Source organism: Cajanus cajan, chromosome 10 (genome assembly GCF_000230855.2).
Source record: "Cajanus cajan strain Asha chromosome 10, NIPB_CcT2T_4, whole genome shotgun sequence".
In the NCBI taxonomy this organism is placed as follows: Eukaryota; Viridiplantae; Streptophyta; class Magnoliopsida; order Fabales; family Fabaceae; genus Cajanus; species Cajanus cajan.
The window spans coordinates 48244259-48303781 of record NC_138526.1 but is presented as its reverse complement, the minus strand read 5'-3'; the positions used below and the strand labels follow the sequence as shown (position 1 = coordinate 48303781).

The 59523-nt window shown below is 28.4% G+C and overlaps 5 protein-coding genes across 9 annotated transcripts in view; 2 read left to right on the top strand and 3 right to left on the bottom strand.

The window, feature by feature from the left end:
• LOC109806644 (uncharacterized) overlaps positions 1 to 1744 on the bottom strand; it is a 2364-nt gene extending 620 nt beyond the window's left edge. Inside the window, exons 1-4 of one of the 3 annotated variants that reach the window (XM_083064946.1) lie at positions 1480 to 1735; positions 1334 to 1402; positions 1134 to 1240; positions 1 to 739 (exon numbers count right to left, since the gene is read on the bottom strand). The exon at positions 1 to 739 is cut by the window's left edge and continues 403 nt beyond it. In XM_083064946.1, the coding sequence (XP_082921072.1) occupies positions 728 to 739; positions 1134 to 1240; positions 1334 to 1402; positions 1480 to 1606 (315 nt within the window). In that variant the 5' untranslated portion in view covers positions 1607 to 1735 and the 3' untranslated portion in view covers positions 1 to 727. Of the gene's footprint in view, positions 740 to 1069; positions 1241 to 1333; positions 1403 to 1479 lie in introns of all 3 variants that reach the window. The other 2 variants (XM_083064945.1, XM_020369115.3) reach the window with 2 other exon arrangements.
• A 4659-nt stretch (positions 1745 to 6403) lies between these two features.
• On the top strand, positions 6404 to 10772 carry LOC109805850 (ras-related protein RABE1c). Its single transcript, XM_020368098.3, has 9 exons — positions 6404 to 6563; positions 6651 to 6794; positions 7664 to 7736; positions 7825 to 7925; positions 9305 to 9370; positions 9475 to 9572; positions 10081 to 10143; positions 10231 to 10326; positions 10428 to 10772. The coding sequence occupies exons 2-9, from the start codon at positions 6722 to 6724 to the stop codon at positions 10503 to 10505; spliced, it is 648 nt and encodes a 215-aa protein (XP_020223687.1). The 5' UTR covers positions 6404 to 6563; positions 6651 to 6721; the 3' UTR covers positions 10506 to 10772.
• A 2590-nt stretch (positions 10773 to 13362) lies between these two features.
• On the bottom strand, positions 13363 to 14139 carry LOC109806522 (zinc finger protein ZAT11). Its single transcript, XM_020368956.3, has one exon. It carries the CDS (start codon positions 14009 to 14011, stop codon positions 13526 to 13528), a length of 486 nt encoding a protein of 161 aa, XP_020224545.1. The 5' UTR covers positions 14012 to 14139; the 3' UTR covers positions 13363 to 13525.
• Positions 14140 to 26857: 12718 nt separating this feature from the next.
• Positions 26858 to 30481, top strand: MBD7 (methyl-CPG-binding domain 7). Of its 2 annotated transcripts, none has more exons than XM_083065726.1 (6): positions 26858 to 27074; positions 27239 to 27358; positions 29476 to 29568; positions 29685 to 29828; positions 29916 to 30144; positions 30231 to 30481. In XM_083065726.1, exons 1-5 carry the CDS (start codon positions 26940 to 26942, stop codon positions 30141 to 30143), a joined length of 720 nt encoding a protein of 239 aa, XP_082921852.1. In that variant the 5' UTR covers positions 26858 to 26939; the 3' UTR covers position 30144; positions 30231 to 30481. The 2 variants fall into 2 exon arrangements, with proteins under 2 accessions (XP_082921852.1, XP_020224094.2); XM_020368505.3 differs by having other exon boundaries at positions 26861 to 27074; positions 29913 to 30144.
• Positions 30482 to 35155: 4674 nt separating this feature from the next.
• Positions 35156 to 40135, bottom strand: LOC109806134 (protein ALP1-like). Of its 2 annotated transcripts, none has more exons than XM_020368508.3 (3): positions 39733 to 40135; positions 39460 to 39643; positions 35156 to 36471 (listed from the first exon to the last, which is right to left on the bottom strand). In XM_020368508.3, the coding sequence occupies exons 2-3, from the start codon at positions 39593 to 39595 to the stop codon at positions 35423 to 35425; spliced, it is 1185 nt and encodes a 394-aa protein (XP_020224097.1). In that variant the 5' UTR covers positions 39596 to 39643; positions 39733 to 40135; the 3' UTR covers positions 35156 to 35422. The 2 variants fall into 2 exon arrangements, with proteins under 2 accessions (XP_020224097.1, XP_020224098.1); XM_020368509.3 differs by having other exon boundaries at positions 40019 to 40132.
• Positions 40136 to 59523: the final 19388 nt, after the last annotated feature.

Genomic DNA, 59523 nt, shown 5'->3' with positions numbered 1-59523 from the left:
ATGCACAGGACAATTCCAACACGAGGACAAGACAAGAGACACAACACAGTTTACCTTTTGCATAGTACATATCTATTCAAAATAGTAGAGGGTTACAAGCCAGGAATTTACCATGATAATACAAAATTAAATATCAGTATGGAAAGAGATTGCTGATACCAAATGTTAGTTAACAATGAGAGAAAAAGAGAAAAATGCAAGTACGATAAGTAATATGATGTAATAGAAAAATTGAGAGAGAGAAATAATGGGTGCTAAAAGAATATTTGATGTACAAAAGTGTTTGCATATCATCATCACTATCAGTATTTTTAATTGTTTAATGCAAGGTAATAGCAGTTTAAGTACATAACTAACAAAAAAATTATGGGGTTTCATGAGTAACTCACAAGAAGCATTATAACTTTAGATCTTTCTCTCAAAATAAAATAATGGGCAGTTTGTTGATCAGAAAAAGATTGATATGCAGTGAATATACTCCACGTTTAGATTATAATTTTCTGCATGGGTACACCTGCCTAAACCCAATAAATTCAGCACAAGTAGAAGTACATTATAATTATTCCATGGGAAGAAGATATAATTACATCCATTTTCCTTCTTCATGGCTTCACTCTACCACCACTCGAGGAACATTATTAAGTTGAGGACAATATTACACACTTTCCTCGTGTATCAACAACCCTTCAAAGTAGGAATTAAACAACTTTCCATCAAAGAAAGATGCTCAATGGAAGTCCTAACATGGAATAAAAGCAGTTAGGGAAAAAAGGTTAAGTAGCTCTAGAGTAATTTTTTTTGTTTTTTAAATATCAAGTCTACTATAACCATAAATGCAGCCAAAAGGCTTCAGTATAACTTTACGTGGTAGTCCAATGATGTTTCCATGGACCATCAAAAGCAAGGAAGGACCCGCTTGTTCATGTCATAGATTAGAGACAAAAACAGGGAAAGCCAAACTAGAAAACAAACGAAGGCTTTAAATCCATACGAACAATATATATTTATTATTTCCAATCAGCAATGAATCAGGCATTTCAACAAACAGCAGGAGTGCAAAGTGACTTACAACAGCAACGCAGCTAACACAATTATACGAACATGGAACAAGTTGGAAAATCAGTGAAAATTACCCTGCCGTTCATGGCTTTCATGGCATTTTCCGCTTCAATTTCAGACTTGTAGGAGACAAACCCAAACCCTTTTGGCCTTTTAGTTCTAGGATCCATGACTAGATCAACTGATAACGCGGAATTGAACAGGAGAGTCAGCAAATGGGGAAAGGGAGAAGATTTGAGAAGAGAGAAAAAGCACAAGACAACAAAACACACACCCTTGGTAACCACCCCGAATGGAGAGAACAAGGTTTTGAGCTGCTCCTGTGTAGTGTAAAAGGATAATCCTGAAAAATGAAATGAAGCAATATAAAGGGTTGGGATTGAATTAGGTCAAAGAGAGGGAGGAGAGAAGAACCCTAACTGCACACAAAGAGCTTTGTCCCGATTCTATGTGACATCTCGGACTTTCCGATTCCAATGTTAACACTGCCAGCATCAAACCATTCTACAATTTTCCTCTTATTATCACCAGGGAAGCTGCTTCTCATTTAAAAAATAAAATATTGTGTGATTAATTGATTACTGTGATTAGTTTTTAGTGTGAATTTTAAAAAGGAGTAATTATAAGGATAATCTAGTATGAAATCTAGACATTCTTATTAAGTTATGAACGGTTTGAAAAACTTAAAAACAAACAAATTTTATTAAATTTTTTTTAAACTAAGATACTTCATTCATGTACTTCTTTCAAATGATTGTTTGTATGGCATTGTCGATTCACAACTTGCACATTTAACTTGCTATCAAACTAAAAAATATCATGAGATAAATTCAACTCAATTGCCCATTTGACAACATCACACATGAGGCAAGAGCTTCAGCTTCCATTGGAGAAATGATTCTGTTGCATGAAGTTGTTTTGTCAGACATTAAAAGTCCATGATGATCACGAATGCATGAGGCAAAATCAAATGTTCTAATGTTAGTGAATATTGCAGCATGAATATTGATTCTTAGTTGACTGTTTTCAGGTTTTTCCCAAGTACCAAAAGTAGCAGCAATTTGCACATGATGAAGTTTAAATGGGTGTTTGGTTTTAATTTTTAAACGCAAGTTCTTCGTCTCTCCACGTCCAATTATCAATTTACGAAAAAACTATTATTTTTTCCTTCCGGTTAAACGTGAAAAATTATGTTTTGACGCTAAACACTAGGTAAGTCTAGCTAGAAGTCATTCACACAAGGCTTGCTTGACAAAATTGTGAGAAATATGGATGGGCTTGCAGAGGTTGTCACAAACTAATTCATTCCTCCTTCTTCAAATGGTCCAAAACACCAAGATGAATTTATCTTTTATATCGTTGTCAAGAATTGATAACATATGGAAAATAAAACTCGATAGTATAAGTTACTTGTTATATAAGATGACAAAGTCAAGCATGAACCCAAGCTTCCTTAGAGCACTCGTAATCCACAAAGACATGCCAATCAGTTTTTACATCATTATTAAATGATATATGACAGGGCATTGAACTCCCTCATTAATCAACCACTGCCAAATGGGGAGGATTCTTCTAGCCAGCTTCAAAAATAAAATTTTTTGTGGTAGCTTTAAATTTTATGTTTACATCCGGTCTTCATACCCATGCAATGATCTATTATTTATCACATGCTTCATTATAGTACGCTGATTTAACAGAAAACCTATCATCCCTAGTAAGCTTCCATATTAATACATTAATTATCATCATATGGTAATAAAAACATGCATAGACAAAATGTATTGGACATCCCGATCCATAAATAATTGCTCAATTAGCTCAACATTCCAAGTTCCAGTTGCATGGTGGATTCACTTTCAAGTGCTCCAATCCAATTGGTGAAATGGGTTGAACATAGGAAATATCAGTTGCACGTAACCAAAGAGAGCTTCATGATTATGAAAGTTTAACATAAATCTAGCTCTATCATTGTATATTCATATTACATTAATAAATGATAAGAAATTTCATTCCTTAGCTGTCATTAATTTTTGAATTGTTTAATAAGTTTATCAAACTCAAATTAAGTGTTCAGAATAAATCAGATTCATCAAATAGAATGACACATAGGGACAGGACTATTCGCTTGCTGTCTTTTTGTTTTTGATATCTTAATAATACTTTTTTGTATGGAAAATAAACTCAAGTGTCTATATATAATAATTTAGTTAATAACAATAACTCCAATTTCTTTGTGTTCCAGAAGAGCCTATTGATTTTGTTCAATTCATTTGCCCGGAAACATTGACTCAGTTAAGCTTTATTGTTTCCTTAAAATGAAAGAAATAGGAATTGGTAATAAATCTGAGACGGTCATTGTTTAAACAAGAGTATTTAAATGTTTGTCCTTGCTGATCTGGTCAAAATGAATCCATCTCTGCTATAGAGTAGTTCAAATCTCAAAATTAGTGTTAAATTTCACTTTCATGGTCAGATTTCATAAAAGTCAATTTGTATGTCTTCAACCATATCGCACAAAGGAAGATTTAGATAAAAAGAAAAAGAAAAAACTGAATATTTTTTATGACTTTATTAATAAACCAATCCATTATCCATGGTTAGATAATTTTTCCCTTAAAAATTTCAAGTGCGGTAATGGTGCTTTGCAGGTTATTTTGTTAAAAAAGAAAGAAAAAAAAAAGAATTTGGAATGTAACAGGGTAGAAGCCTGTCATCACAGTGAACCAATGTTCCTTTTTTTTGGTTTTGAAAAAGAAATTCATATAAAGCCATTGACAGTTAATTAACGGCTTTAAGATATTCTAAACTAGTTGGCAGTGCCAAGGCATACAACAACGCCAGTCATTTAACGCCACCCGTACGCAACACCTTTAACAAGAATTTATTTTATTAAACACTAGTAGGAAATGGATATTTTATTTTCTGGGGGCTTTGAAAAAAGTTAGTTGTAGAAAAAATAATTCAGATTTCTTTTTTCTTGTATAGTATTTTCAAGAATATTTATTGATTTTATTAAAAATTAGTATCTCTCCAAATCTTGATTATATTAATATTAAGGTTATTTTTTTAGAATTATTTTTTTAATTAAATTTAATATTTGAGACTTTGAAATTTAAGGGCTAATCTCAATAATAATCGTAGAAAAAATAATTAAAATTTGAAAATATGTTTTAGGTTTATTTTTTTATTTTTATTTTTGATGGCAGAGAGTGAGTAATTTTAAAAGCTACAAAGTATGTATAATGAATTTAGGAGTAAAAGTATTTAATAAGAATGTGGAAATTAGATGGATAATTTACTAAATTATATCTCCTTTATAATATATATACTTATATATATATTATAAATTTAAATATGTTTTGACTTTTATATTTTTATTTTTAGATTCTTGATATTTTCTTATTATTTTATTTTAGTGCATATCATTAACTATGATAGTTAGTTTTCTTGATTTGATCCTTAGTGGTTTTAATAATGATAAGTTCTTATATATTTAAGTTATAATAATGGTGAAATAATAGATGGATTAATTTCTCATATGAGTGTTTCAAAATAAACTCATAATAAATATACTAGAATATAATTCATAATGATTTTCAAGATGAAGAAGAATAAAAAATTTCTACAAAACTCATTTGGGTGATAAAGAGAATACTCATCTCTAATAACTTAGTCAGATTTACAAAATACATATGAAAATAACTACATTAAAATGAAATTGTCAAGATTAAAAGTCATCTTAACAATCTATTTTCTTATTATGAACATTTCCATTTATAGAATCAAGTCTCATACTTTTTTCTTTAATCTATCTTAAAAGAGTTTATAATGGGTTAAGATCATTTACTTCTATTTGAATTAGAATTCAAAAAAATACACCTTTCTTCTTATTTATATGTGTCAATCTATTGTCTTTCTTTATACCTAAATTTTACTGATTAATATCTACTAAGAGCTGTCAACCATACAAGATGAGTATTTATCTCTTAAATAATATAATTCATAACAAACAAAATTTAAACCCTTAGCAACTTAGTTAAAAAATATAGGTAGAGAAGATTTAAACTCTAAACAACTTAGTTAAAAGATATAAATAGTTATTATTTGTAAATAATTTTTTTTGAGTTTATTAGACTAGTATAATAATTTGATTAACATAAAAATAATAATTTTTTATGGGTACATAAGTTAGCACTTAACAAGAATTATCCTTTTAACATGTTGACACTCAATTAAATAAGACATGAAGGGCAAGTAAAAAACAAAAACTCTTAAATCACCTCTCTTACCAAATTTGTCTAAGCAAATATCATACACTTAAATGTTTATTTTTATAGGTATTATATTGGTAAAAAAACATTTATTTATTTTGGTGATGATTAGTTTTTATCATAAAATTTGGCTAATTATACTTACTAAGCTTTTATTTTTAATTACACTTTTCATTTATAAAAAAAAATATTTTACTTAAATGTTTAATTTTAATTTCAATTTAACAATGATTTGTTAGTATGCCCATATATATATATATATATACTCAAATAAAATTATTTTATTTTTGAGTTATAAAAAAAATTTAATTTAGGTTGAATTTAATATTATTTTAAGAACTTAATTTTTATACAATATTATTGTATTTGTTTTTACATTTTCAATTAATTATAATTAACTTTATATATATATATAGATAATATTAAATGATTAAAATATATTATAATTTATAATTGAATGTAGAAAATATTTTTCAACCAGTATATTTCAACTAAATTCTAACATTTAAAATAATTAATCCAGGACACATAAGAAATTCATTATTAGTATGTAAGTGCATCCTAATTATTAAATTTTATTAGTAAATAATATATGTATATATATATATATATATATGATAATGTAAATATTTTTTTATATTTAATTATTCACAAAAAATATATTACGTATAATAATATTTTTTATTTTAAAAATTATATCTAAATAATTTGCTAAAAATGTATATATATTAAACCCTGAAATAATTTCAAACCTATCCAAATTTAAAAAAAAAATGTTTTCTTTAATGTTAAGATTAATTGATTATTTATGATCGTGTACTAAATAGTAAGTATTCAGCTGCGTTAAGCATTAATATTTAAAATATATATAATAATTTTATTTAGCTCAAGTATAATTTTTTTTTATTTTTATGGTGGTGTGAAATAATGAAATAATGAAATATTTTTTAAGAAAGGATTAATAAGAAAGTTGAAAGAGCATAAGAAAAAATAGGGCCCCACCATAGTCGGGAATGGTCCGAAGTTGAAGGTTGTAAAAAAACTCCAGGCTGTATCCTACTCCTGCTGTTCTGGTCATTGGTCAATCAAAAATTCCGAAACTTTTTATTATAAAATAAAATAAAAACAACAAACCTCTCTCTCTCTCTCTCTCTCTCTAAAAATCTCCGCGGTTCTTCACTTCAACTTTGGAGATCCTCTCTCCCTCCCATTTCCATTTCCATTTCGGATCTGGTATCGTTTCTCTCTCTCTCTCTCCTGCATTTCTTTTTCTGCGTTCAAAATCATTTCCTCTTAATTTTCCTATTATTTTTTTGCCAGGAATATAGTACATAGTTTTCGTCACTGTTGAAATTCAAATCACGTGAGATTCATCCATTCATTGAAAGTTGATGGCTGCTCCACCGGCAAGGGCTCGTGCGGATTATGATTATCTCATAAAGCTTCTCTTGATTGGGGATAGTGGTATGTCACTCCTCTCTCGCCTTTTCTCCATATTTCCTCCGTAATATTTCGATTCTTCCTATTGCTAATTACAAAACAAAGCGTTGTAAATTAATTATCTGCAAACAAATGAGATGATTCTATGCACAAACGTCAAACGTTTCATTTCGGTATTTTTTTAATCTCGAATTGTTCAATTTGGATTTTGAGGCAAGTGTGTTTATTGTTTAATTTTTGAGTTTGAATTTTTTCATGATCTGCCTTGAGCAAGTATTTGAATCGTTGTTTCTAATTTCTATTACTATGATATAATTACGATGTCCAGATGTTGAACTGCAAAATCCGTTTGATCATAGTCTGAATATGTTGGACAAATTCTCCTTGTTATCCTATATAATTAGGTTAGACCTCTCTACGTCAACGATGATTTGTTTAATTGAAAGTACAATATGTACTCAGTTTTGACGCGTGTTTCGACTAGCTTATTTTAAAGAATGGCCATTTTTTATTTGCAGCTTCTTAAGAGAGTTTTTGTTTTTTGAGTGGAAAAAAAACTAAACCAAAACAACGTAACGCAAGTTGCTTTTGAGCTTTTTCTTACATACTTTTAATCTGTTTACTCCATAGGAAAGAAGAAATATTACAAGTTGGCGTTTCACTTGAGTTTTTTTCCTGTGCCTTGGATATTTAGCGCATTATATATGTCCATAAATTTAGATCCTTCCACCCTCTCTGTCTTTTTTGTCAGTGGATGAATGAATAGAATAAAATATTATAATAGCATAAAGAAATGAAAAATACTGTGGCCAAAGTAACTGCAGGAGATGTGCATTGGTGTACAAATTCCTTAATTTTTTTCACAAACCTTTTTCTGTTATTCTTGGCTGCAGGTGTTGGAAAGAGTTGTCTTCTTCTTCGATTCTCTGATGGTTCTTTCACAACTAGTTTCATCACAACCATAGGGTGAGTTTTCACAATTTAGGATTAAAATTGTAGAATCTTGTGTGCCAGTAGTTTCCTTTTCATCACAAGGTCTATCCTCCTGGTGCAGCATTGATTTTAAGATAAGAACCATTGAGCAGGATGGAAAACGGATCAAGCTCCAAATTTGGGATACTGCAGGTCAGGAGCGGTTCCGAACAATTACAACTGGTAAGATTTATGATCCTTACATGTACTAGTATCATTGAAAAGTAAAGAATACCAACTCGATCCTTGATGAACAAGCCAACTGCTAATATTCGTACACTTACATTATAAATCATACATGTACTAAAATCTACTCTATTGATTTTCTCATTAAAGGTTGAAGATACCTTACTTTTGTCTGCAAAGTGAACTCATCATTTTAGAACGAATCCCATCTAGTGGAGAAAACACTGCTTGGAATCTGGTTAGTGGCACTTCATGCTGTAGGATGAAAGGTAGAAAGAAAAAAGGAGAAACAATATGTAGGAAAATAAACGAGAGGGAGATGATAGAGAGAAGAAAAAAATAAATAGAGAGGAAAAGTACACTTCAAAATACCATAATTATTATTCAATATCAGAACTGGGGATTTTACTCCTCTCTAAAGTGAGGAGGGTGCACTTTAGGAGATAAAGTATAGTTATAATTGTTGATTAAAAAAATCAATAGTTGAGATTTTAACAACAATTTTTGTTGTACATGAAAAACAATAACAACAATAAAGCTTTATATCGCTAGATGAATTTGGCTACATGGATCATATGTTGTCATTCGGCTCGCTTAAAAATCAAAGCTTCAAGAATATTATTTACCATGAGATTTCAAGCAAAAAAAGATCCTATGTTTGGAATATCCAGCAAGTTTATGCTGTCTATCAAGGGCTTAACACAACTGTCCTCCTTAACCTGGGTTTGGGACTGGCTATAAGAGCATAGGTGGGGTTCTTTGTTATACATGTGCGTGCATTTGATTAGAATTTCAGCTGTTGACGTGCACCTCATCACTTGTTTAGAGCCAAATCCCAAAGATGATGTGACAGACTAAAATAGACAGTTCAGAGTTCAAATTCAAAGATAATTCTAAATCCAACTAAGGCAAAAATCGGATCCCCAAAAATTTATTCCATGCCTAAGCTTAAATTAAACAGTCTTCACTTTCTGTTTGGGTTCCTATTGTCTCAATTGCCAACCACGTAAAATTTATGAGCAAAATATTTTTTGGGGACATTGCCCTTGTGTGTGTGTGTGTGTGTGTGTGTTTTTTTTTTTTTTTTTTTTTTTTTTAAATTCAAAATTGATCAGTAATTATTGTGATGATCAGTTGATCACTAGTGAGCCTCTTTTTGAATTATCTAAACTGAACTTTCACTAGTGATACCTGCTTTTTCTCTGTTTGATGTGCCATGAGTTAAATTTCATATCCATTTGAATGGATACTGTTTCATTGCTGTTACTCTATATTTCTTTTATTCTTCATTGATTTTTCAAGCTTTGTGCCAATTTGAGTATCTGTCAAGTAGTTTATTTTGTGCCCTACTTTACTAAAATCCCATATTTCTTCAGCTTACTATCGTGGTGCTATGGGCATATTGCTAGTCTATGACGTCACAGACGAATCATCATTTAACAGTAAAGTTTCTATCTGTTGTTTCGGTTTAAAATTTCGAGATATGTGTTTTTCTCTTCAAAGGCTTTCTCATCTGGAATATTCACCCAGCTTATGTCAATTTCAGATATCAGGAATTGGATTCGTAACATTGAGCAACATGCTTCAGACAATGTTAACAAAATACTGGTGGGGAACAAAGCCGACATGGATGAAAGCAAAAGGGTATGCTAACATCTGGGACCTTTCTCTTTATGAGGTATCTAGGACCTTCGATGCACCTATTTTGTGCAGATCTAAGTCAAGGGAGCTCAGGAAATGAACCATTATTATCATCAAATATATTTGTTCTTACTATTATGCAAGATTTAATCTTGTAGTCTAGGTTAATGTTTCTTTGAGATTTAACCCAACACACCAATTCACGTTTGCACACTTAACCATGTGCTTTTGAAACCAATTTTAGTTGAAATTGAAACTAGTTTTTTCTCCTCTTAACATCTGTTTCCCCATCCAAAATCTTAAACCAACATGCTTCAAAATGTTAGAGGAACCATTTGTTAGACCATTAGTGAATGAAACAATTTTGGTGAGGTTGAGAGCAAAGTGGTTAAGGGGATTGAGTTTGATTTGATGTCATTAACTAAATTAGTAACATCTGGGATCATCTCTTTCTCAAATGTTTGTCAAATTTGGGATTTTAAATCATATATGCCTTTGCCTTTCTTTCTAGGCTGTCCCTACCTCCAAGGGCCAAGCACTGGCCGATGAGTATGGAATCAAATTCTTTGAAACAGTAAGTGATGTATACATTAAAATGTGGAAACTTCCTTAAGATTTTTTAATTTGTTATTATTATGTACTGAAAAAAAATCTATTGCAGAGCGCAAAGACAAATCTAAATGTGGAGGAAGTTTTCTTCTCGATTGCAAGAGATATAAAACAAAGGCTTGCTGACAATGACTCTTCTAAGGCCGAGGTATTTTGAATTTCAACTTCCTTCAATTCAAGAACTGAGTTTATATTTATTAATAGCTTTCTCTCCATCATTTTGAATGTCTCACCATATTTTCATGGCAGCCAGCGGGAATTAAAATCAACCAACAAGATCAGGCAACCGCCGGGCAAATTGCACAAAAGTCAGCTTGCTGTGGCTGAGGAGGCAACATTATTTTCCAAGAACAAGAATGAAGGAGGAAAATACATGTATGATGATAAATTGATGATGATTCGTGCTTTTGCATTTTACGCTGTCATTCTTTAATAGTTTCTTTCCTAGATGTTATATATTAATTCAGAGCTAGATATGATTGTGTCATTGGCCCTTGTGTTGTTTTGTTGGGACACAAATCCATTGGTCGTTGATATTTTGAATGGTTAATTGCATTGATATTCTTTAAAACGTAATAAAGTTATATTAACCCATTTTTAGTTTAAAAAATTACAGCAGTTATTTCATGTTAAATATTACTGAGCAAAAGTATATATTTGCTCACTTATATTTCAGATACATATATTCTGAACATTTTATATTTCATGCGAGTACAAACTATGCCGAACTTATACATGAAAACTAGAAGGGAGGTCATTATAAATTTGTTACACAAAAGAGTCCCATGCATTTTCTATACCTGCTGTGAGATCTAGGTATCTTTCTCCTTTTTATTACTGTTCTCAGTCTTCAAGATCTTCCCAAATATCTGGGGGTATACTTACAATGTCTCAGGTCAAAGAAGTGTTTATGGTGCAAGTATCAGAGAATCAGATTAGCATATTAACCTTGTGGGATTTTCCCCTCCTTTTAAAAAAAATAAAAAAAAATGTTTTTTGGTCTTATTTCTTATTAACAAAAAGTATTTGGACTTACATGGGCTAACTAGAAAAAGCCTAGAAGTTATTCGGTCTAACCTGTACATTTTAAATGTTAACTACAAATAAATAATTTATGTCATAATTGTTATATGGGGGACAGCTAACGACACATTCCTCTTAATATATTCTTTTTTTATTATTTATAATTTATAAAAACCACAAAATTAAGAGAGTCCTTAAATAAAATGTGGGATTCACCTACTTTTGTATTTTTTAATAAATTTCAACTAATAAGAGTGATAAAAGAGTGTGAAATGCTCCTAACATTTCTCTTGCTATATGCTTATTAAAAAAAATTCACACACCACTGTTATTATAACATTTTTTCTTTTATAGTTTGAGGTTTCAAACTATAAATTTTGAAAAGTTATAATGACTTCTTATGATAGAATCAACTTTTCATTAACAAATAAGCATTATATAGTCGGTTGTAAGTGCTGTTATAATCTCCCTTAATTTGAGCAAATATATTTTTGCTAAAAACGAATTGGGTATTTTATTTTAATGAGGCTTTTATATCATAAAAAACATGTTAATAAGCTTGTAGATGACATAAATGCAATTAAATTTAGAAGAATCTTTTTCATAGTGTAAACTATATATATGTAATGCGTGAATAAAAAGCCCAATAAACTATAAAAGACGTAAACTAATTATGTATTTTGTCCTAATAGATTGATATTTGACAATAAATGAATGAATCGTGCAGAAAAATTAAGACAGACAGACGTGTGATGCAAGCTAGCCTAGTTGATGCAAACATTAAATCATGACGTATATCTATTAAGCGGAGGGAATCAATCCTCTCTTGAATTTTTGTATGACTTCGTCACATTGTATTTATCTTTTTTATTTTTAATTGTAAGTATTAAATAGGTAAAATTTTATTAAAATTTGTGAATATTTATAAAGAGAGAAATAGACATAATTTTTACACAAGTTCTCTCATTAAGAGAGTACTTGAAAGAATTTTTTATATAGAATTTATTTGGGTTTATGTTCTAATATAAACACTTGAACTAAATCATTTGTAATTTTCTTTTGTTAATTTATTTTATTAAGTTTCATGGTAAATATTTTAAAATATGGATAAAAAAAACCATTCTTATTATAAGGCATAGTTTAAAAGAAATTTTTTATCCTTTTCTAAGACATCTTACTATTTCTAAAAAATATATTTTTTTTTGTCTTTTTCTAGTAAAAATATATTGTGAGAATATGTGTTTTTCTCTCTTACTTCTTAAACTCTATCCAATTGACACTTATCATTTTTGTGATATTAATGTATAAATTTGATAAAATAATATCTCCAACCCTCTCATAAAAATTTAATGATGAGTAATAAATATAAAATCAATAAATCATGATTTTATTTTATAAATATAATATAATAAAATAACATAATTATTTATATTAGTTCGTATGATTCAATTAAAAATTTCTTATAGTAATAATAAAGATCAAAAGGTATATAAAATAGATAAAAAAAATATTTATTTCAAAAGTCGTCTCAATTACAACAGTTCAGTTCATATTTTTAGTGCTTATAACAAACTGTTTTTGTGATAAATTTATCTTATATGAAAAGATTACTTAAGTGATTTATCAATCAGTCCTAATTGCTTTTCTATGTGGAAGATTGGACCCATGTGTCCGTTTACATACATGAGCATTTGTTTGGAATCGATGCGAAATTAGATAATATAAACACAAAAAAACGATATTTAAACAATATTTTTTACAACACTTTTTAATAATTTTTTTTTTTCCGCGGCTCATGTCACATCCTTTATCTTAATTATCCCCCCCCCCCCCCCCGTTTTTTTTTTCTCCTCTTCATATATTTTTCTTTGATGTAAAAGTTATCGTGAAAAGTTTCGTTAGAACTTAGAATAGAATTACTCAAACAAATTCCTACATATAGGAGGAAACAATTATTTGGAGATAAAATAAAATAAAATAAAATTGGCACCGTACATAATATCACATTCTATCCTTTTATATACCCAAGTCTCAAAAGTCAAAATCAGGTGAACAATTAACATTTTATTATTCAATTTTTTGGGTTAAAAACCATTTTCCAGGAAACAATTATTACGTGGAAGACTGCAAGTAGCCATTGAATTAGGCAATCAGCAAAGAATGGGATAAGAACTAGGAAGTTTCATATTAACACAACATGACTACAAATGAACTACTCCAATGAGACGTATGGATAATAAATTACAAAAGTAAACCAATCTATATATATATTAAAAAAAAAAAAAGAAGAAGAAGAAGAATCTCATTGTGTACAAAAATTCCAATCAAATGAAACAATTGAGGTTGAGCTTAAGATGATCATTCTCCAACGGCGTCAAGTTCAAGTCCAAGCACAAATTCATCCCTTCAGCATTCTTGGATTTCTTCAAGATGGACAACGAAGCTTTACGAGTCCCCAAACCATCATTGACAACACTTCTATGCTTTCTCATGTGCCCTCCCAAAGCTTGTCCAATAGCAAACTGAAGCCCACAAATGGGACACGGGTGCATCCTAGGTTGTTTCATGCTTTGGTTTTCATGATGGCACGAAAGATCTGTTACCATTAGCTTCGGTTTCTTGTGGCTTGCTCTGTGCCCACCAAGGGCTTGAAATGAAGAGAACCTTCTATTGCATGTTTTGCACTTAAAACCACCAATATTATCTAACTCTCCACCCTTTGATGGGTTGCTTTCACTCTCACCAACTTTGGTTAATAGCATCAAACAATTAGCCATCTCTAACTCACCCTCTTCTCTCCCTCTCTTCATGCCTACGTAGTCGGTTTAGTGATTCACTATAACAAAAAGTGTGCAACCACGAAAGTTGTTTGTTGTTCAGACTTTGGAACTGCCTTAGTATTCAAGTTACTAGATTACGATAATTTTAAGACACTGCCACTCTTAAATATATACATAAGGTCCTCGAATATGTGAGGAAGGTGCATGTAACTACGACTATTCGGAATCACGCGTATGAAGTGCCGAAACTACCCCCGTTTTTCCTTTGCAATTAAGAATCCAAGAATAGTGACTCTTTTAATTTCAATTCTAGTTCGATATACACTATTTTCCAATCATTTATATATTTGATAATATATCAGTATGCTACTCTTTATATCTAAGAATTATAATTATGATGAATTTTAATATTATTTTAAAAAGTTACTTAACTTTATAAAATTTATTTATAATCTTTTTATTTATATATTATTTCGAATATATTATTAGTGATCTGGAATTATGATAATAAGTGTAAATATATGGAGTGGGAAGACTAAAGTATTGGTTGTTGTTGTACTGAGTTGGTACTTGGTAGTTGCTAGCTAAGTTTGCGTGACCGCGTATGCAAAGGGGTGAGACCTATACATTTATGCTTTTGAATAATTAAGAATATCCACCTGAAATTACAAGTCATGTAAGTAACTAAGCATGTTACCCATTATTCTCTACAACTTTTTAAGAGAAATAACGCAAAGTGCATCACACGAGTCTTGTTTCGGTCCCACTATGTTTGTTTAGTATCATTACTACTTTGGTTCTATGAATGTACGTATTGAAAATATTGTGTGTTTAAACAGAATTTTCACGTTAAGTTAAACTACACGCGGTCTCAAATGTAAAAAGAATATTTTATTCAAAAATCAAAAGTTGCCAAATTATGTGTTAATTTCAAATTCAATGAAAACAAAGTTTCTGCGATGATAGATGATAGGACCATCGAACGTGGCGTGTGGGCCTAGCAAAATTCGGTGTGTATGAATAGAGGAAACAGAACACTGTAGATTGAACGGCAACAATATATGGAGTCATGAAATCTGAAGTGTGAACACTATTTTATTTTAAAAGACTTTATTAACAGCTATTTGAAAAAACCTAAATTCTGCATCGACTATAAATTAGACAATTAAATAGTATATAAATAAAAAATAATTCTCATCTTATAAGTTAATTTTGTAGAGTTAAGTTAGATTTAAATTTATTTTAAGATGATATGAGAGATATTTTAAATTCTTACCTTACAAAGCTGATTTTGTAGGGTTGACTTAGACTTAAATTCATTATTATAAGAATAGCTATAATTTCTCTAATCGTATATTTTAATACTTATATTTCTTTTTTTATGATTTATCATTTTGGTGTGCACCTTTTTTTTTTTTTACAACATAAAAATTTAAATGAGTTGATCATAAAGATTAAGTTGGGAGAGTAAGAATGAACTTCATTCTTTAATAAAAGAGATTATTTTTTTACCAACTAACCAATCTTTGTTATTTCACCCACCGTTTTTGTAAACTATACGAGATAAATTAGAAAGGCAAATAGTAACAATTAATTATATGTTAATTAGACATAATGTGATGTACCTAATAATTTGTCGTGTCACATACACTCCAACGTACGGCGTTATTGTAACAAAAAAAACGTACGGCGTTATGCATTGAATTAATGAAACAGGTAACGTAGGCGGTGCGTGGGAATTTCTTTGATTCTCACTTACTCTGTTACTTACTCAGCACTCAGCAGCTTGATGAAGTCCAATCACCATGCGTCATTTCACTAATCTAGATTTCTAGTTCTCACTAAGTTTTTCAGTTGGGATAGAATAAGAGTTTCAATCATTTTCCTCACTTGCTGATGCAACTCAATAAACCCCTCCTACCAAGTTTTCTTAACTTCGTTAACACTTTCTTTTGGGGCAGAGAGGAATTCTAAGAAATATGAAAAAAAAAAAAAAAAAAGATGATAATTGATTTGATCAAAGAAAACTAGGTAAAAATTAAAGTAAAACAGGATGAAATTTATAACTATTTGATAGAGTGAAATTTATAGTTATTTAATATAGTAAAATTAGGTGAAAAATAGAAAGATTAATATTTTAAAATTATATTTTATATAGTTAGACTTTTATTTAAAGTTTTTTTTTATTTATAATTTTATAGTTATATTTTATAATTATATTTTTAAATATTTAAAAATTCAAAAATGTTTTTCTTAAAAAAAAAATTAAAAATGTCATTTTTTTTTTTGTTTTTCTCATTGTCATTGTCATTTTTATTTTTTGCTTTCAAGAACTCGTCATAAAGCTTGTGTAGGCACAAATTCTTCGTGTACAAACCTTATCACCTTCAAAGGATAAATGTTTTGTTCAAATACAATGACCTTTTGTAATACAAACAAAAGGAGGAAATGTGAATTTTGTAAATGTGAACAAATACAATTTCATGCAAATGGCTCATTTGTTGACAATAATTTATTTAACTATGGGACCCACAACAACTCCTCTCAAATTAGCTTAAAATCTGCTTCACCAAGTAGAACAACCTTTTGTAACCTCACAAATCCATTTACATTCACACAAATTCACGATCAACCATGCCCCCAAATAGAGGATAAGAAGATTCATACATGCTTAATATTGATCCCGTTTTCCTATTTTTCTTCTTCTTTCTTTTACATAATTAATCTAGCTAAGTTTTGTTGTGTTTCATAGGAGAGAAGAGAAGAACTATTTGTTTGTGTCAAAAATTTGATAATGAATAAGAATAAAGTTATAATAATATATATAAATAAAAAATAATGATCGTTTTACAAGTCAATTTTGTATGATTAAATTAGGTCAAAACTCACATTTTAAAACAACATCGGAGTTAGGTTAACAAATGTTTATTAAATTTATCATGTTACTCATTATTTGATCACCTGTAGATGTTTAACCCTACAAGATTTACACTAGTTATGTTAGGGATTTCATAACAACTAGAGATAATATCATAATAATGTGTATAAGTGAGTAACAATTCTCTCTTTATAAACTAATTCTATTAAGTTATGTCCAAACTTACATTTTAACAAATTGTAATAAGAGGCAAAGAAAAATAACTTTTTATATTTTGAGACAAAAAAAATATGAAAGAGTAAAGTTATTCTTTAAAAAAGTATATGATATTTTTGCACATAAAATATAAACAATAAATTTATTAAAGAAAATATAATATGGTAAAATTTTATTTATTTTAGTTAAATTTAAAATTTTAAATAATTTACTATTTTTTATCCCTTATTTTTCTCATTCAAATAAATAAATATTTTAATTCTTTTATATCCATTCAAACAATGTATTTTTCTATTTTATTATCCATTTACTTATGTTTTTTTTTCTTACCTACTTCACTTCTAATTCAAACAAACCATTAAAGGTACACCAACAAATAAGCATACAAAAAAAGGAAAAACAGTTAAAGCTTACTTGGGTTGTTGTTTTCTTAATCCGACACATCTCGTACATTCTTTGAATTGTTGTTATATATAATTTATACCGTCATAATTATGTTTAAAACTATTTACTTATTATAAATTTTAATTATAAAATAATATATAATAAAAAAATATTCGTAAAATATAAATTTAGTAATATAAAATAATTATCTTCTACATTCTACAAGCTAAAATGTTAGCTGAAAGTAAGTTCAAAATTATTTTCATTTGCAACATGTGTGTTTGTGTTTTTTATATATTTTTTTTATTTTTATAATTTTGAAATTGAGATTATCAAATCATGGTGACTCTAACATTGTCCAAAACACGATAATTTTTTCAATTACTAAATAAAAATTGAATCCAAAATAATTATCACTAATAAGTTTTTAATTCTAAAATATTTATGCAGATAATAAAACTTATAGAGAATTTATTACAACATTTTTATTTTGTACATAAAATAAGATAAAATTTTAAATTTAATTTAATTAAATAAGGTTTGCATAAGTTCCACTGTAAATATATTTTTTATACTTTTAATTTTTTTAATATGTTGTGTGATTATTAATATTCTTCGTTCTTACTATTAGTTTTTAACATCATTTTTTTTCATCCTTTATAGTTTAGATTTCTTTTATGTTTTCTACTAAAATAATTCTTGAATATTGCACTAATAATATTCTTAAATATAATTGTTAACGAGTTCTTTATTGATTTTTAAATAACTATAAATTTAAATTGTTTTAAAAATATAATTTTAAATAATTTAAAATTAAAACTATATATTATATAAAACGATTTTTCTTATTAAAATTATAATAAGTATATCATATGAATATTTATTATTATTTTATTCTAAATTTTAAATTTATTATATTTTAAAAATATTACAAAACATTCTACACCTATATTTGGTGAATCATCAAGGATATTGTAGTTTTTTCTTGTCATGAATTTTTTTTCTCCCAAGAGTTAGACTTCCACTTCCCTCCATCAACAATTTTTAAAAACTATGAGATTAAAATATTTTAAAAAATCAATATACTTTTTTAATGCCATTTTTAATTTAACCAAAGCTAAGAAATTAACATTCTTAACTTTTAGCTTTAGACTTTTAAATTTTTTTGTGTAACCAAAAAAAATGTTGTAACCCAAAAAAACTTTAGACTTTTTAGAAACAAAAAAAAAAGCAAATATATTATTCTTTGAATATAATAAATATGAATATGAAATGAGTTAATCAATTATACATTGTTAGTGTAAAGTTTTTTTACACTAGCAACCAATTATATCTTTTAATTGTGTCATGTCACTGTAAACACATTTATTTTTGACAGTGACATGACACAATTAAGAGATATAATTAGTTATTAGTATAAAAAAACTTTATACTAACAGTGTATAGGTGATTAACTCACATAATTTGTGCAAGTCCAGATTTGAGTATAGTCTGTGTACTGCAGAGTCTCTTGTGATGACTCATATCAAGTGGTGATGTTATTTGTTTGGTGATGCAAGTAATGAAGAAATTAGGTTACTTAATTCAAAGTGGCTCAAATATTCTACAACGCTCACGCGGCATTTTGGTTGAATTGACTCATTGCCCCGTCAAAGTCAAATAAAATCTGTTTGTTGCAGTTTCTGTGTTATTTGGTTCGTTTAATTGCATTTTCTTTACTTTTAATTTTCTGTTTCACAGGAAAAAGCTAAGTGCATTTGCTGTTTAATCCTTTTAGCAAATAAATAATAACAGTACTTTCGGAATTTCTCCAATCCATTAATTCATTCATTCTAGAAATAACTTGAATCCATGATTTATTATTATAGGTGAGGTATTATTCGATTTGTCTCGATGACTTAAGCTTATATTGTACCCAATGGTTTATTTTTAATTGTTGGTACCCGCTTAATTATGAGCATTAATTTTTTTTTTTTAACTTGATTGGATGTCTTGTTTTCATTATATGCGTGTGTATGTATCTTAATTCAGTTGGTTGAGAAGATTTTCTAAATGTTATAAATATATCTCTTAATATCACTATCACGATCAAGTTAAATTCTCATTTCCATGGTTGTGTACGTTTAGTTTAAATACTTGTATAAATTAAATTAGTAAAATATATTCAGTATACCAATTAGTAAAATACTTTGTGTAAAATTGTGTCTCAAGCTCATTATATCCTAAACTATTGGATAGAAAACTAGATATCAATGGTTTTAAGTTGGTGAAAAATAAAGAAAACTATATTTATTTAAGTATTTATTACAATTAAGAAAACTTGATTTGTATGGAAAGAGAAGAGAGCAAAATTGTAGAAATAAGATAAACCAAACTTGTAAGTATGGGTCCTAATTTTATCATAGTTGATTGATGAATTTAGAATATTAACGTGATGTGAAGAGGAAGGTACATTAAATTGAGATGCTGATATAAGAAAGCTAGCTAGTGGTCAGGGAGAATTTCTTGGTGGAAAAGAAATTTGATAGTGGGAACTCTTTGACTATTAAGTACTGTAGAAGAGTAAATGCATGTTTAAGAACCAATCTATCATTAATCATGTTTAACATCAAAGTAGCAAAATGTTGCCTTTTGATTTTTTGTTTCAGTACGCGTAAAATTTCGTTTTAATCTGTAAACTGGTTCTGAAACATGCATTAAGACAAAATAGTGTAATAAAGATTGAATCAGAGTATTTTTTTTTTCACTAGAATTTACTATATGAATAGAGAAATAAATGCATTTTCCACCTCAGAGGGTCAAACTTACACTTAATTTGTTTTGGAAACTGAATAAGCATTAATGAAGAAGAATTTTTTTTTAAGGGTAATTAGTTCCAGCTTTTGGAAGCGTGCAATACGTGTGAAAATATGACCGTAAACTCATGGTTTTCACGTATAAACGTGTTTCGTCTAAAATAGACGGAAAAGGGATTTTGATCTTCAAAGGTGTGGGAATTGTAAAAATAAAAAATCTTTTTATATTATTTTTTCTTTGGCGAATGCAAATTATTTTATATATTTTTTATTTTCAACATTTATAAATTAAATAAGAAAAATTATTTTCTTTTTACCAAATTAAAGTGAATGCAAGGACTGTAAAAAAAAATATATAATAATGCAAAGAGGATATTGAATACGTAAACCCGTCAATTTTTAAGAATCCGTCTTGCTAACCGGTTACTTTATATAGTAATATATATATATATATATAATATTTTTTTATCAAAAGTATATTCAAATTGTGAGAAAGTGTGTTGTTGCATAATTTAATTAAAAAAATACTTTTAATGCATTGACTCAACACTTTTTTCTCTGAAAAGAATTTTTTTAAATGAATAAATGTTAGATCGAGAATTGACGGCTTTACGTTTTCTATATTATATGAGTTATATCTATAATATTATATCAATTGAAAGTTATTTATACCTTAACAATATACATTTAAAATAAAATAATATATTTTTAATTTTATAAAAAAAATAATCATGTAATAATTTTGAATTTTTCAATAAAAAACGGGGAAAAAACTGGACTTGGCTGTTGTACTTGATTATAAAAATCAAATAGTGTTTAACCTATACAATGTACAAATAAATATTTATTTTATATAGCTATAGTTTATAATAAATAAATATTTTTAAATATTAAAATTATACTATAATTAATATAATAAATAAATATTTTAAATGTAATATATTTTGTAAAATTATTAATGAGCAATGAAAATTTATTACTTAAAGGCATACATTCATAATTACTTGGATATGTACTATATAACATGCTAAAAATATAAGAAGAAAAAAATGACTATACAATGATGAATAATATTAGTACAATTATACTAAAATAGTCAAATATATGATTTGAGTGTCATCATTCAAACATTACTATACAATTACTACAAAAGGATAACACAAAACATCAACAACATACTACCATCTACTTGATGGCCTCCATGGCAATCTTGTGCAACCTATCACTACTCTACTTTTATATCGCACATAATTACCGCAATCCAAATCACATGGAAACAAATAGGTAAGTTAGATTTAAAAAAACATACAAGTATAGAAAGAAAATATCTATACTACTCACCCACATGTAAACCTTCAAATCAACAACACAAGGTATACAACAAACAATAATCCTTAAAACAACAACCAATTTGAAAGATATACACCAAGTAGTCAAACTCACACCAAGTAAATATCATATAATGAGATATTCAACCAATGTATATCACATCATATGCATCTACCTCAACTAATACGTCGTCACGCATTCACCTACAAAGATCTTTTATACTTCACTTGAATGGTATATGTGGTTCGATCTTACCAAATCGACCTGATCATCTCTGTACTAAATAAACCCAATCATCTCTATAATAAATAGATCCATCAACCAAAAAATGGATTTTCAATCCCAACAATACGAGTTCTCGAATTTTACCACTTACCCTATGAAAGTCTGATTTCACAATTAGAAATAGCCGCAACCTTGGTATACATTATCAAGTCATGTATGAAGTTAGTTCACTAATTATTCGTAAGGAACTACACAACCTTTCCAGTAATCAGTTAAGGGTTTTAGTCCTTGAATTCACACCTACTTAAGGAGAGTTTTCAATAATTGGCCTCCCAAAATGCAAAAAGCAAGATTCCTTAAGTGAGATCTTCAACCTTTTGAACAACATCCTATCCTTTAGTCATAAGTTAATCGACGTGCTTTAATGTCTACAACATTTTCAATATCAAGACCTTATGCATCTTATATATACATTATCCTAGGTCAATGCATGTAAAGATCAAATCATATCAATCATGTATAACATACCAATGCTTAAAAACTCATTCAAGTATAGTATATCAATCACACAAAACATATATATGTTCATCACCATTTCAATTACATAAATATAATATATCAATGTTTATTGTTATCATTTTACATCACACAACATGTAATAAGCTTAAGCAATCTATTCATGTTTACTATACATCATTTAATCATCAATAATTAAATCATCATCATACATTATCCCAAATCAATATATAATCAAGATACAAGGCATTAGATTAAACCTTCATTCTACTTCATACAAACATCTAACTCATACAACAAAGAGGGAACCCGACTTTAAGTGTCAAAGATTCTCACTCCAAGTAACACAATTTTGTTTTGATCAGCGCCAAGAAACTCGCTTGGAACGAGCTCAGACAGAGAGCACCCCTTGGGGTCTCACTTAGGTCGTTTTAAGCGACATCACCGTTGCTCCAGGCGACCAAATTCACTCAAAGCACTCCTTAATTCGCTTTAAGTGAGCAAAGTCAAGGACTACCCCCAAACTTCCACCTCTACTCGCTCTAACTGAGTGAGTTCTTGCTTTGAGTCACCTAAACCCACTTTAAGTGAGCCAAGTCAAAGACCACCCTTGACCTAGTCACACCTACTCGCTTATAGCAACCCCTAAAACCACCAGATGCAACAACAAGGTTTTTCAAAATCATCTCAATCACCTTAAGAACAACTAAAACCTTCCCTTTCATCATGAAATTTCAAAATTTTCAACCATACCCTCATGCATTATCAAAATCAACAAAAAAAAAAAACATTTGATCAATCATAACTTCCCTTACCTCAACAATTGCACCAAGATAATGAGGATAAGAGAAAAAGGGAACCAAGCTCTCCAAAAAAACTTTGCACGATACCAATGTAGATTTAAGCTTTTGAACTTGAATCAAGACACACAAGAAGATATAAGAAATATCGGGAAAAAGATTCACTAATCAAGAGAATGTTTAGGCAGAAGGAAAGATTCACGAAATCAAAACTTCTCTCTCTAGACTATCTCTTTGAAATTCTTTAGAACTAAACTTATAAAACTCAATTCTAAAAAAGAAAATCTTATACACTACCTTCTCTCAAGTCGACTAAAACTTTGGTTAGGAATCCTCACAACACACTACTTATCTATGTACAATATTAATTAATATAACTTTTTTAAATATTAATAATTTTAAAAATATTGACATTGAATTTAAAACTAAACATAAAGTTACATCTTTATTTTTATGAACATTAAAAAAATATCTGAGTTTGTTTTACTGAAAAAAAATATTAGAGTTTAAAAATTGAAATAATTTAAATTTAAATATAATAAGAATCCTAATTTTTATTAGCATATTAAATCAAAAATTTAATTAAAAATATTTAAAATAAATAAAAAAATTAATTATCATATTATCGAAGATGTTCTTTGTTTATCTTAGTACGTTTCTATTGTAATAATTGACATCAAAAGATGCTAATAAAAGGTTGGTAGATGCAACTTCAACACATGTTGAGAGAAGGCAATAAGTGTATTGATTTTATTATTATTTTTTGGCTAAATTAGATCAGAAATCTAGTTCTGTGTATCTAGATTTAGACTCTCCTCTAATGACTTGAAAATCGGACTCTCCCTCTTGCGTGATGACTTAAAACCACTTATTTTGACTGATGCTATAGGAGTACCTTTTTCTAAGGATGTAGTTCTTTTTTCTTTGTTTTATTTATCTTCTTTTAAAAAAATTATTAAAAGATAATGTTCATGTTACAATATTTAGTCATTAATAAATATAAATTAACAAAATTCTAACTGTGTAAACATATGAATAATTGGTTAAATACTTTTAAACTATAAAGATTTTTTTTATAGTATTTTACTGTAGAAATATAATTAAAAATTTAATAAATCTGTGAGGAACAATAGATAAATTTAATCTAAAAAAATCACAAATTAATTAGTCTACTTAGTACTTACTCTAAATTTCACTCCTCACTTATTATGATTTATCTTGGTTGGGTAAAAAAAAAAGTTGTAGACACCTTCAAAAATCAAGAAGCTTATGTTGTGCAAAACCGAGCATGTACATGTGATTTTAATATATATATATATATATATATATATATATATATATATTATTTCACATTTTAATTTAAAAAATAAAACTCTATAATTAAAATAACAGTTTAAGTTTATAAATATTTTTATTTTATTTTTCTCAGTAAAAAATAAAAATAAAAAACCAAAAAAATAAAAACATATGAGATCTAACATGGTAGATATCCAAACATATGATATAAGTTGTAGGTAGAGATATAAATATGTCAAACCTTAAATAAAGATATATAGCTTGATCTATTTAAAATATGATCTAAATTGATCTATTTAAAATATGATCTAAATTGATCTATTTAATAAAAATATTAAATTTAAATTTTTTTTTAAAATTATTTATTTAAAAAATTAAACTTAGACTAATAAAAAAATATGTTAAGTCTGATAAGTCAACTTATTTATTTATATGATATAAAAAAAATACAATTTCATTCTTAACAATACAATTAAATATATATATATATATATATATTTATAATACATAAAATTAAGTTATTAATATTTTTGACATTTTCAATACACTTATGTATTTTACATTTCCTATTCGTATGAAATAAAAAATCGAAACTCTAGTAATTGCATCTTCACTTGTATTTTTTGTTCATCTTAGACTATTCCAAAAGGATGTAAAAAATATCTAGAAATTTTTTTTGGAATAACGTTATCTTCTTTCATTATAATCTGTGCGTGAATATATATTAATGTATGTGAAATATGCATGAATTGTCCTTCTTATTTTTTTAACTCTAAAATTTAATAATAATACAATAAATCATTTTTTATCATAAAAATTAAATTTATTAATTTATTTAATATCATTGAAAATATGCTTTTAAATAGATTAAGACTTTTAAAATGATCAAATCAATAAAAAAAATGTCATGTCAATGGAAAAAATTTATAATAAATAATAAATAAAATTTAATCTTTAATTTTATAAAACATATTTGTCATATATATTTCTAGTCCAGTCTTGTGAGAATAAAGGTTGAAGACATATTTCCTAAGTAACGAACTGCAATTCCCTTGAACTGCTTCGATTCAATGAGTTTGGCACCATCGCTACTTCTCAGTGTATAGCCGCGGTTTCTACTCACCAAACGGTCTGTGTGTATGGCCCATGGGATTGAAGAGGATATCAAAGACAAAATTATATCTAAAAATTATATTTATACACTCATTTATAGTAGTAAAATCATGTGTTCATTTAGGGCGAATTCACATCCAAGACAAAATTGAATAGAAATCTTTTAATTAATTAATATAATTATTTAATTTTTTATATTTATAATTTTTAGAATTTTCAGCTATATAAAAGTAATTTGTATTAAAATTGACTTTATTTGAGATTGCTTAGGGCAACAACTCACAGGTTTTTTTAACATCATGTGACATTATTACAAATCTTGATGTATAACTTTGTGATCTATATCATGGTATTCATGCAACTTGAAACAAAGTTTTGGTGACACAAATTTTTCAGAATCATGTAACATTACTACAAATCCCAATGCAGAACTCTTTGGTCTATACATGTTCTTCACACCATTTGAAACAAAGGTTTCCGCGATCTCATTTGAAAATTTAACTCAACATCTGCAATTTAATTTGTTAAATAACCTATTTATGAGCAACATTCATATGCAACTTTCATCTTTAAGATTCATCGAATTTGGATCCTCTCCTCTCCTGCAATCCTCTCTCTCTAGTCTCTCTCTAATTCAATGGTTTAACAAAAGAGAGGTTAGAGAGAGAGGATTGCAGGAGAGGAGAGGATCCAAATTCGACGAATGTTAAAGATGAAAGTTGCATATGAATATTGCTCGTAAATAGGTTGTTTAACAAATTGAATTGCAGATGTTGAGTCAGATTTTCAAATGGGATCGCGGAAACCTTTGTTTTAAATGGTGTGAAGAACATGTATAGGGCAAATAGTTCTGCATTGAGATTTGTAGTAATGTTACATGATTCTGAAAAATTTGTGTCACCAAAAACTTGTTTCAAGTTGTGTGAATACTATGATATAAACCATAAAGTTATACATCAAAATTTGTAATAATGTCACATGATGTTAAAAAAACCTATCAGTTGTTGCTCTAAACAATCTCAAATGAGGTCAATTTTAATAGAAATTACTTTTATATAGCTCAAAATTCTAAAAATTATAAATATAAAAAGTTAAATACTTATATTAATTAATTAAAAGACTTCTATTCAACTTTGTCTTGGCTGTAAATTTGCCCTAAATGGAGACATGATTTTACTACTATAAATGAGTGTATAAATATATTTTTTAGATATAATTTTTAATTTACAATTATTGTTTATTTTTAAATAATTTTCAATATAAATAAGTGATTATTTTATTATATTAAATACGAAAAAAAGTGTCTTTTTTCGAGAAGGGCCCTTTGATATCCTCTTGAATCCCATGGGCCATACACATAGACGGTTTGGTGAGTAGAAACGGCGGCTATACACTGAGAGGCAGCGATGGTGCCAAACTCATTGAATCGGAGCGGTTCAAGGGAATTGCAGATCGTTAATTCTCCACCACCTTCTGGTCTCCCCGTTGGTTGGGTCGTCGAGGAAAGGCCACGAGTCTCTAAGCCCACTCACATTGACAGGGTCACCACCTCTTTTCTTTCCCACCCATCAATTCTTCAATATTCATCCATGCATGCACTTTTTTTTTAATTATATATTCTATTTCTAGGGTTTCTTGTCTGTTAGACATTTTGTATTTAGATCTCCCTTTTGTAATGACTTAATTTATCATCTTATGTCTTCAGTATTACTATGAGCCATACACTGGAAGAAAGTTTCGTTCTCTGTTATCTGTTCAGAGACACCTCGCAGAAAAAGGAGTCAATGTTGTTACCAAGAGAATGCCGTCAGAAAATAAAAACACTGTGAGTTTTAATTTCATATAATTTTTTATTTTGTGCATGTGTGCTTTTTTAATCAGTAGCATATGAAAATTAAATACAGTAGAGTTTGTCACGAGGTTTGAAAAGGTAATGAAATTTGTGTGAATACTCACAACTTGAAAATGCATTAAGTTAACTAATGACTGGATTGTTAAGGAGAAAATCCTGTGACAAATAATAAAAAAAAGTTGAAGTTTTATTTTACCAAATACTATGTTGTCTGAGGTGCATTATAAATTATGACTAATTTTTTTCTCAAAAGAAAATGTAATAATTTGGTTTATAAGACTAAAGGAAAACAAATAAATGCATTTAATTATTCAGCTGTTTCCTGATAATGTGTATATCCTTAGTGCAGTTTTTATTTTGATATATATGGAGATTACATAAATAAAAAAAAAGCAGGATGAATCTCCTGTGTTTGTGATGCAGTAGTTTGAGTCCTATTTTGGCTATTTTTGTTTGAGAAATAAGACTCCCACTTACAGTGGAAGCTTTCCCCTCTTATCAGCTATGGTTTAGGACTTAGGAGTGTGTTTTGTAGATATTTTGGTATCAGAGTCCAGTTGGCTCAACTAACAATCACAGCATAGGGTGGATGAACCACCCTTTCCTATCTTTGTAGGAGTTTGAGTGGCCAATTGGCTGGTTGTAAGACACAGCTGCCATTCACAATGGAGGACACCTCTCCGATTATTAAGCTTTCTTATGATTGTTTGTTTAGTTTGGATATGGATTAAATGGAAGCATATTTTGCTCTTAGAATACAATTTAATTAAAAAAAATTGCTATTTTTTTTAATGTACTTGTCTTTGATGTGATTATCTCAATATTTGGTGGTAATGATTTATTTTGAACATGTTTTTATGTTATTTTTTTTTTTGAATAAAACATGTTAAACTATCCTCTCACTAGTATATGTAATATGCCTTGGTTTCTAATTATGACTTTATACAAAATTTCCTCATTTTTTGTCCTGGAGAAATTTTTTTTCTTTTGCACTTCTGCACTTTCCTTTTAGCAAATTTAAGTGAACATTTTGCTGCTCTTTAGGTGATTCCCCAAGTCATGATTGTCAAATTCGAGTGTTAACTCGTAATCGCAAAATCGCCCAAGTTTACAAGTGCATTAACACAAACCTGTTCAGATCGCAAGCATTTTCAATTAGAATTGATTAAACTCAAGCAAGCTCGAGCAGGATCGCTCATAATTAATTAGAATTGATTAAACTCGAGCAGGATCGCTCATAATTGCAATTTTAGACACAATTGTACCTATCTACGTGGACTAAAAAAAACTCCTAATTCGGGTTGCAAGGTGTGTTTAGATATTTTTTTCCCTTTAAAATGGAGAATTAGGGTTTTTGTCACCGTGCAATCTGATTTCGCATTTGTGCCTGTGTCTACAGTCATGGTGGCCATTGTATGCTCGTGTTTGTGCTTTGTGAGTGTTGCATTGCAACTTGCATGTGGAGATTTAACTCTGTGCATCTTGGCTTTATTGCTTGGTGTCCGGGTTCTCACGGTTGTAGTCATGTCTAGTGAATGCTGCAGCCTCGTTGAAGATTTAGAATTCTCATTACCCTTTTTACTAAACTTTGAAATACACAAATAGCAATCCCCTTCTTCTCTTATTTACCGAATCATTATTTATTTATTGAACCTGGAAATACACTAAATTAATGATTATACTATTTTTTTTTTACTGCATACAGTAATTATTTTATTAACTAGTGATGTACTAGTAAATTTTGCTATTTTACTGTAGTAGTTTATTAATTTTCTTTATTATGGAGTTGGAATATTGTGATATTATGTTATTTATAAGCATTTTAATATAGTTTTTATATTAAGTAAACTCTTTATATTCGAGTTTTCAGAGTCTACATGAGTTTACGTAAACTCTTGAGTTTGCCAACCTTACACACATCAAGAATGTAAAGAAGTTATGGTTTTCCACCTGTGCCCCTACCCTACCCAGAAGCTTGCACCTCTAAATTCTAATGTACCCAAAAAATGTTACAAAGTCCCTAATAAGATGACCTACACTTGTGACTTGAAGTTTTTCAATGACCTAATCTAAAGATACATTTTCCGCAGAAATATATCGACTCAGGGGCAGGACAGTGTAGTTCCTTGAGAGCTGTTGAGAAATTCTTATCAGAAGGAAATCCATGTACAACAACACCCAAGGTGCTAAATTCAAACAAACAAGTTGTTTTCAGTTTGACAATTAATCATGTAGTAGTATCAACATATATCTGCATGGTTTGTCACTATTACCTAAATTAGTTTATGCTTCCTTTCAGTCAGTGAGAAAATCAGACCCAGGCACCGGAGAGCAAAGAGCTCGTGGTGGTAGAAGTGGCCAAAAAACTGTCCACAAACGCCCTTCAGTTGTGGAAGAAAATAAAAACACTCTAAAGTCCCTGAAACTCACCGTTCAATCTCCGGTAAAACTACATAGACTTTATTATGATCAATAACTGCTAATGCATTCAGTGTAATTAATTAAATGTTCTATTATGCATTCTAAGAAGCTGGATTCTGTGAAGAAAACCAAGTTAGAGGAGAATAACAGAGTTTCCATGCATAACTTAACTGAACCACCACCGGCAAAAGTAAGTTGGGTTCTGTCTTGTCCCGGGGGTTTCTGGTGCCCTTTCCTCGATGATTCTGTTGTATCAGAATCTGAAAAGCTGAAATGGTCTGAAGCATTTGTACTATCCATCTATGGTGATGGAGTTCTTAATGGATTTAATAGCTGAGGTAAACTTGAAATGAGTTAATACTGCTTTCAGTTTCATTTGATTCCTGGTCTGCCAAAGCACTGAAAGTTGTTGATTTCCATTCAGTTTTGCAGGGTTCACAATGGAGAAGACCGGAATTATTGGTGAGCAAGTGATGATACCTTGTAGCTTATATTGTAGATGGGATTTTCCACTTGACTTATCCAAACCTGTATGCAGATAGTGTTATATTTCACTGACTACATTATCTTTTGTGGTGTAAGATGTTAGAACTTAAATCTTATGTAAACTATTCAAGTGTCCCACTAAGCTGACCTTAATAGGTTATTTCAATGACTAATGATGTAGGTTTATCACATCTGTTCCATTTTTTTTTTAATTTTATTTATGGGTTGCACCTTAGTGGTTGATTGAAGTTTTCTCGTCACGACTTTTCAATCTTATGCACAAAGAAAGCTAACTTTATATGATGAAGAGGGTTCTTCTATTTCACGCGGTCATACTTATTAGCAGTGACAATCATAAATTTTTAGTAAGGTCAAAACTCAGACACAAGTTTGTATTAAATATATAATTTAACATTTTTTAAATATAAATATATGACAATTATTTTTTACGAGATCTCATATGTTAAAAACACTGAATGGATTTTTCATTTTTAAAATTTCAAAAATAACTATAAATAATTAAACACTTAATTAATCATTCATCTTTTGTGTCAAAATTTTAACTTTTTTCTTTTAAAAAAAATAGTATAATATGGGTTTGGTTGGGTTGATTATCACCACTAGTACAAAAGACCCTTTTTACGTCGGGCATTTAAAGCCATTTACGTCGGAAAAGAATCAGACGTCATTACGGGAGACGTAAAATTTACGTCGGGGGTCAAAAACCGACGTAAATTTACGTCGGACATATAAAGGCCCGATGTAAAAAATCGTAAAAATTAAAATAAAAAAAAAGAAAACGCTGCAAGCAGAACGAGCCGTTCTGCTTGGAGAACGGCCCGTTCTCCTTGAAGAACGGCCGTTCTTCTTGGAGAACGGCCTGTTCTCCATGGAGAACGGAACGGCCCGTTCTGCTGGATAAACCCAGGCAGTGGTCACTTACTTCTGCAGCTTCACAAACACGAAATGCACAAACATTATTACGAAAAATACATCCCAGAAAACACAAACATCGGTTAAGGAGTGGTCACTACCTCATAGAAAAACAGATGGATGTATGGTTAAGCCATTTCCATCAACACGCGAAGAAGAAACAACGTAACTCCGAAGAAGAAAAATAGAAGAACGTGAAGATGAGGAAGACAACCACGATTTGAGGAGGAGGCGGAGGGATGAGGAAGAATCCACAACGCGCGGGAGAACGTGAAAATGAGGAAGAATGCTACGATTTGAAATCCATAGTGCGCGCCCATGATTTAAGGAGTTATTTACGTCGGACAAAGATGGGTCCGACGTAAATGAGATAATTTACGTCGGCTGCTTTACTGTCCGACGTAAATTATCTCATTTACGTCGGACCCATCTTTGTCCGACATAAATAACTCCTATTATTTACGGAACTGCCACCGCGTTTTTACAACGTCGGGTGTGCTAGTTTCCGACGTAAATGAAGAGACGTAGTAGCTCCTTTTTCCATTAGTGCACTCAGAGACCATCTTTTTATTGACTTAATAATTATAATTAATATAATATATATTAAGAAAAAGATGTACAAAGTATCATTATTTAAAAATAAACAGATAATGAGTAGTTATTTAATGGATAAAAGATTTAAAAATTAAATGTTTTAAAGTAGAAAAAGAGAGAATAAATAAATAAAAGATAATAAAAGAAAAAGTGATTTAGAAATTCTATTAAGAGTAAATTAGTTTAAAATTTATATACATGAAGAAGAGATATTCCTTTATTAATAATATAGATACTATAAAAAAATAGGTTAAAGTATATTTTGATTCTCTTTAAATTTATTTTGATTGTTAATATCTTAAATTTAGGTTAATTTACTCTTTTTGAATATTTTTTTTTATCGATTTAAGATTTTAAATTTGTCTCATTAGATTTATTTATATGAAAATTATTAAATGCAATTAAAGTTTAAAAGGAAAAGTATTACATATAATGTTAAAATTAAAATTTTCAAAAAATATATTTTATATTATGATCTAATTGTTCATGTGATATATTATTCATATGAATTTTTATTATGTTTATAATTATTTTAAATTTAAATGTCAATTATATTTTATAATTTTCATGTAGATAAATTAAATGTTACAGGTTTCACGTTTTAAATCAGTTAAAAATTGATTCAAAATTTGAATCACAAAATTAAAAATAATAATTATTTTAAAAGATTAAATTGATTTAAATAAAAAACAAATTATTAAAATAAATATTTTAATAAATAAAGGATAAATTGATTCAAACATTGTAAGATTGAAGTGCCTAACTCATTCTTCAAAATATAAATTCGTGCATCATATGAAAGACTAATTTATAGTAGTTAATAAATGGAGATTCGCCCCTGCTATAATCTATGAACTTTACATAAAACAAGTTCTATTCCCCAACTGTGTAGACACTTTTCCATGCATTTTTTTTTTTTCAAGTTGTATTTTTATTTAATTTTTAATTGCTTTGAAATAACAAAATTATGTAAAGAAATTTTCCTTAATTTGATTTAATTTTTTTCATTTTTTATAATTTCTTATATAATATATTTATAATATTCTATTCATTCAAATGCAATACAGATAAATAAGAAGTCTGAAAAACAATTTTTTTTTACATTATTTAAAAAATACTGGTAACTTTTTAACATGATAAATAAAAAAATATTTAAAAATAGAATAATTTTTCTTCAATTATATTCTTTTGTCATTAATTAAATTTTTTTATTATAAAAATTATCTGAAATAATTTGTCTCCAAGATTATAACTGTGTATTTTTATTTATTTTAATTTTTAAGTATTTCATAAATAAAAATATATATATACTAATATGAAAACGAAAACTTCTCCAGTTTGATTCACTTTTTAATATATTTTACAAAATATTTATAATGTAATATTTTGTATTCAGATATAATAAATATACAAATATATATTTTCTTTAGATTAAGTGAAAGAAATGACGATATTTTTTGAATTGAGTGGAAAAAACAATTATTTTCAATTTGAATTTTTATTTAAAAAATTAGTTGGAGCAAAATTTTTGCCCCTAAAGTTGTATCCTTTAGTTTTTTGTTTGTTTTTGTTTTAAGTTGATAAAAAAATATTAAAAAATGCATTTTTTAAAGTTAATTTGTGTTTCTATTTATAAGAAATATAATCTATAAGACAATGAGAAATATATTAATTTGAATAAAAGGCTTTTTTTTTAATATGTTATTATTATACCATAACTTAGTGGTATAAATGAGTTGAATTATTCATGAATATTTTGTTATAATTTTTTTGTTTAATTTAAATAGATAAACTGGAGGTTAAGATTGAACTCAATTATTTAAACTAGTGAAACTCATGCTTTACAAACTTGAAATTTGTATGCAAATTGTGAATGAGTCAAACTCATGCTTTTACAAATTTGAAATTCACACATGGAAATGCATTTAGATTATAGGCTAAAATATTTTTTTAATCTTTATATTTTCACTTACTTTACATTTTTTTTTAGTTTAAAATAGATTTTTTTTCTATACTTATCTCTTTCAATCTCTTTTATTTTTTATAGTTTAATTTAAATATTTTAAAAGCTTAAATATATTTTTAGCCCCTCAAATTTAGGGTAAATCTATTTTTGGTCCCTCAAATTTAAAATTATTGGTTTTAGTCCCTGTAATTTAAAAAAATCTTATTTTAGTCCTTATATTCAAATTTTGTTAAGAAATTTATCAAACATTATTGCATAAAATCTACCTATTGGTGTCCCTATTAGTGAAAATATCACATTAAATCTAGTTGATATTGCATAAATGTCTTAATTAATCACTTTCAAATATGTTATTGGTGACCTAAGGGACTAAAACAATATTTTTAAAAATTACAAGGACTAAAAATAACAGTTTTAAATTTGAGAGACCAAAAATAAATTTGTCTTAAATTTGAGGGACTAAAAACATATTTAAGCCTATTTTAAATCTCTCTATATTTGTGATTTTTTTTATATCTTTTTAAATTCTGTCGTTAGTTTTTTTTTTTTGTAATGTGTTTTTATCTATTTTGATATAACAAAGATATTAATTCAACTTTGTGTGTCTTATATTTTATTTTGCTAGAATCATTATAAATTAGATCTCTCCATGTTTTGTATCTCTTTTATACTTTCATTGATGTTCATTGTTGAGAAATATTTTTTTTTCATAAAATTGAAAACATCTACTACGTCAATACAAAATAGAACCTTACAAAAAAATAATAATAGAGAGTAAAAAAATTAAAAATTTGAAATATAAGAACTAAAAAATCTATCAAATTATAGAAATTAAAAAAAAAAAGTTGAAAAAGATAAATATGAGACTAATTTTTTTTATTTTAAACTATAAAGATTAAAAAATAAAATAACTAAAACTATAAGGACAAAAAAAATGTTAACCTAAATTATAAATGTGTTTGTTAGTACGTGTTAAATGTCATTTGGAAAGAGCTTATTAGAGTTAAATGCCATTTTTCGGGACTCAAGTTAGTTTCACAGTAACTCTGTCCTCCCTGGTATGTTTTAATTATGTATTGTTTCATTTATGTTATAATTAACACACTTCATATAATTTAATTATGACTTACCGTGAATGTAAAGTTGTTTTGTTGTATTTTTTTTAGATCGCTGTTGGAGTGAATTATGCTCAAAGTAGATAAGATTATTGTATTTAACAAGGCTCCCCCTCAAGGTTTTTAATGTTGAAGTTGCTTTTGTTATATTATATAATTGTGACTAGCCACATTTTAAAAGAGTTTGATATTATATAATTATTTGTCCTCATAGTCACACGGTTTTACATGGAACTATTCATAAAAGTTTGCAACTAGCAAAGTAAACATCAACTCCCTTTATTATTCTAGTAAAAAGAACTATGCTCAATTTAGAATGCAGATGTGAATTTACCACTCACTCACCTTATCCTCAATCACAATTTGGCAACCTTGCAATGTTCACCCTGGCATCAACCATCCAAGTTATTTACAGTCTACAAATTGGGAAGGAGAAACTATAACATACAATATGTTTTCTTAGAAACTTTCATATTTTAGTAAATTCATTGAGCAACCAAAAGCTAGTCATGCACAAATAACTCATGATGACAATCTTCCATTCAAGCAGTGAGACAAACTGTCTCTTAGTGCAAGTCCCTTCTCTTCAACAGCTCCACAAACTAGTTGATGGTAACCTGAGTCATGATCATGAGACAAAGATAGTTCACCCTGCAATTCATCTTTCAAATCAATAACAATGTTGTGAAGAACACAGCAGACCAGAATAATCCTTGGCAGACGATGTTTGTCGGGCCTCCACATCATTCCATGAATGATTTTCCACATCTCCTTCAACCTTGCCAGTGCTCTTTGTGCCACCATCCTTGTTGCCAAATGCTGTTTGTTAAATTGTGCTTTTTGTTCTGAGAGTTCTTTCCCTTCATAGGGGACAACAAGGTAAGGCAATAGAGGATAGCCTGAATCCCCAATTATATATTCTCTTATTTCTGATCCTTCGTAGAGCTGTAATTTGTTTCCATTCAATCTCTCACCCTTTTCACAAAGTTTGTTGAAATTTGAGCTCTCAAATATCAACCAGTCTTGCATTTTACCCGGCCAGCCAGTGACTATGTCCCTGAATCTCATGTCAGGATCCACTATTGCTTGCAAGACCATGCTATGATTCTTCTTGTGATCAAGCCACACATTGCAGGAAGGTTCAGATGCAGGTAAACACATTGTAATGTGAGTAACATCAATTACGCCACAACAATTTGGGAGGCCTTGTATATTCTCAAATTTGGATTTAATTTCATTCATTTCCACTTCTGTTGAAGGCCATTGCAGATGATGAAGACCCCTTTCTTCCATGGATTCCACAAATCGCCAAGTGACTTGTGAAACAGTTGAATGGTTTACCCCAAATGAATCACCAATCGTAACCAGTGACTCACCAGATCCTAGTCTTCTAAGTGCCACTGCTACTTGTTCATATAAAGACATTGGCTTACCATCTGTAAATACAAAATGTGCAGATTTTGTCATCATATCATCTTTAACAAGTGAACATATGTACTCGAATGTCTTTCTGGAGATCTTGAAAGCAGCTTCGAAGTTATCCAAACACTTAGATGGAGATTGCTGAAAACCTGCCAAATAACATAGTTATATCTTCTAATTCTAAATGTTAATAATGCTGACATTTTTTATGGTCTTTCAGTTCATGCAGGGTTGAAATGAAGGTATGGAGAATTTCTGTCCTTTATGTCAAAAATGAAAAGGGTCAAAGAAGTGTGACAAATCAGAAGCCTTCAATTTGTCTATGAAATCAGTAAAAAAAAAAAAAAAAAGAACAAAAATACAACAAAACAAATGAAAATGTTATTTGATTCATAAGGGAAAAAACCAGACAATTAACTACAACACCCTACATTAGCATGGAACATTGCACTTCAGTTGAATACAGAAATCACGTAACCAATTTATTCATGAATATGGAGAAAATACAGGTAAAAGAATGCATAGTAACAAAAACTATTATAAGGTTTAGGACAATGTGCCTAAACTCCAAGATAGCATTACAATATTAAAATTAGATTGGATGTTAAAAAATCATGTTTGATCCTGAATTTCTATAAATGGCATAAATGCAAATAACATGCTCCTAGAACACTATAATCTCAATTACACACTTCATATCCAGTACGGATTATCTACTAATATAACAATTTAAACAAGAACATGACAAATTGACATCAATAAGGATAATCTAAATAAAATGGTGCTTACATCTTTTTCCATTTTTTCACCGAAAATAATGAGAGTTAGTGGATGCTTCTACTTGAAATTACAGAATAATACAGTTAATCTTAAAGTATTTTACCTAATTCTTTTGTTGACTAGAACCTTTACGATCACCAACGTGCTCATATATAATCACAGGTTTACTGTTTACCAAAAACAGACAGCCTCTACATAGTAGGACCATGTACAGCAACTGATGTTACTTTATTGAATTTAGTTCACGAAGTAAATTAATTACTTTCAATACCGATGGTATCTCAGTATTTTTTTAAATGTTGCAACTATGTCTTTAAGCAATCACTCAATATTGACCGAACTTTGAGTCATCAAATTCAATTCATTTAACATAAAATGTAGCACCGGTTGAAATAAATTCTAAGGTTTGTCTGCTAGCAGAAACATAAGCAGTCAAGCAACATAAATTGAAATAAATATCAAGTAATTCTACTTAAAAAAACGTGATCTTGTTTCTGTAAGTGGTTTGGTATGATCACACATCAGAAAGGTGAACTATTTCAAAATTATACAGAGGATGAACAGATATTGTTTATCCAAGAGTGTTGTAGTAAAAGATCATAGTTCATAAAACATAGCCTAGGTAAAATTTATAAGCAAATATCAAGCTGTTCAGGAATAGTTTACTACAGCAAGTTGCCTATTTAGCATAATTGTCATGACATAATCACATAATGTGATAGTCATTATTCAACAACGTTCTAATTTTATGTAAGGTGATAGTCATATTGAAACTAACCAATCAAATCATGGCTATAAAACTCGAAACAGAAAACAGGAGCTCCACTGCTTTGCTGCCAAAAAAATATTCTGTGTATAAAGGTTAGGAACATCTTTCATAAGTTGATTGCTGACTGCTTTTTTATTTCTTGGACCTAATAACTGAGAAATTTTCAAGAAACATTTTTGTGAAAACTAATGAGTACATCATATTTTCTCCTCTCTTTAGTTCTTCATCTACAGCACATGAGGAAAAAAATACTTCCTCCAAACAAATGTTTAAGAGCCAATAAAAATGTATAGAACAAATAAACCAAAAGCAAAGGATAACAAATCAAACAACATTAACCATTCCGTAGAAACAGATCACATAAGCATCAAGAGGACAGCAGATAAAAGATGCAATGAAGATAAAGTCTGTTCTATTATTCTTCCTGCATAATAGAACATTTCCCATTTTTTTCCTTAGTTACTTTAACTATGTGAAATCTAATAGTCTGTGCATGCCAACTGCAAGCATCATTAATTACCTGAGCAGACTATGAAAATAATACAATGATCTAGTTAGAAAGCTTGAGAACCCAAAACACTGAATTTGAAGCATAATGTCAACAAAATTTATTTATCATTGCTAATAGAATCTGTACAAAACCATGTTGACAACAAAATTTATCTCCTTTCTTTACAAGGAGAAGGTCTAGTGAATGGAAAGCAATAAAGATTACACAAAATATATTGTTACTAACATCAGTAGAAACATTTTCATTTGGTTTGAGAATGTTTAGGCGATGTGAGGAAACATAGACGAATGCCACAAGAAGTAACTTCTTTTTTTGTTTAAATGAAATTTTGGAAGTAAATATAATAATGAAGTTCTGACGCACCTTATATGGGAATCATCGTTCTTTCAATTAGTGACAGGGTAAAGGGAATACAACATATATCTGATACATATGTTACATATGCTTTCTGTTATTGATTTAAAAATCAAATTACAAATAACTAACATGAAGAAGTTAGAAAACTCTTAATATCACACTTGAAATCAAACAGAAAACACAGACAGATTTCATGTGTGTTTAGACACACGTCCAGGCACTTAAAGTGAGAAAAACCACTTCAAATTGGGTCAATTACACAAAAGCTATAACTTATTGCTTCTGATGGACACACATAACATCTGTGAAGATGTGGAAACAAACACACTGCACAACTATTCCAGCACCCAGAAGAAAGTATCATTCTTCCTTGGAATTTCTCATCCACCCCTAATGTACTATACGATACACAAACCTTTTCAGGGTTAATTATAGTGCTATTAATAATGAGATTAACCATTCCTTGATTGGTAAGATAACACAATCAAAATGACAGGCAAGTTGAAAGTCAATTAGGGATCCTTAACATGTCTATCAAAACGCATTTAAGTGACACAGTGTGCAAAGAATTTCAATGACAAACAGCAAAAGTGATATATTGTAAAATAGAGATGAAAAGCAAGGCCACGATTCATTAGCAAAAGCAACACCACACATAAAAAACAAAGACCAAACACGAAAGGAATTATTGAACACAGTGAAACACATAAGGAAATCTACCACTCATCCTCTTTGACAAGTCACCCCACCAATCCACAGGACCCTCTCCACCGGGTGACCCAGAAGCAGCAGAACCATTTTTGTCATGCTTCTTCTCAGGCTTTCTTTTCTTCTTGAATCCTCTCACAGGACCCATCACAAGCCAATCGAATCACCAACACTCTCGAGATTCGGGAACCAAAGTCTGGAACAACAATTCACAGGGTAAATACACGACAAAAACAACAACAGAGAGAAGATTCATTAACATCATGACAGAGCAATAAAACTCACCGGAGAATGATGATGACAACAAGTTGTGAGAGCAAGAATAATGGTGAGTTGTGGAGCAAAGAGTGGTGTATGAGTGTTTGTTTAAAGCATGCAAAAAAGGAGTGAAAAGGGAAGAGAGTATGGTAAATGACTAAATGCAAAGAAGGGGTAAGGTTAAGTTTAAGGTAAGTGATGAAAAATCTAAGCAACACAAACACATGTGGGTTGGTTTAAGACAATGTGTGAAGAGACATAGATATGATATGGTATGGGGCGGAGAGAAAGAAAAAGAAAAGAGCATAATCACCATTCACCATGTCATGTTAGATGTCAACACAGACACAGATGCCTGAATCACTTCGACCTTTCTCACACTAAATTTATGAGCAGAATGCTGTCTTGGTTATCATCATAAAATTTATAAAGCCACTTCTCTCGATTTCTAAACTCTCTGCATATCAAAACAAATAAATAAATAACTGCCATAAAATTTATTTATTTATATCATTGTATAATTTTTCCAAACAAATAAATCAATTACCAGCCAGAGACAAGCCGCAATAATATACAAATATAATATGAATAAATAATATATATGCACTCCAAGCGTAAAATTCGCATTTAATTACAAATTATTATAATATAAAAAAATTTATTATTTTTAATTATTTTGAAAGTCGTTTTAAAAGTAACTTCTTACTGGTCAACAATATAGAAAACGGTACATCTTGTATAATATTTTAGTTTGTACAAATATAGTCGATAAAAATTTGTTTTATATACCTAAATTTTTAATAAATAAATGATTTAAATATAATAATAAATAAATATTTGTGAAGATATAAATTATGTTTTGGACTTATAATAATTATTTATACTATATTATAAAAAGGAAAAAATAAGTTATGTAGTGATAATATAAAACAGTTTTATTTTGTTATCTAATCACTATTTGTATGATAAGTTTATTGATTTTTATAATCTTATTTTAATAATAATTTTTGATTGATTGTTAACATCAAAATTTATAATGGTAGTGTATGATTATTAAGAAATTTAAATGAATAAACACTTCATTTAATTCTTGAAAGATAGTAAAAGTGAATAAGTTCTTGAAAGATATTTTTGTGACACATGAATCTTAAATTTTAACTTTATTATACAAATTAATCTTTTCGTTATACGGCCACTAACTCTAGTAATCTCATGACAAATCAATAATTAATTGTTACATTGATACTTATTCACTCTCCCAAGTAACATAGAGACGATTACCACTAAACTTTTTTTTACCTCTACCAGAAAAAGTTTGTTATTCATTAAATATAACAAAAATATCTATATGCAATTAACATATCCTTACTTTAGACATTTTAAAACGACCACTTATTTTACTAAAATTTAATTTAATTACTTTATAATCCCAAACATGTAGTCATAATAAACAAAGAAGCTAAAAATAATTGAGACAAAAAAAGTAACTACATAAAACCCTACGAAATTCAAAAGCAGTCTTCTATTTTAACCAGGGTAATCATGACCAAAATACTTAAATATGACAAAGTATTTATTATTTATTAAAAAATACCAAAGTCTTGCATATTTGATAATTAGGAAAGAGAACAACCAATTAGAAGAGAGTATAAGTGTTAACCTAACATTTAACTTCTAATTGTTCAAGAAACTAACATAATTAGTAACTTTGCTCAAAAAATTAATAAAGTTAGCAACTGAGTTAAAATAAAATAACTAACTTACATAATAGAGTTAAAATTTAAGGACCCAAATGCCAAAAAAATCTTTTAAAGTTGTATCAACCACCTTTATTATATTTTAGAAATTAAATTAGATGTTTACCCAAATTTAAATATATACATCTATAATAAAAATAATAAAAATACATATATTTCAACGAATGATTCATATTTTTTTATTGATAAATCTTATTTACATATATTTTTTAATATTTTTATCTATAAACATAATATTACTAAATATCACATCAATTAAACATGAATAAATGTCAATTTAACGAATGAACCACTTTTTCATATTTTTAAAATTAAAAAGTTAAATATTTCTATTTAAAAATAAAATAATCAAAATTAAAAAATTAAAAGTATAATTTAACTTAAATAACAAGTGAAAACAAATTCTAAAAACGCTTGCTTCCATAATATTATTCTATTTTTTTATATGAAGGATTAAGAATATCACTGAAACGAATAAAAAAAGAAAGAAAGAATAGTCTGGGTTGAATGTATTACATGTAAATGTAAATTAAATATTAATATTTTCCTTTGAATATATATTTATTACACCAAAAATTCTTTTAACTTTCCGGGTGCGGTTATCTTCCGCCCCTTGGATTATAATATTAAAGGCCGAGCTTACTTTAAATATTTAATAATTATATATATATATATATATATATATATATATATATATATATATTGATTTAGATTTAGTCTAGTTTATTTTATATTATAAATTATATTAATTAACATTTCTATACTTAAGAATTTATTTCTCAGATAGAATATATACTTAAATTATTTTAAAAATAATTAAAAATTTATCACTAAATTTATTTAATTGAGATTTATTATTAGTCACGTTAATAAATATTTTACACCTATAATGTAATAATAAAAAAATATTTACAAAAATAATGTGGATAATTTTTTACCTTCTAAATAAATAAAAAATTCACCTTCAGAAACTTAGTCTCCTTTCTGATTTGTTGTTGTTAAATTATTAATTTAGTTATCAAAATATAATTTATATTATTTTAGCTGAAATTAAATACCTGTGAATTTAGTTTTTAATTTTGTTAATTATAAGTTATTTTAGTTTATAACCTTAATACACACATAAGTTACATAAAATATAAATTGATTGATGTTTATTATAAATTTAACTATTAAAGAAATAATCAACTTTTTAGTTTAAATTGTTTAATAATTATTAACATTAAAAATTAAATGCATTATGTTGAAAATTAAATAAACTGATAATTGTAATTTTAAAAAATAACTTAATGTGTTACTCATTTGATGAGATTATTTTTGTTTAATGTAGGTTCTTATATATACTTTATTAAAACTAACATAAGTGATTTAGCGTGCATCTATATTTTAAGTCATGGAATTTATCTAGTGATCATAATAATATCATGTAGTTCCTGTATGTTGGAGTTATTTTATGATATTTGTCTGAGAGGTTATTTTATGAGAGTTATTTTTATAAGGTTATTACATAAACATACTTTATAATAATGAGATATTGTCCGCTTTAAATCTAAGCCTTCACAGTTTTGTTTATGGTCATTACCCAAAAAGTCTATTTGTCATTAAAATATATTTATGTTATATAAATTGTTATTTTTTATTTTATTTTATCGATGTGATCCATATTTTTTTGCTACCCATCCATTATCTTTCAACAAAGCATAAACCACAAACAATCTCTAGAATCAAGTTTCATTGAACATAGAGTTGACCAACTAGCCTTTCTACCATCGGATTGGAGGTGTAGTGCATCAGATTGAAAGTGCAATGCACGTATGCAAGAGGAGAGAGGATAGAAGGGCAAGGGAGGAGAAAGAGAAAAAAATTAGTACATAATGAGGCAATTCGGGTATAGGTTTCTCAATAACCTTTCCTATTTTTATTTATATATTCTATACTAATCCTCATTTACGTATTTGTTGGATATAGAGTATTTTCATATTTATTTAATATTTGTTCAAAGATTAATTCAAAATTATTTTTTGTAAAAATATATAAAAAAATAAAAATTTTAACATAAAATAATAATTATAAAATTACATTAATTAAACTTTATTTGACATAAATTAAAAATAAAGTAAGAAATTATATAAATTTTAAAGAAGAAGAAGAAATAAAATATCATATGATTTTTATTTTCTAAAAATATGTAAACATGATGTATGTATTAAAAAAATTTAATTCATTAATTACATCATTAAATTTTGATGTGAAATATAAGTTATTAAGTAAAATAAGTATACTTTGAGAGATAGAGAAAGAGAAAGGATCAATTTACTCTAACACTAACTTTTGGAAAACTGATTTTATTCAAAAATTTAAGATTTATGTTAAATTTCAACAATGTAACTGTTAAATTAAAAAAATTTAACACATGAATTAACTCTACATATTTTAAAAACTTTTATAAACTATTTAATATTTTGTTTTATCAATTAAAAATAACGAATAATTATAAAAATATTTTATACATTAGTTTAAATTTATATGATAAATTAAGTATTATATAGTTTTTAAAATTTTTTAAATTGTATCTATATATTAAAATTTTTTAATTTAATAATTAAATCATTAAAATTTAACACATATAATAAATTATTAATAAAATAATTTTATCAAAATTTAATCCCTCCTCATTCACACTTTGCCTTGTATTTGACGATAATCTATTGAATTTTACACTTGGCTTGTATTTATTATAAGGATGAGCAAACTATGTAGACCCCTTTTTCAATCAACTCTTCCAAAATTGATGTCAATAATTTGATGCGATCTGTTTTTAAATTTTAAGAGGCAAACGTGGTATTGGACATTGTCACATTGGTAAGGTGGTTGGATGTTGTTATTATAATTTCAGATTTCAGTACACCAGCTTTGCCATTTTGCCTTCTTATGTATTACTTTTATAATTATGGAACATTAGATTGCAGGAGGAAATAGAATAATAATTTCATTTGAATTAATTTATTAATATTATTAATGTTAGTTAATGCTAGAATAAAATGTTTTTTTTTTCACCGTGAGATTTCTCCATTAAAATATATAATTTTGTTCATTTAATTTCATATTATTATAATAAATTATATCTTTATTTTATAAGAGATATATAAATATTATACTACTCTCCATTTTTATGTTAAAATATAAAATAAATTATATTTTTTATTTTTTTAATTTGAGAGATGTAAGTGTTACATTACATTTCCCTATTCTTATGTTAAAATATATTAATTTGTTTTACATAACACCATTAAAACATATTCATTATAGTATTTTAAAATATATTTTAAATTTATTAAATTATAATTCACCCATTAAATAAAAATGCTTATACTGATGAGTAATGGAATTGAATAACAAGACATTCGATATATCGAAAAACAAAAAAATAACAAGACATTCAGCAAAATCACATGCATGAAAACTATATATTCACGCAGACATTCAGCTTCATCTACGTGTAGATCAAAGTCGACCAAACTTATCATGATACCAGATATTCCTTTCCTATTTTATGTCATTATGTGTCGAGTTTTCTTTGCTGCATGTTTATCATAACATCGCACTTAATAAATAGTCTTCGTCACTGCGAGACTGGTTCTGATGCAATGCAAGTTGTGAATACCCTTTTCAATGTTTTGTCGCAGATAACAACAAATCATTAGATATTCATAATGGGCCATGATCAAGCCCAAGTACTGTCCTCTTCTGCATCGTCTTTTGTAATTTGGACCAACTATGCTCTCCTTAGACATGCTCCCTATCAGATTTTCAGACTGTTTGGTACCCCACAACATATTTTGGATCACCCACAAACAAAAAAGCCCACAACACCTGATGACTATACATATTTAATACTACTTAATATTTTGGGTTCATCTGTGTTGATCTTCCCATTGGAGAAGTGAAAAGAATAGAGGAAGGATACAATTATTTTAATAAAGTTATTAACAACAACAACAAAAGAGCAGAGTCTATCAAATGTAATTATACTAAGATAGCTTATTAAATATTTTCTATATACTAAACTTTTAATGTAGTTTACTTATTTGGTGATATTATTGATCATTTAAGACTACTTTTTGTCCTTTTTAACTAATTTAGGTTGACCAAATCAGTAACTCACCTATGCATACATATTCTTGCATTAAATGGTGTAATAGATGTTAGACAAGAATTGGTTGAAAGGATAGGCAATGAATTTTAAGTTAAAACATTCTCTTACGAGTCTTGCAAAGTATACTCCGTTATGGATGGCTTAACATGAGATTACAATGATATAAGTACTAGTTTCTTTGGTGTTTAGATTCTGCACTAATTTGCTATAGCATTTGATTTTCAAGACATGAGTTTGTTGCATCTGTTTTTGAGACTTCTAGGCATCCCTTTATCGATAATGATTATTAACTGGAGAAAAGATGAAACTGCTGTTGTGCTGTAATAATTTTAGAATAATAACATACTTTTTTTTACCAACTTATTATAATTGAAAAGGACTAAATTGACCTTCCTAAATTCCTTCCAAAATTAACATGATTATTTAGCAAATATAGATCTTATTTCAGCCATTAAATATTATTATTATTTGGAAAAGAGCCATTAAATAGTATAATAATAAATCATTGTCTTTTGTATATAAAAAAAATCAGTGCCTTTATTAAAAAAATCAATCTTAAAATTAAAAGGCAAGCCTCTATTTTCCAAAATCAAACACAGGAGGCCCAGTTAGATATTTTGGGCCATCGCTGTTGGCTCCCTTCCAAATACTTGCTTTCCCTTGTTGCCCCACTTCACCTGTTTTTTTACCTTTTGAGTATTGACCCAACCCAACTTCTTTTTATTTTCAGTATTTTTTTTATAAATTAGCAACAACAACCTTCACCTCTGATTTGGCTCCATCAATCTATTAAAAAGTACTTTTTTAATTGCTCTGATTTTGGATGTTGCTCTTACGAAAGTACTTTTTTTTTTTTTTTTTTCTTTTCCTTTTTCCATATTATGTGCAGTGGTGGATTTAATTTCTTACATAACTTTCTGTATTTCAAAACCTTAACTCGCCGTCATTTTATTTATTTATTAAAACCAAACAAATTTATCGCTACACATTTTACAGTATTTGAATGAGTTTCTTTGAACTTATTTTAACTGGTATTTTTGTTTGTGTAATATGCATTTTAAAGTTAATAATAAATAAATATTTTAAATATATAAATTATATTATTCTAAAAACTTGCACTAAAAAATATTTTGATCATATAACTTATGTTTTAAATTTATTAAAAAAATGATTTTGTAATGTAAGATTATTTTTAATTATTTATATTTTAAGAAATATATATATATATATATATATATATATTTAAAATTTAATTTTGAAATAAAAATAAAAATAATATATCAAAAGAGATAAAAAGTTAAGCAAAAATATAAATTTTCCATGAGAGAATAATAATTAAAAAAACTCTTGTTAAATAATTGTTGCTAAAATATTCGTTCAATAGATAGATAGGGAGAAAGAATCTTTGTTAATTAGTTTTTTCTTATATTTTAATGAAAACAATTTTTTATATTTTGACAGGATTATATAAAAATTTAATAAATATAACAAATCAATTAAGCTAAAAAATTTAAAATTAAACTTAATTAATTTATAAACCTAAATTAACTCGAAATAATATTATAAAACCACCAATTCAATTGAAGAGATTGATAAATAACCAGATTTCTTAAGCATGTTGTGAGAAGTTTGATTCTCTGTATGAGTGAAAAATCCTTTATTGAGAGAGATAAAATCTAGTTAAATGATTTTCATATAAAAAAAATACTATTTAACTATTAGTTGGTGATGTCTTATTGAAAAAAATATGAATGATTTGGTTTTTCTTTTTCCCTCATGTCATCCAATGTTGAATTCTCGTAAATGAATCCACTATTCAATTCTCATGTATTATAAAGTTGGTGTTTGTGGGATTAATTTTTACATTATTAAGATTATGTTTGGTTGGTAAAAATCATATATTGTAAACGTAAAGTAATTTTTAGTTCCATGTGTCAAGTTTGAAATAATATATATAAGTGGTATATTTGTATCCATGAAAAGAAAAAGAAAAAGAAAATAAACATGGTTAATCTATATGGGTGTGAGTTGGTGTATACATGAATGGAGGCCACATGTTGGTCTTTAAAAAGAATAATGACATGCATGACTTTATAAACCATATAAGCGGTTCTAATTTCCTTTTGCGTTTGTGATCACCAAAGTGCACTATAGTCCCCACATCCTATACCTCTCCAACCAAATCCTTCCTATGTGACCATTGGAGAAGAGGCTAGGCTCCACTTCCCTTCTAGATTTCTCTTAAAAACAAAATAATAACATTGATGAATCCCTTCCTTTGTAAGCCCCAAAGGAAGCTTTTCTCAGAACACAAAATGGTCGAATATGTCTAATTACGTTAGTGGGACCAAAAACACAGAAGCTTATGAATTATGTTTTCTTGTCATGGAAACTTTTGCCTTGAGACGCACGCACGACAATTAATATTCCTCATGATCGATGGTCATCAATTTGTGGCAGGGGTTCAATTTGATCATAAGCATTTTCCTTCACTCTAGCAGAAGCACACCAAAATTCATGCTGAGATTCATTTAATTTAAATGTTGATACTAAGTTATGAATATGATTAGTTTAGGAAGGTGGGAGGAATGTGTGTGATAAGTATATATGTTATGTGATATCCACTAACGAAGTAGAATGTGGTTTAATGCGGTGGTGATAATATCCATTAATTTATTATATATATGATAGGATGAGCAGTGACATCGAAGATGACATCATAGTTATTTGGAGTGATCGAATGGACGGTGGAGGCGCCATGCATCCACCATTGATACACATGTTTGATAAGCTATTGCAAAGTGCAAAGTGCAAAGTGCAAAGTAATCCACAGTAACATCTTGCTGTGTGTAAAACACATTAGTTGATCCTGGAAAAGTTTCAACTTTGAAATTGGCTCCTATGTTCACTTCGATCAGGTTCCAAATCTTAGGGGTGTGCAAAAAATCTAAATTGATCCGATCCGATCCATAACCGATCCGATTCATATTGAAAAATCCGATCCATATTAAAAAAAAATCCGAACTGAACCACTTTATAAAACCGGTTCATTTATCCGATCCATTTTTACAAAGTGGATCGGTTCGATTCGGTTTGGTTTTCTAAAAAAACCGATCCATATATGAGTAAAAAAGTGGATAACTGCACCGCACCGAACCGATCCAATTTAAAAAAAAAACCGATCCATATTTTAAAAAAACCAAACCGATCCACTTCATAAAAAATGGATCGGTTAACCGATCCATTTTTATAAAACGGTTCGGTTCGGTTTGGATCGGTTTTTTCAAAAAGCTGATCCATGAACACCCCTACCAAATCTCATCATCACTCGCAAGACAAGACCTCAACTTGTGGAGATAATGGAATACAAACTATATATTCGATTAGTAGATTTTAAATTTATTTTTTAGTAGATTTTTTACCCTCAGTATGTCATATCGCTTCCAGAGAGAATCTCCACCTATTATTCTCTCTTTATTCCTATTCACTCCAACATAGTTTATGTGGTTCTGTTGAGTATTGTGTGAATTGTTATAATCTTTTATTTCTTAGTTTAATTTTAAAAAATTAAAAAAAAATTCTATCCAACACTAATGTTGTTAAAAGAAAATGAAGAATATTTTTTTCCTTCTGCTATTCTGTCAAAAAAGAATTTTTTTTCTATTGTATTGACCTAGTTTAAAGTGATATTTTTATTCATAATTTATATTTAAATTAATCATTAGGATCGACTTAGTTAGTGTTGGAGGGAGGAGAGGGATCATGGTTTCCTCCATTTTTTTTAAATGTATTAGAATTATTATAAAAATATTTTTATGGTTCCAAAAATTTATTTAAAAAATATTATAAATTGATAGATAAAAATTATCATGTTAATTCATACTTAAGAAAAAAAGAGATAAAAAAAAAACTATACATGTTGATAAAATTATCTATGATGTTAAAGTGTTTATATATGTGTTAAAAAAAGATTCTTGTGCCACTCAAACTAATTTTTTAGTCATGTCTTTGAATCTATGAAGGTTGAAATAATATGCAAATGGTGTTAGGTATAAACTTTGTTATCATCATTATGATTTTTATAGATAAAAAAAAATCCTATATTCAAATTATAACCAATCCAATCATTAGTTGAAAAATAATTTAATATCTAAAATATTATATAAATAAGTTATATTTTTTTTAAAAAAAGTGTATTTAGTAATGTTGAAAAGACTTTATTTATAATGCTTGAATGCAAATGTATCATATAACATTTTTTTTTTGAGTAATCACATGGCATTTAATTATATTTAGTTCTTATGAGATAATCTTAATGAAATATAAATATTTTTAATAGTTGAAATTTTAGAATCCTAACCATTAGACTAACTATGACATAGACTAAGAGGTGTAACAAACTTTAAACAAGTCTTTGATTTAATAAAGGAGACTTGTCAACCTTGTCACTAAATTTATGATGAATTAAATTTAATCATATTGAACCAAAACATTAATTAATAAAATAAAATTTGTAAATAATAACATTTTTCCTCAATCATAAGAAATTTTTAATAATGTCACTTGTTGTCTTATAGTAGAATGCCAATTGTATTTTTTGTATGGCCAAATGCAAAGTCAATTTATGATAGTTAGTTCACCTCAATTATATTATTACACGACCTAATTACAAAACAAATTTAATAAATTTGTTTTGACTCTAGTAATTAAATTTAATTTTCTCTATATCAAAGAAGTGTACCTCATCTAAGAGTAAATTAATAGCATATTAGTATTAAACAAATACCAACTTTCCAACACCAACCTTGCACAATCCGTCTCAAAATATTCTTATGAACAACCTATTGTTGGTATGCACACATTTATATAATATTTTAGTCTTTGTGTTAAGTTTTTTTTTTTTTTAAATTTTATTTTATTAATTTAAGTGTTGGAGTGTCTCACAAGTATTTAACTCGTTTTTATCAATATCAATCACTCTTAAGGGGTGAATCATTGTGAAAACATATTGAGATTAAGTTAAAGCTAAATACTTTAAATCAATTCAAATTATATTGATTGAGTATATGTTTGGAATAGAGTTAGAAACATAGATTCAATGGTCTCTTTCCATGTTTGAATAAAAAAAATAAGCAAAAATAATTATACATAATTTCTATTGGATGAAAAAAATGTTATTGAAAATAAAAGGAATCACACTTTGAAACTTCAAACAATGGTTAATAACTTATGCATAACTTTAACACGCTATTTATTTAAATGGAAAGAGAATAAGAAAAGTTAAATTTAAATAAAAATATTTATATAAAAAAATTTGTATTTCTTTTCTTGAACTAAATAAAAGAATATATATTATTGTTTATATTTTATCTGATACAAACATACTAGAAAAGAAGAGGAGAGGAAAAAGCAAAATTTCTAAGTTAGTATTTGAAAAACTTTACATATAAATATAATGATCGATGAAAGGTGATATGCCCTTCCACCTATCGGTAGCAATGAGTGGTTGCCCTCCCCAAACAGAAGGTGAGACTGAAAGAAAAAATAACATGATATTTAAATCCTATGTGCAAAAGATGCTATGATGTGTACTTTTTGCAGCCAAAATAAATTATAAGCTGCAAGGAATTTTAATTCGTTAACAGACAGTGAAGTACTGAATTAATAAAAGCAGTAGAGTGATACATCATACATGTGTCATTTGTGGCTTTGTGCAAGTGTAGGCATCTGTACAACCAGGTCACCAATGCTTAATTATTATATTATTTTTTTATTCTATATTTTTCATCCCATTACTTATTAAGTTACGGACTACGGAGTATTAAGTTACGCACTACGGAGTATAAAGTACATTTTCTTAAGAAATATAAAGAGAAGTTAAACATACAAGTTTTGGAACCAAAGGAAATCACTGTTAGCTGATTACGACAAGCACACTGACCGCACAAGTAATTAGTAGTTTATAAATATTGTCTCTCACATGACTTCTGTAATACACAATAATAAATATAATTAATAATTAATTTAGATAAAAAAATATTTCATTAATTGATATTAGTTTGTAAAAGAAATAAAATTATGTAAAAGAAAAATAAAGTTCTTTTTGACATTTTCTCAAATACTTAGAAGGCGGTTTATATTAGAAATGATATGGTATGTTAATGTTGGAATTAAACTTTATCGAATTATACTATGATGTATTTAATTACTTAAATCTTCTTTCACATGTAATGTTAATGTCAATCCACTAGTTTATTTAAATTTTAATTCCTTACAAGAAATTGTCCAAGTTCTCTTATTAAGCATCAATCTCTACAATACTTAATAAACAAACTTACATTAATGAAAAGAGTTTAAGACAACTAATGGTCAAGTTCTATTCCTAGACACAAGCTCCATTAGATATTTTGTTCCAATTCAATATTAAAAAGATTCAATACTTGACAAATCAAATATCAAGCTATGATTGATCACCTCACAACAAACATTAAGAGTAAAAATATACTAACATTGAAATGGAAAGACACACACACACACCCATATAAAGTATGAGTTACCTGAAAGTTTGGTTGGTTACATATAACCCCAACAATTATGGATTTAGCTTCTTATTGTCACAAATAACACATAAAAGAAAATAAGTTCAATGATGTGAGATGGAGAGCCTAACAACACTCCAAAACTCATCCCAAGCCAAGAATGGTCCAAACCCTTGAAGAAAGAAAGGGATAAAGTGAGTCAAAAAGTATCATATAACAAAAATGGTGCCTGATGCAGGGTGACCCATGTCGAGCATAGGCATCAAAACATGGAAGGGGCTCTCTTTACCAATGCCATGTTAGGCATAGATAGAGTGGTGCTTGACGCTAGTGAGATAGAGACTCTCTACTAAGGTGGTGCTGTGCGTGAGATGAATGGTGTCTGACGCTGTAGGATCTTCAAAATGATCTAAAAAAATTCTTCCTTCTTTACTTTCATGTGTCATCTCTTGCTTGGCTTGCTCCAAATTTACTTTCTAATCAAATGTTAGACAAAAAATGTGGACTAGTGGTATGATTAGGTGATGGTAACCAATATCCAATTAATTACAAAACATCATTAAAAGGAGGACTAAGCTAGTTAAAAGTTAAAGAAGAGTTGATTTTATTAGTACAAAATGACCAATAATTATAAGTTAAAATTATAACATTATGAACCATTCTTCCTTTTGACTTCATAGATTGCTTGGATCCTTTTCTTGGAGCCTAGTTTACATAGTTGAGTTATGATTTGAAGCCTCAAAGTTGAGAATTAGGAGAACTGTGAGGAGGAAGCTCGTAGGACTGTGTTCTTCGTCATCTTTCCTTCTTCTTCCTATATTTTTAGTGATTTGAGGTAAGAAAAAATTGTAGAATAATTCTGTTGGTGATGTATATGTTGATTGTTGCTTGAATTCATCAATTTTGTGGCTCTAAGTCGAATTAAGAAGTGAATCTTATTGTTATATGGGAGTTTGGTTGTTGGAGATAAAATTGGTGATTTTGGATCATTTGTTGAATGCATGTTGTTATTTTGATGAATTTGAGTTGCATAGGTTGTATAAATGTTGAAAATCGTAGTTTCATGTTTTTGTTGGAAGATTTCAAGTAGTTGAGTAGATCGTGATTTTGCCAAGTGCAAAAATCGTCTTCATGTAGGGCACAACTTTATGGCATTCGATTATAAGTTAGAGGTTCTTTATCTCGCTAATGTCGAGCACGAGATAGGTAGCGTTAGGTGTGAGTTAGTTAGGAGCTCTCTAACTTTGCTATGTTAGACATGGATTGAGAGGCATTGGGCGTAATTGTCTTAAGAGTTCTTTAACTTGGTAACATCGGGCATAGGTTAAATGGTGTCGGACATGATAAATTTAGTGACTCTCTGCCTTGACAATACTAGATGTAGGTTATGCAGTGTCAAATGTGGTTTATAGAAAGGCTCTTTGCCTCAATAGTGTCAGACACTAGGTAAGTGACATTGGGCATGGACGTTGGGCGCGAACTGATCATGTCAAGCATAAGTGTGCTAAATTGAATGTTAATCACATATTGTTGTATGTTGTATTTTAAATGTATGAGAAGTATGTGGATGTGTAGTATGGTGTTGTTATGCTTGAGGTATGTTGTAGTGTTGAAATATGTTGATGAAATGCTTGGTGTATTTAGTTATGTTGTTTTGTGGATTTAAGACTAAAAGAAAGATGTTTTTAAAAGCTGAAATATCTAATTGTGTAGAAATGTATTGTGGTGCTTCGAGAATCCAATTATTGAAAACCTTCATCAAGTATAATTGTCTATTGAAATAAAGTGTTGAACCTCTTTTAGGTTATTAGTTGATATCATATGAGGGTCATGCCCAATCATACTAGTTTAGAAACAACTAAATAGAGTAACACACGTAAAGTGTTTTGGATTTAATAACTTGATACACTTACTATATTGTGTGTTAAATTCTATCGATCTAAGTGTAGTTTAATAGCTTGTTATATCAGGTCTGATACATTATATTCTATATAGAATTCATAATGTATTTTTAAACCTTTTAAAATATGTGAGAAATTGTTATATATTTTGAGATATTTTTAAAAAATTAACTTATTTATGAAATTATTTAAATTTAAATTAAAAATGATGATTTTATTAGTTACATATTTTAAAACCTAATTAATATTGATTTAAATATAAGTGTATATTATCAAAATAAAATTCTAGTTCTAATTAAGGAATAACAATAATTATACTTAAATATTATTCTAGATATACTCTTTTAAGTGAAATTAATATTATTATTTGATCAAAATTAAAACAATTTTTAAAGTTTATGAAGGATATCTATATTAAATAGAAGCAAATGAAAGCATGAAAAAGGCACAAACAAACAGAACCATCCGAAACACGGGTTCCTTCCTTAATTTTGTGTGTCACACCTAAAAAGACCAAAATTGAGTCATTTTCTTCATCGAGATTAGAGAAAGGCAACACAGTAACATTATCATGACATATATTTTTATATGTATCACGCATTAAATCAAGGTAGAGTGAGCCCCGCGAGAAGAATATGGTTTATATATATCATCTACATGGCCTCTCTGTTATTGTTATAACGTCAGAGTATCCAAGTCTATGTCACATGCAAATAAAATACAATCATAATCTGGGACCATTGTTCATTAAGTAATTAACACTACAATGTTTAATTTTTTTTACACATTATCGTCATTACTTGTTCTTCTAGTTTATTTACAAGAGCACACATGGGACCACTTCCATTATCTTCTAATAAACCCAATGCCCAGGATAAAATTAAGTGCTCTGCCCACAAAATGGTGGCATCCACGTCACTAACAGATCTTTTTTGGCTCCTCTGAACGTTCCATTCCCTCAATTTTTTATTCCAATCCCATGCTCCAACTTGTCTAATTGTTCCAATGGAATTGAGCTAAAATAAAAATCACGGGTTTGAATTTAAAAGATTGCTAGATTGTTGTTTATTCTCGTCTTGTATTTTCAATGATGTCGTAAGTGTTGTTAATTTTTTTTATGATATAATCTTATCTTTATCTTTAAAAAGTGACGCCCACGGCATTCACCACCACGAATGTAGTGAGTGGTGTTAGTGTAAACGTAGTCAAGTGATGCAATGTTCCACTCTGCATCTCTACTTATCATGTTGTGAATTGTGGTTCACGAATAATATATATGCTGTCTTCAATTTCATATCTCTAGCACCTTTCGAATCACATAGAAGCAGGCCTGAATTCAATACCCAATTAGAATTCAATGATTTCCTTGTTAGTTAGTTTTCTCCTCCCACTTATACAGGCTCCGAATGCGACCTATTTTGGATGATTTTAGAAAATTATATATGTTCTCCAAAATTTGGCCTCACCAAAGCCAATCAAAATTAGCACACAAAAAGTGGAACTAGAACGGGCTATTCTGAATCCGGAACGGGCCGTTCTAGCCTACAGATTCAGACCATTTTTTTTCACTTATCAAATAGCAAAACTCAAAGTATATCATCAAGTGATTAAATTTATTGAATATTAACATTATAAATATAACTAAATAAATTTATTAAAATTCATTACAATAATAAAAATCAATAGTGGCGGAAGCTGAATTCATGACCAATATTGGATATGTTTTCCTAGTGTAATCAGGGGTATAACAATAGGAACAATTTTTTACACGATTATGTTGTTCTCTAATGTCCATCTCTGTTCTAATCCTGCCAAACTTTGGCCGACCTTTGAAAGTTCTCTTAAGTTCTGGATTTGGCCACAAAGTTGAAAGAAACGCAACATCTGAGAGAAGTTTGACCTGCTGAGAGATTTACAGTAAGGCTAAATGAAATGTGGTATGATTGCGGCAAGTTCCAGAAGGTTCATATCCCTTACTCGCACGACCCACTGGGAGATTTACAGTAAGGCTAAATGAAATGTGGTATGATCGCGGTAAGTTCCAAAAAGTTCATATTCCTTGCTCGCATGACCCGCTGAGAGATTTACAGTAAGGCTAAATGTAATGTGGTGTGATTGCGGCAAGTTCCAGAAAATTCATATCCCTTACTCACATGGTCACACCCCTGGTCACACTAGGAAGATATATCCAAATATTGGTCATGAATTCAGTTTCAGCCACCATTAATCTTTATTGTTGTATTGAATTTTAATAAATTTATTTAGTTATATTTATAATGTTAATATTCAATAAATTTAATTATTTGATGTTAGTTTCTGAGTTTTGGTATTTGATAAGTGAAAAAAAAAATATTTATATGTTAGAATGACCCGTTCCGGATTCAAAACGACCTGTTATGGTTTCACTTTTTATGTGCTAATTTTGAATCCGGAACGGCCCGTTCTGATCCATTCATCATGTGTTATTTTTTAATTTGGAACGGCCCGTTCTGGTTTCAGAACGGCATGTTCTGAACGTGAACAGTAAATGGTACTTGTTGAGAAAATAAATTTGCACAGTTGCTGTTTAGGTAAATTTTTTTTAAATAGTATTATTTGCGTAAAAAAACTCACTTAAAACATGTGTAAATATTCATTTGTGGATAACATATCTAAGAAAATTTAAATTACATGAAATTTAATATTAATAATCTTAAGTATAAAATTATAAGATTGAACTGTCGATTAAATTTATATTATATAAAAAAAACAATTAAAAGTATAAGATTTATTATAAGTGTTTAGACTTGTGTCAATGAGTCTTGACTTAATTAAAAAAAATATGATTAATATTATCATTTATATTAAAAAAAATTAATTATCTAAAAAATTTGTATTATTGTTTCTCATTCATTTATAATAAATGTAATTATACGCGTGTAGTAAGTGAAGAAATGAGACTCTTTAAGAGGTTTCACCAGATATTATGATCATGATATTGCTTATAAGACTCCTCTCCAAGGTTGGCTGATAGTCAACAATGACGAATCTATTGTGCATGTGCATGGGTCTTACGGAATGCAGAAATAGTATGGATTTCGAGCATTTTGAGGAACTTAGAGAGCTCTAATGTCATGATGAATGAGTTGTGTGAATTTCTACCTGCTCTTGAGTTGTTTACATCGAAAGATCTAGGTGGAGAGTGATTCAAGAGTAACTGCGAACTTGATTAAGAATTATGTGGAGGTGTACCATCCTTTCTTGTTGATAATAGTTAGTATACATATGTAACTAAACAAAGCTTGACAAGTTATAGTAACTCATTTTTAGGGAAGTGAATATATTTGCTGACTATTTAACAAATATTACTCATAATACTAAGTTTGAGTTACATTTGTTAGATAGACCACCAATTGGGATTTTTTTTATAGACAAGATATAATTGGGTTATCTTTATCCCGCAAGAGTCATGTTTAGGTTATTTGAGCTTTAACCCTCATTTTTACCAAAGAAAAAATTAAAAATTAAAATAAAAATAAAAATATGCTTAAAAAGATCATAACTAATATTATCTTAAAATTTTAAAATAAATAAATAAAACTTTTTTTAAAAGTAAAGAAAAAAAATCAGGAGCCTCAAGCCCTCAATATTGGCCCACCAGCATCGTTCCTCTTTGATGTCAACCCAATCCAAGGAAAGAGATGGTAGCTACCATACTTCCTCAAGCCATGGAAATGGTAACTCCTTAGTCCTTTTATCATTTTTATGTCTCTTTTTATATCTCTTCCTCTCACACTAACTCATCTTTCCGCTTTCTTCATAATTAACTCTTTGATCACTCCATTTTAACTTCAGTGAGACCTTTGGGCTTTGGTCTAATTAAAAAAAAAATGTTTTTCTTCTCAGCTAACTTTAGTTAAAGTGATGATTGTATTGTTTCATTAATTACTGTATGTACTCAAGGGGCGCGCGGTGTCGTGCGTAATTTTTGGGAAAAAATGTGTGCCATTGATATGAATTCCAGAGTGTTGTTTATGTTATTTACCCCTTATAAAATTTATGGTTTGATGGTATAAACATTTTAACTATAAGAAAGTTACAGTTAAACTACAGTATTATGGAATAATATGCACGAAAGTAAGTTCACGACAAATTATATATTTTACAAAAATAAATAGAGCACGTGGCACACATTTTGGCTACGAATGCCTGATTCTATGTTCAAAATATTAATTTATATAAATTTTAAATATAATTTATATATTCAAACATAATACTTATTTATATATAATTCATTATAAATTTTAATTATATGATAGACTTGACATGTAATGTGTAACAGTAAATAAATAGAAAAAAATGAATCAAAAATAAGTTATATAAAAGTGAAATATATATTTATAATGACTTTGAGAATTGAAATTATAATTTGTTGCATAATATAGTAAATATAAATAGAAATAATCTTTATCTTTATCTTGTTAATTTTGTAGATTGTGTTAGACTAGGATTCATATTTTAATATGATGTCAAAATTTACTTTAACAATTGTTATTAAATTAATCACAATAATTTTTGTTGGACCGTGATTGTATTATTGAAGATACAATTAGATTAATGCACATTCGCGTTCAAATATTTATATATATTTTTTTAACCTTTGATGTTCCATCGATCGTCAAGTTGGAATATCCCATATTTAACAACCTAAACTGGCCCGACATAGTGCCTCACTCTCTCCTGGGGACACCACAAACAAACTTTGGATGCTGGATTTATCTAACAATAGTTTGCACACTAATATCCCTTTCCATTTTCAATATTATATTTGAGAGAAAAGGTTGCCTGGAAAACATCTTAACTATTTCTGCTTATATTCTTCAAAATTTTGTCTGCTTCTACTTTCTCTTTTCTCTTCTGTCCCGGCCTTTGCAGAAGTCAAGGGCCGCAATATCCAATCCATCTACATGCCTGCTTCATTAACATATTTTCCTCACTCATTCAAGTTTTGAATTTTGTTATCAGCACAGTACACAATTGGAAATGGATCACTCCGAACTTATTAACCATTCTTTTTCCAACCATATTTTACACATGCATATGCCTTTAAAAGATTCATGGTATTTTTCCTTCTTTTTTTTTTTTTTTTTTTTTTTTTTCCCGATCCATGCTGTTTTCATCCACTTTATACATTTGAACTCTAAAGTTGTTTTATCAGAGAAGGTTTCATCTGCCAACAGTTCAACCACCCCAATGAAAGGTCAATTTATAAGATATTACATGGTAGAAAAACTGATAATACATTTTTATTATTAACTAAACTTTATTAAAAATAAAATATGACAGTGTACTTCAGAGTCATATATATAATTATCTTGTTTTTGATAAATTTTAATTAATATTTATGAGTGTATTAAAGAAAGTATATACTAGCACTTCTTATGAATATGATTAGGATTATCGATAAATATACAATGGAAAATAAA

Bases quoted from the DNA above. Each gene is read 5' to 3' on its own strand.
- MBD7 (XM_020368505.3), top strand. From the start codon at position 26,940: ATGGTGCCAAACTCATTGAATCGGAGCGGTTCAAGGGAATTGCAGATC. The intron at 27,075-27,238 runs GTCACCACCTCT...TTATGTCTTCAG, and splicing joins AGCCCACTCACATTGACAGG to TATTACTATGAGCCATACAC. The intron at 29,829-29,912 runs GTAAAACTACAT...ATGCATTCTAAG, and splicing joins AACTCACCGTTCAATCTCCG to AAGCTGGATTCTGTGAAGAA.
- LOC109806522 (XM_020368956.3), bottom strand. From the start codon at position 14,011: ATGAAGAGAGGGAGAGAAGAGGGTGAGTTAGAGATGGCTAATTGTTTG.
- LOC109806134 (XM_020368508.3), bottom strand. From the start codon at position 39,595: ATGGGTCCTGTGAGAGGATTCAAGAAGAAAAGAAAGCCTGAGAAGAAG. The intron at 36,472-39,459 runs GTAGATTTCCTT...GTTATTTGGCAG, and splicing joins CTTGTCAAAGAGGATGAGTG to GTTTTCAGCAATCTCCATCT.
- LOC109805850 (XM_020368098.3), top strand. From the start codon at position 6,722: ATGGCTGCTCCACCGGCAAGGGCTCGTGCGGATTATGATTATCTCATA. The intron at 7,926-9,304 runs GTAAGATTTATG...ATATTTCTTCAG, and splicing joins GTTCCGAACAATTACAACTG to CTTACTATCGTGGTGCTATG. The intron at 9,371-9,474 runs GTAAAGTTTCTA...TGTCAATTTCAG, and splicing joins AGACGAATCATCATTTAACA to ATATCAGGAATTGGATTCGT.